General features: G+C 49.5%; 1 protein-coding gene across 1 annotated transcript; it reads left to right on the forward strand.

The window, feature by feature from the left end:
• The first annotated feature begins 7,107 nt into the window (after positions 1-7,107).
• On the forward strand, positions 7,108-15,249 carry THNSL2 (threonine synthase like 2). Its single transcript, XM_033061334.1, has 8 exons — positions 7,108-7,635; positions 8,285-8,479; positions 8,723-8,875; positions 9,582-9,812; positions 10,646-10,794; positions 13,436-13,561; positions 14,473-14,612; positions 14,731-15,249. The coding sequence occupies exons 1-8, from the start codon at positions 7,413-7,415 to the stop codon at positions 14,981-14,983; spliced, it is 1,470 nt and encodes a 489-aa protein (XP_032917225.1). The 5' UTR covers positions 7,108-7,412; the 3' UTR covers positions 14,984-15,249.
• The last annotated feature ends 45,339 nt before the right edge of the window (positions 15,250-60,588 follow it).

Genomic DNA, 60,588 nt, shown 5'->3' on the forward strand with positions numbered 1-60,588 from the left:
TTTCTCTTTTTAAAATGGCTTTGGCAGTCTGCTGAGATTCCTACCTCCAAGTTGTAACTTCCAAGCTGCAGACCTGCAAGCGCCATTTCCTATAGGTATAGATTAGATATGTCATTATCAGAGCCCTGATAAGAATGCCAAAATCAGTAACTTGTGCAGAGAGCTGCTGCTTGATAAAGCTTTCCATCGATCCTGATATTCAGAGAAGGGCAGCCCTCAGCCCTTGTCATCTTATTGCAAAGGGAGCAAAGGGTTCATATTGCTTCTTCAAGGTCGAGGCAGCCCTATCACTAATAGCACAAGAGCCTTAGCCCTGCTTATCAATGATCACCTGGGTACCAGAACTTGCAGAAGAGCTGGACTTTGCTGCTGGGGATTTTGCTTTAGAGTAGGAATAAAGCTGCTGGCTCAGCCACCATTCTCTTGTCTCCAAGGTCTGTGGTGTAGCACTGTGGCCTCTCTCCAGGCATGAGGACCCTCTGTTTACGCCCTCAGAGGATGCATATTGTCCTTGCATCTTGGCCTTTGGTGGGATGAGGCTGCCATCCCACAGCCCAGCTTGTGGAGTCAGGGTAAAGGACTGAAAATGGTGCTCATTGCTTATGGAACTAGTTTGTGCCAGGGCAAGGAAAGAAAATGTTGGGAAAGGAATGGAGCCATTAGCAGTCAATTTTCTTGAGTGAGGAAGGTATGGAAGAGGCCCCCAAAGCAGAGCCAGTGAAGATTTAACCAGTGATGCATCTGACCCCACCACACATCTGCAGTGCAAATGTCTCCCTCTGACCCAGGCACATGAAGAGTCCCTGAGACACAGCGAGGTAAGGAAAACTTCATCTGAGCAAGTGCAGGAGACTGGTGTGTTGGCATGGAAAGGGCAGCAGCCTCCAAGTGCCCACAGGTGGTCAGATGAACTCCAGTCCTGGAGGGACACCTGACTGTCACTGTGGGCCAGTACTCCCCTGTCCAGCTGTACTCCCCTTCATCCTGATTTATCAAGCACAGTGGCTCACTCAGCACTCCTCACAGAGGGATGCAGGTGATGAGACAAGGGGGGCATCTCAGACCCAGACAAGCATGGGGAGGGAGCCTGTTCCTATCTCTCCCTGAGGCAAATAATAACCACAATCTATACATAAAATGAAGGAATGTTCAAGCAATAACCCCCAAGACTTTCCCTAGCAGACAGTGTTCTTTGGCTGGGGAAAGCCAAGAGTGATGCACCAGCCAGAAGGTCAGTGCTGAGGCAGCACACACCTGCAAGAAGGGCAGAGAACTGCTTGGAGTCTGGCAACAAATGAGTTTACACCAGGTTCAGGGCCACAGAGGTGCTCCATGGGGAAACAACAGTGGTGCCAGCAAGACCAGAGCTGTGGACAAAGTCCAGGATTGCCACTGTCTATGTCCCACTTGGTCCTGTCATGTTTTTATTGTCAAAGTGCCTCCCTGAGCACAGGTATCCCCATTCTGCACATTATGGAGCCCGACTTTCCCAAAGTCACCTGGAGAAGCTGATAAAGCATCTTCCTTGTCCCGTCCCTAACTGGGAGTCATAGAGCCCATATGCTATGGAATTGCAGATTTTGATAAAAAATGTGACTATGGGGTATAATGTAAACTTCAGCATAGAAGAGCCAGATTGCAAAACCTTCTCCAGGTAACAGCTTCTCCAGTATCCCACCAGGGATGCCAGGACTGCACAATTCCTTCAGCTCCCTTTCTGCTCTGCCTTTATGAGTGGGTCCTGCACTCCTGTGGCTCACAAGAACTAAACCACAACACAGATGTCCTTGACATGGTTGTGAAACATCTTGCTCTGAGGAAAGAGCTTGGCACCCAGACTTGGGGAAAGGGCTGACATGCTGGCAGCTCCTTGCCCTGCAAAATCACCAGAGGTGGAAAAGTCTGTATGTGGACATTTTCAGATGAGAGGAGGTTATCCATGTGGAAGTTCTGCCTCGTATCAGCTGAGATAATGGCAATTTAGATCAGATTTAGAAAGTAGGGGAAAGAGCCACCCTTGCCGTAACAAAGCACAAAGATGCAGCTGTGTACAGTTTAATTTATTTACAGTCATACATTTGTGTCTTATATCCTTATATCTACTTGACATAAGGTTCAAATAAATAATTCTGGGTGCATATTTGCCAGTGCAGCTGCAGACATTCTGCAAACTTCCTTAGCCCCCTTGCTGGTGTAGATTCTGAGCCTGACTAAGGTGTGGGTCTGCCCCTGAGAGGGCAGAACTGGAATACTTTGATTTCTGGTCAGAACCTTGCAGTTTTTACCTGGAATCTCCCTGTTTTCTCTGTGAATGTTGACACTTCCGTACATGAGAGGGCAGGGGACACATAACTTCAACAGCACCCAGTGATAAGCTCCTATAATTTTTCTCAGCCAATGTAACACACTTCCGACCGGATGGTACTCTGTACAGGGTAGTAAATGGCATTGCAAAATCCCAAATATCCTGGTCACTGCCTTTCTGAAGCTGCCTGGTGTTGTCTGGGTCACTTATATCTCTGAAAGCTTTTGTTTGTGTGCAGTTTTTAGACCCCAGACAGCTTGTGGTCAGAGACAAGATTGGGAGATGTGGGGACATTTTTGTCTGCAGCGCATTTTTGTGCTGCTCAGGGTTATGTGATGCTTTTTTATTGAACTTGGTGCTTTTGGGACCTGGATGAGAGCTGGGATCCTTTCTGTATGCCCTTTCCTGTGTGTCTCACTGGAGGCTGGATAGATCTTGCTGGAAAGAAGGCAATAAAATCCCACGATGGGATTCTCTGGGGAGAATGATGAACATGGAAAACCTCCTTCTCCCCCTGATGAGTTCTTGCATCAGCTTTGTATCCAACCCTCCTGCCGCAGGACCACCCGTGCTTCCTTTTCCTCAGCTCCAAAACTTTGGAGAGGTGTTTCCCGGCTTTTGTAGGGTGGAGGGACCTGTGGGAGGGTGGGAAAGGCTGGATGGAATCAGGGAAAGGGATGAGCATCTCCAGGATGCCTGGACACAAGGCACTGCCGCCATCTAGTGACCTGGGATTCGCCGGTGGCTCCGGCAGAGCCGCTGGTACCCGGCGCTCCTGGGGATGCTCTGCCGGGCAAATGGACCGGGCACCCCGACCCAACGCGCTGCTTGTGCTTGGGACATGTAGGGAGAGGATGGAAAAGCTGCTCAGCAAACACTAAGCTGAGAGTTTTGCTGTGCTTTGAGTACTGCTGCGCTCAGGGCTGAGACCTGATATTTTAGGGGGATTTGTGCAGGAAAAAAGTTGAATTTTTGCTGCTATACATGTCTTTCTTCTTCCTCAGTCCTCATCACACTTTGGGATGCCTTTGGAAAGTGGGGAGTCTGAGGGAATTCCCCTGGAGGGAAGAAAAATGATGCATTTAAAAAAAAAAAAAAAAAAAAAAAAAAAAAGGTTTGTTTGCAAATACAGCAAGTGATTTGAGTCCAGAGATCACGAACTACCATGAACTCCTCCGGAATGATCAAGGTCCAAAGTAGAATTGTAAATCCCAGCAGGAATATGGAGTAACACCAGGTTAATTAGAGGCTATTACATTTTCCAGCTCTACATCTATTGCTGCAGTGGATGAGTTCTGACAGGCAGCATGGACACACTCCTCCCCTCCTTATCTCAAAAATTCAGAATAATATTAAAGAATCATAGAACAAATTATGGGATCATAGAATGGTTTGGGTTGGAAGGGACCTTAAAGATCATCTGGTTCCAACTCCCCTGCCATGGGCAGGGACACTTTTCACTAGATCAGGTTGTTCAGAGCTCCACCCAAAATGAAATGCCACTCTAAACTTGAGTGCATGGAAATCGTAGGGCTGAGCACAGAAAAAATCTCTGCAAGTAAATGGCACTGCCATCCTGGTTTGTGTCCTGGGCTGTGTTCTGTGCTCACCTCTGACTGCCACATCAGCACTTCCTGCACCCCAGCATTAACTACTGACCTTGTTAATGAGGGTTATCACTGCTGATAGACCCAGGGCAGAGCTGTGGCAACAGCCTCTTTGCAGCTGCAGGTATCTTTTTTTTTTTTGCAGGACTCCTGCATCCCAGAGGAATTCAATGCTGAAGGAATCATCAATCTCATTGTAAGATCTGCATTTGGAAAAAAAAATTTGGATGCATTAATGGAGACATTTCACTCAGTTAAACACACATTAAAAGGATTAGACATATGGTAAGTGAATGCCCAGAGGCCTAAGGTCCCATGCTGGTGGCAATAGGTAAGGTCTCATTGAAGGTTGCTGGGTGACTCTTGCAAAGATGTACATTGGTGATATTAAATTACGCATTAGTAATAAAAAATATCAGCTTGTGTAGTTCTTCCTATGGATTTGATCCTGTCCTTGACCTAGCCTGAATTTGAGCTGAGCTCTAAGTGTGCTCTGCCTCTGCATGGGCAAGGAAGGAAAATCCTGAATTTACCTTGGCACACCATCATAGGAAAGGGGAGAATAGAGGAGGCAAATCACATATCCTGCAGCTTTCACTATTTCCTTTATTTCTAATATTTCACAGTTTTGTCTAGAGATACTACATGCAGTTTTTTGTGTCAGCTACCACTGGAGCATGTTGAGGAGCTGAGACTCTGTTTTAGAGATATCAGCCACTCCCCTCAGCATCCAAGTAAACCTGAGAGCTTCCAGTGACTCCAGGGATGGTGATGGGGAGGTTTCATCGATCTAAACCTGACCAATCCCTGAAGAACAACGTTCAGCCTTGCTGTTTTATCCAGAACCTTCTGAAAAGACCTGGAATGGGGACAGACCTCCATTACAGGGGGAGCACCCCACTGCATGCCAGAGTGCCAAGAGGATCTGGTGACTACAGGTACAGGGAGGACTGTGGGGTCACAGCAGGTTTGGGTGGCTCAGGCTTCATCTTTGCAACATGATGAGGAATACTGAGCACAGAGATGGTGGGGAGATGCAGGCTGGTTGGTAATAGAATTTATACAATTATATATAAGTAGGTCCCCTCCTAGCTGATTTCCTAGAGGTATGCTCTGCTCTGGCCCACTGTTTGAGCTCAGATATATTATAAAAATGTTTCTGTTTGCTTCCTGCTCTGCTGCAGCTGCCCTGCTCAACCTTGAGCAACACCATCACAGGCAGCTCTGTCCAAAGCCTGACATTTACCTACTGCCTCTCCCTGAAGACCCTGCAGAAAGAGTCCTTTAGGATGCTGGGTGTAGAAAAGCAATTTTCCACACCAGTGCCCAAGGCAGTGACTAGACCACTCTCTACCAGAGATTTTTCTCATTGCTCCGGTTAGAACAATAAGAATAAAGAGAGAGAAGCAATGTATTTGGGGTCAGACTCCAGTCTTGCTGCAGATGTGGGCTCTGTGGCTCATAGCAGGCTCTTATCAGCCACTTTTTGTACCTCTGCTCCTGCCTGCTTGGGCTGAAGTCCTTTTTTTTTTTCCCAGCACTGAGCTGCATTGTGGGTTTGTGCAGTCAGCGGTCCTGTGCTGACCTTGCTCTTCAAAAAACCTGTTTATATTAAAATAAAAAGCAGCAAAAGGATGCACAGCCCTTCCCTGTGAAGAGCTGGATTTTTTTGCACAACCCCTCCCATGTTTCCTCTCTCTCCCATGCCTCAGTTTCCCTGTTGATGTGACAGGGCTGTTGGCAGGGTGAGCAGAGCTGAGTTCCAGACTGATTGTGCTTACAAGGGACTTCTGGGGTTTCCTGACCCAAACCCTTCTTTAAGCAGCTTCAATCTCAGATTTAAATCCAAACTCACAGTTTAATCAGGTATCCCCATGTTTCACCAGTCGAAATTGGAATGACTTCAGGGCTAAACAAAAGACCAGAAGATCTTCATGCCCTGTGCCTGAGCACTCTCAGGTTAAAATCTCTCTCCTAATATTTAACCAGATTTCCCCCTAGCTGCAGCTCGCACCTGCTGCTCTTTGTCCCGATTCCTGGCACCAGCAGAAGCAGCTGAGCTCTGTCTCTCCCCCATATTCCCATTCCCAGGCCTGCTGCAGGTTGTCTGTGCGCCGGGAACATCAGCGGCTGGCACTGGGGACGAGTTTCCTGTGAGCACAAGTGCAAAGGGTGGCTGGGCTGGAAGCGGCGGCTGCGGTTTAATTTATTTACAGTCACTTGTTTGGCCACTTCCCTGCCGGACTAAGCTGCATTGAGGGGCCTGAGCTGGGCACAGCTGAGGGGGCTCACAGGCTCAGGGGGATGAGGGGCTGCAGTGCTGGCCCAAGGCCTGAGCTGGGCATGGCTGAGGGGGCTCACAGGGGATGAGGGGCTGCAGTGCTGGCCCAAAGCCTGAGATGGGCACAGCTGAGGGGGCTCACAGGCTCAGGGGGATGAGGGGCTCCAGTGCTGGCCTGAGGTCTGAGCTGGGCATGGCCTAGGGGGCTCACAGGGGATGAGGGGCTGCAGTGCTGGCCTGAGCTGGGCATGGCTGAGGGGGCTCACAGGGAATGAGGGGCTGCAGTGCTGGCCCAAGGCCTGAGATGGGCATGGCTGAGGGGGCTCACAGGGGATGAGGGGCTGCAGTGCTGGCCCAAGGTCTGAGATGGGCATAGCCAAGGGGGCTCACAGGGGATGAGGGGCTGCAGTGCTGGCCCAAAGCCTGAGATGGGCATGGCTGAGGGGGCTCACAGGAGATGAGGGGCTGCAGTGCTGGCCCAAGGTCTGAGATGGGCATAGCCAAGGGGGCTCACAGGGGATGAGGGGCTGCAGTGCTGGCCCAAAGCCTGAGATGGGCATGGCTGAGGGGGCTCACAGGGGATGAGGGGCTGCAGTGCTGGCCCAAGGCCTGAGGTGGGCATGGCTGAGGGGGCTCACAGGAGATGAGGGGCTGCAGTGCTGGCCCAAGGTCTGAGCTGGGCACGGCCAAGGGGGCTCAGAGGGGATGAGGGGCCTCTCCCCGCAGTGCTCAGTGGGATTTGCGCCAGTCCAGAGGATTTAGCTCAGCCCTTCCCACATCGCGTCAAATCCTCTCCTCAGTTTAACCCCTTTGAACAAAATCAGCATGCTCTAAAGCATAGCAATTTCTTTAATTTTTTTTTTTATTATTTAAAGCTCCAGCTTTTGCAGACAGCCCGCAAAGGGACATGACGTGTTTCTGCAGCGACTTCTGCGCCGTCAGGGCTTTTCCTCAGGCAGGAAGTGTCTCCCTGGGCAGGGAGGAGGGAAAGCAGGACAAGGAGGCTCCAGCCTTGGCACAAATCCCAGGCAGCCTTTCTGAGTGCCCTGCACTGACCCTGGCTGCTCCAGTTTCCCGTGGGAGGAGGTGGTTTGTTCCCTAGGAGCTCTGTCTGCCGGCAGGGAAAGTTTTGGAGGGAGCTGTTTTGGGATGGGGGCCTGCTCCTGGTGTGGGGGGACTTTGGGCTGCTGGCGGTGATTGTGGTGCCTCCCCAGCAGCCATGGAGTACGTCAGCACACGGGGAGGCACGAGGGCCGTGGACTTTGAGGGAGCCCTTTTCTCTGGCTATGCACCCGACGGGGGCCTCTTCATGCCCCAGCGCATCCCCTCGCTGGGCAGGGACACCCTGCAAAGCTGGAGCAGCCTCTCCTACCCTGAGCTGGTGAAGGAGCTGTGCTCTCTCTTCATCCCGGCCAAGCAGGTCCCACGGAATGCCCTTGACGGTGAGCTGAATGGGGAGCTGCTCACAGGGATGTGCACAAGGATTTAGGGGTTTGGATGCATCTCCCTGACTTTTCCCCATCCTCTTCACAGCCCCCAGTGCTGCACCATTGCCTGTTCTTTTCTGCAGCCTGCTCTCCTGTGTCACTTTGCTGGAACTAGTGGAAAAGGTGTCCCCTTGTGTATATATAGGGGTGACAGCAACAAGCTGATGTTGTGGTCCTGCTCAGTGCTGGGGTTCCCTCCAGGGCTTTCTGCTGCTTCACGCTTGCCTGGACATCTTTTTTTTTTTAATATTTTTAACACTTATGAGCTATCTTTTCCACCAGAGGGCAGCTCCAACCTCTGTCTCAAGAGCACATTGATACAAAACTGAGGTTTCCTGTATTTTATGTTTTAATACAGTTTTCTGATTGTGTGGCATGTCCCCTGTGATTACTTAGCACAGAGCTATCAAAAACCAATGAGCAGGGCTGGTTCGTTCCTAATAACCACAAATAACTTGTCGGGTATCTGTCACTGCACCAGCAACTGAGAGCCTTTGTCTGTGCAGAAAGGTACCCAGCAGCATAAAGTGCACAGATGTAGGAAACTATGGGTCAGAAAAACACTCATCTAATTTAACAGGCCATTTAACCATTTTCCCTCTAGAGCTGATCGACAGGGCCTTCAGCAGATTCAGACACAAGAATGTCGTGCATCTGTCCAGGCTGAAAGATGGGCTGAACGTTTTGGAGCTCTGGCATGGTGTTACATATGCATTTAAGGACCTGTCCTTGTCCTGCACAGGACAGTTTTTACAGTATTTCTTGGAGAAAAAGAAGAAGCATGTCAATATTCTGGTGGGTGAGTACCTTGGAGGTAAGGTTCTTGGGCAGGCCTCTACCTTGAGAGCCATCATCCTACAGCCCTCCCCAAAGATGCCCCAGGATGGTATTGCCTCACAGTCTCCAGCAATGCCAAGGTGGCTGCTCTGGCCAAAAACATCTCATGGAGCATCCCTGCATCTTTTTGTTAAAGTGTGGTGATGTGGGTTGGATTGATGCAGCGACTTTTTGCTTTTCTTGGTGCTTCCTCATTTTGGAACAGGGACTTCAGGGGACACGGGGAGCTCGGCCATTGAGAGTGTCAGAGGGCAGAAGAATGTGGACATCTTTGTTCTGCTGCCCAAGGGGCTCTGCACCCAGATACAGGAACTTCAGATGACCACTGTCATTGAAGACAACGTCCACGTCTTTGCTGGTTGGCACTGCTGTTTGGACTGTCTGCTTTATGACCCTGCTGTCTCAAAACCTTGACCCTAAAAGTCTGAGGGGGCTGCTCAGTGGGATTTGCAGCTTTAGCAGCTGCAGCCAGCTGGACCATTGCTATCGCCATGCCCAGACACCTGGCTAACAGGAGACAACGTCCCCAGTTAGACAACCAAGCAGTTTAAGTCTTCCTTTTCTCCTGACCATAGACCAGAGTTGCCTCCATGCAGGTGATTGGTGTTTGGCTGAACTTAAATTCAGCACCATTTTTTGTCACTAAAAGGATTTGGAGCCCCCTTCCCTCTGTCCTCTTGCCTTTGTGGGTGATCCACCCCCTATCACCATGCTGTCCCTATGGATTGGCACCACTGCTGGGTGCTTGAGCTCCCATGGACTCCTCTGCTCAGCCAGATGTCACCTTGGCGTCTCACAAGGTGATGCAGCATTTGCCTTCCTGTCAGGTTTATATTTGGTAGAAGCAAGAGCTGAGAGTGCTGTGTCTGCAGGAACCACCTGACATCCACAGGGTGCCACTCAGGCCGTGGTTCACACAGCTCCCAGGGCAGACGGGCAACTCGGGACACTCCTGGCCACAGCAAACCCCAGGGCTTGAGACCAACCCTATTTCTGAGCAGAAATACCTCGTGCCTGATGCACTGCTGCTGGCAGATCTAATCTTTCCTTTCTCCTTTTGACAGCTCATGGGAACAGCGATGAAATCGATGAGCCGATCAAGGAACTGTTTGCTGATGTCGATTTTGCTGGAAAATACAACCTGATGAGCTTGAATTCAGTCAATTGGTCCAGAATTATGGTGCAGATTGCTCACTACTTCTATGCCTACTTTCAGTGCACCCCATCCCTGGATATGAACCCGCTGCCAATGGTGGAAATTGTTGTGCCAACAGGAGGAGGAGGAAATATCACAGGTAAAGGGAAAAAAAGATGGGTTAGATAAGACAGAGAGAATGCTGTGATCTATGGACCAAAAGCACTTTGCAGATACTGGGTATTGCTATTTATTAAAACACCCACTCTCTGGTAGGATTTCTTCAGAACCACTTATATTTTATTACTCATGTATGGTTATTACTCAATTTAGGTGTCACGGATGATTTGCAAGGTGCAGAAAAACCCAAACCACTCTTTGATGATGACTGTAACTATCTTGAGGATGGGCACATTAGGAGAGGACAGAATGTGTTTGATGCAGAAAAGAGGGAAAATATTGTGGCTCTGATGTCTTAAGTGAGACATTAACAGAGGTGTGGAGTCCTGCCTGGTCCTCTCTGGTTTGCATGGTAATGCATGGTCAGGAGAACCACTCTTAATTGCATAATCTGGCCTCCTAAATGAGAGTCTTTGATTACTTCAGTCCCAAAATAGGTGTAGAACTGAAAGCAATAAAGGATTTTACATATTCACTGCTCTTCCAGGCTTCCCATCAGAGAGGCAAAACCCCCAAATCTTCATCTCTCCTGCTTGCCTGAACTCTGAGTCCCTTGCCTATCCACCAGCAAAAGTGGAGATGAGCAAGGGTCTGTTTTCAATGGCAGGTCGAGCATTGCATCCCTGGCGTTTATAATCTGTGCTCTACCAAACAACTGAAGTTAGATATCTTGGAGTCCACTAGGGAATATCATTCGTGTCTCCTTCTGAACTAGATGTTCAATCAATTTGTATGATGATTTATTTGCTAAATCTCCTTCGAATGTTTCTTTATCTAGCATCCATGCATTTTTTTTTCACTTTTTTTCCCTAGCTGGCTGTATTGCCCAGAAAATGGGTCTCCCAATTCGACTTGTTACAGTGGTGAACAGCAATGACATCATTCATAGGACTGTTCAAAATGGAGATTTCTCACTTGCAGAGAGTGTGAAGGCTACATTAGCATCAGCCATGGATATCCAGGTATGTAGTGAACTGGTCAAAATGCAAACCCAGAAAATATTGCTGGGGTTTTTTTTTAATCTTGTACTCTGTTCTACCTGTAAAATTCTGCCACTTGATGATGCATTAGGAGGTGAGACTCATATTGACCATTTCTGCTACAGACTGCTGAGCTGAGATAGATCAAACACCTCCCTCACTTTTCAGGGCTTGACTTTCTGATCTTCATTTTTGAGTGCTGGGTTTCTGGGGATTTGCTCTGTGCAAGCTTAGCAAGACAGGGACATTTCCACAACATGTGAAAACTAGAGAACTAAAAATGCCACCATGTCTCAAAGATTATGTTGATCCTTCTGAAAAGCTCCACAAAGAGCAAGAGGAGACACTAGGAAGGAGGTAGAGAAGTCCAGGATAAATGCTTCATTCATGGCCGCCTTCAGCTTGCTCAGAGCAAAACAAGTCCCAGCAGGCAGGGAAAGGCCTCAGAAAGAAAAGTCACGGAGGTACAGAAAGCAAACACCTGGGAGCACATACCTCTCCTTTCATTCCCACCCTGGGATACCCAGGGACTGGATCTGCTTCCAAACAAGTGATCAAAGTGGGAAACCCTTGGTTTGTATCTCTGTGGCCTTAAGCTACCTGGATTTTCCAAAAGCTGTTCAAACACACTGGGAGGACCTGGGAGTCTGGAGGGACTGCCCTGCTTTGCAGTCACTAAGTCCCTATGCCTTTGTCATCAGTCTGCTCTGCAGCTTGGCTTTTCTCCTGAGCCAGGAAACTTGGGCTCCTCAGAGCTCCAAGGGCAACAGGACTCCTCTCTCAGCCCATCTCCCTTCAGTAGTACTGCTCAGCAAGTGTCAGACTTTGGGATCTTGGGGGCAGAGAATCAGGTGAGGAGATTTCCTGAGATTCCTGTGGAACTAGATGAGTGAATCTCTCTGCACATCCCTCTCCTTGGCTGCACAGGACATCATTGTACAACTCACATCTGAAGCATCCATGCAAATATTTCTGTAGCTAAAGAGAATATTTGTTCTAGAGGGGAATTCAGGAGGTCTCTGGTTGGGACTGGTTTAAAGGAGGTTGAGCCTTGAGGTCAGGTGGGATTGCTCAGGACTTTGTCCATTGGGTGTTGGAGACCTTCAAAGATGGAGAGTGCACAGCCTCTTTAGGTTGCTGCTTGTGCAAACTGAGGTAAAACAGAAAACTTTCCTGGTAGATGTTGCCTGAAGAGTTCAAGGTGAAGCAGAAAGTCTGGTGTGGATGAGCCTTGTAAGGAACAATCCCAGGACAATCCCAGCAAAGGCTGTGTCTTTGCAGCCAAGCAGGGGCAATTCTCTGTCCCTGAGGTCAGAAGGAACCACACAGCTCATATCCACACTCTGAAATATTTTCCCCAGCATGACCTGCTTTCCAAAGTGGCCCCCACATTCTCCTGGAGAGCTCTGGTGGTGTGGGACAGAAGCAAAAGCCTCACTTAGATGGTAAGGCTGGTACTTACATCAGTGCCCTGACCCAGTTCAACTTCCTGGTGTCAATATAGTGTTCTGGAATGGAAACCATAAGGCTGGTGGGAATGAGGGGTGAAGGGGAAATGTGGGAAGGATGTGGGAACAGCAGAAGGAAGGACAGGAGAAAGGGTGTCAGGAGCACAGTGTTGGAGGCACCTCCAGAAGCAGGTCATGGAAGTCCAGGCATGCTGACCTGTATCTTTTTAGGACAGCCTAAAACAGAGGGCAAAGGGCAGGCTACACCCAGACTAGACTGGATTAGAGGCTGGGAGGCTCTGGGAGATGATGGTGGGAAGATGAAGAACAAAACTGGGGCCATAAGACACCCAGATAAGGACACAGAAGGGTGAGTAAGTCCTGATGACTTGACAAGGTAGGACTGGATGGAGTGACAAAAGGTCGCAGGTGCTGTCAGCTGCTAAAGGTTATGATGAGTTTATCCAAACCCAGCACTGGAACCCAGGAGGTGAGAAGAGGACTCTGTAAGTTGGTACCCCTTGTCCTGTCTGTCCCTACAAGGTATCTCGGCCAAACCACCTGGATGAATATTTCTTGGCGCTTGTAAATGTGTAGGAATGAGGCAGGGCAGAGGAATTGGTTTGGGACCCTCCTGTACGGTCTTGCACAGAGTTCTCCTGCAGTGTTGCAATGCTGATTGCCACACAGCCATATAGGCCAGTCGAGCCCTATATGTGCCCTATAAGTTCATGGAGATTATCTGCCAGCCCTGCAGCGAGCTGGGTGTCTCATTAAGTCACGCAGGAGCTGGATGACTCACAGCAGCATCTGCAACACTGAGTAAACAGCTGGATATTTCTGGTTCTCCAATACACAGTGTGTTATTAGCCTGGGCTCCTCACAGCGATGGTACAGATGTGGTCACACTGTTGATTCATCAGCCATCCCTTCATTTTCTGTTTTAATCTGATGGTCACTGTCAGACTGCTCTGACAGGTCAGAGTTCAAAAGACATTGTGTTCCCAAAGATTGTCTTGGGATGTAGGTGAGCAAAGGGAAGACAAAAAGCCCACCCTGGCTTCCACCAAGAAAAACCCAGCGGTAGGACCTCAGCCCTAATGAGACATCAGAGAATCCACAGGGATGCTTCCCCTCTTGTTTGAATTTCCTCACCTACTGCCCTGTTACCCCAGGAGCCTTACAATGTGGAGAGGATCCTCTGGCTGCTCTCGGGCTCTGACAGCCGCCTGATAAAAACTCTGATGGAGCAATTCAACATCTCAAAAAGGCTGAAGCTGCCAGAGGATTTGCACAGAAAGGTGAGTTCCTCACCCACACAACACTGTGCCTATGTGTGTATAAGGAGATTATTGCTACCAGAGATTTCCAATTCATTTTCAGAATAAAAAAAAATCATAGTGGGAAATATGCAACCAAAAATTGAAGCGTGAGACCAGAACAGAAGTTTTGTATCAATGTGCATGCATGGAGATACTAAACCACTCTTTTTTTTTTTTTTTTTTTTTTTTTTTAAATAATGTTCTTTCTTCTTCACAAAACTAACTTAAAAATTGCTTGCAGTTACTTAGGTAGCATATGAAATTGGCCCATCCTTGGCCATGCACTGAGGTATTGTTCAATGGATGCTGGTACAAATTGGGTGTTTGGGAATGGGTCTGCTGAGTTTGGTGCCTTTCAGTCTTGCTGTGACAGCAAAGTGGAACACAAACACAAAGCAGATAGAGATATAAGAGAAAACCAAAGATTTGAGTTGTGAGAGGGCCTTTTCCTGTCCAATTTCTGATGTTCTCTCCCTCACAGAGCAGCCTTTGCCCAGTGCCCACTCCTGCGTGTGCTGCAGAAAGATAAATACTAAACAATTTTATTATTAAAAGCAAAAAGAGCTGTTACACTGAGGTGGATTTTACAACTCCCTCAGAGCATGGAATTAGCAGTGCAGAGTTGAGGAGCTGAGTCCTGGCTCCTGCTCACCCACACTTGCAGCACCTGTGGGTGGAAACCCCTTGCCCACACTCCATCCCTGTGTTTTTTTTTCCAGCAGTGCCTCATTCCCTAGCTGCAGCAGCAACCCCTTTTCCTTCAGTCTCTGGGAGAACCCATCCTCCAGCCTCCCTATTTCCACCTGCTTTGCTGAGTGCCTGTGGCACAAACCCAGCTGGGAATGCCTTGGGTGGTGGTGCCCTGTGCAAAGCTCCCTGTTTCCTCACAGCTCTCCGAGACCCTGGGATCGTGCTCAGCCTCTGACCAGGACATTGTGGGAGCCATGTGGCGCTGCTGGGAGGAGAATCAGTACCTGCTGTGCCCCCACTCTGCCGTGGCTGCTCACTACCACTACTCACAGCCACACAGGTAGGGAGAGCCATGGTCAGGAGCATTAGGGACTGGAGCATCACTATCCCCTTGTTCCTGCAGTATCTCCAGCTCCCAGCTTGCTTACACCATAAGTTTTCTTTGCTTGTCTTTCCAGCATCCCCCGGTGTTGCTTGGCTCCAGCCTCTGCAGCCAAATTTCAGGATGCCCTTCTCCGAGCTGGCCTGGTTCCCCAGATCCCCCCTGAAATCACTGCCCTGACAGCAATGGAGACCAGGTCCACTCCCCTGGAGCGGGGACAGGACTGGGCACAGGTGCTGAGAGGCCAGATTGAAGCTGTCACACAGCAGTGGGGGGCACAGGGGGGTCAGTGTGCACCCCAGAGCAGGGGGGGATCACTGAGCAGGTAGTCACACAGACCTGACTACTGGGCACAGCTGGACAATGCCTCCCAGAGCTCATTCCCCGCTCCCAGAAAAGCCCTGTCTTATGCTGGAAGTCTCCATGCAATCATTAATTTGCAAGAATGCACTTCTTTGTTGAATTACATGAACTATCTCATAGCATTTTCAGTAAAGAGCTGAAGTATATGGACAATTTCATAACACATTCATCAAAGAGCACTTCAATTGTATCCCCTTTTCCCTAATAAATCATAAAAACTGATTGAAACCGAGCAAACCTGGCTGTTTCATCATTACTGGCTGTTCCAGAAAGCTGCCTAAGCACTACCCTCAGCTGCCTGCTTCTTGAGCATTATCCAGTGATTCTGGCGCTGTGCTGGGATGCTCAGCCCAGCAATCCCAACAACACCCAAGATGCTCAGTAGGAAACACATGCAAGAGTGGAGCAGATCCACTTTACCAATCCCTGTAATTTAAGCAGTGCCAGGGATTGTTCCCAGGCATTGAAACTTGCTCTGTGATAGTGTTAAATAGCAGATGTTTTCCCTGGACAAGCTTATCTTAAAGAGCTACTTTCCAGTGCTGTATCTCACAGCTTTTGGTCCTAGTCCTGCTTCAGACTCTTCCCAGGTAACTTCCACTGTAGCAAGTAGGAAATGGGAAATTCCCTTTATCTTCTGCCTGAAACTTCAGGTCTTTTAATACCACATTCTCATCATATACATATAAATATATAAATACCTTGTGTGGGAGCTGCCTCCACAAGTCATGCATCTGGCAGTAATCTCTTGTACCTAAAAAAGGGGGAAGAAAAATAGGAATAATTATACCAGGGGGGAAAAATCCCCCTCTGCCATCAAAAAAATTCCCCCTTTGACATCAAAGGAAGTCCTGTAATGGGAAGATTAATTTGAAGGTTTAGTGGCATTTAAGAGGGTAAAAGTAGATTCTGTGAAGTGATTCAGCTTGGGATGTTGCAGAAGGTGCGGGAAGAGTGGGAAGCTTGGCCTGGGCTGCAAGCTGCCTTGCTGGCACTCAGGCAACCTTTTCCTTGACTCCCTCCAGCACAGCTGGCCCTGTGCCACCTCCTTCCATCCCACCGAAACCCTGCAGGAGAGGAGGGACCTGTGCCTCCTCCAGGGTGGGGGCTGAGGCTGCCCCATCCCAATTAACGGGGATAAGGGAAACAGCTTAGCTGAGAATGATGTGAAAACCACAGCACTTGGATGTTTTTGATGCAAACAACTCTACTTGCATGGATTGAGCAGCTGGGAGGTGGGGTCCAGGAATATGTTTCATGAGGCCATCATTCACCCTTCTTTAAGAACCAAACCAGCAAAATACCCCTTTTTTAAGCAACAGCTCCATCCTCACAAATAACCCTTCCCCAAAGGATGGCTTTGCAGTGGGGGTGGTGTAGGACATATCTGGGGGTGGAAATAAGAAACTTCCTGATCCCATTTGACCCCCACTATCAGCTTCCCTTTTCATTGATGCAGACGTTATGCTCATTGGACCCCACTGCCCTTAACAGCTGCCTCCCCAAATCTTGTGGTTCTCAGCCAGGGACAGCTGCCCAGCTGCAATTTAGTCCTTAATCATAGCTTAAGACACCTTGTGAGAGAGGAGAGGCCTGAAATTGCACCCAGTTCTGCACCCAAGTGAGAGGTTGGAAAGACCCCAGTCCCTCACTGGGGAGCACTGTGAAGGATGGGGTGAGTGGGGCTGGACTTGCAGCCCGCCAAAATCCTGGTGTGTTTTGCAAGCAGAAAGCATGACAAACACATTCCATGCTCCCATCCCAGTGCCCTCAAGCAGTAGGATGAGTAAAGGATCCAGCCTCATTGCAGGGTGAAAAGGAGTTTAATTCTCAGCTCTCCCTGAGGATACCCTTATGGGGTGAGGATGCTATGTCTCCCCTAGCCCAAATCAGATATTTTTTTGGGGCAGGACAGTATGAAACTCTGTCTGCAATCTCTGGAGCAGAAGAACAGCAGGAAAAGCTTGTTCCATGCCTGGAGCCAAGGCAGAGGGAGCACAGACAAACTCCCACAGAGGACAATGCACAGCCATGTGTGCCAGCCCAGTGCCTGGGATGTGGGAATGACCTGTGCTGTGTCCCACCACCTGCTAAGGGACCATGGCATCCCTAGCCACTCTCACACCAGGAGCTCCCACTCTGTCCCAAAACTGGTGCTTGGGGCTCTGCTCATTCATCCTTGGGTCTCTGGCTGAGAGGGAAGGTCAGCCTGGTTTGATGGAAAGGTGGAAAACAGAGGGAGGAAAGCCACACAAAAAGTGACACCTCTTCACCCAACACTGATGGGTGGCTGCAGGCTCTGGCAGCTTCACATGTTGCTGGGGTTAATGATATTTTAGCCCTGTACCTTCCAGATCACAAACCCAGGACAGGCTTGACAAATAATCAATGTCATATATCAATTGCTCTTGTTTTTCTCCAGCAAAAATTCCAGTTTCAGGTCCCTGACCCCAAGCATGTCCAACACATGATCCAGGAGATAGTGATGGCCACAGACTGGTAACCATACTCCATGGGGACACTGTATTCCCCCTCTGAGGGACATGGCTGGGACATGTTCCCAATTCCTACCTCAAGGAGAAAGTAATGTCTTGAGATGTGCTGAGATAGGGGAATAGGGTCATGGCTCAGCTGGAGTTTCTACTCAATAACTCACATGTATCAAAGCAACTTGCTGTCCTGAGCCAAACTCTCTTGTAGTTGATGCGTCCCACAAGGGATTGGTGTGGTTTGGGATCTGCTGGACTACATGTGGGGTCTACCCTCTAAGCCATCTGCCTCTGTGCCCCATGGGGACTTCATCCACCAGCAGAGCCATGCTGTGGTTCATCACTGCAATCATTAATAGTGCCATTAAGAGAGCTGTTCACTAAAGGGGGACATGGGATAACTGGCTGATTGCTGCTCTGACTGAGATAGAATTGTGAGGAACATAAAATCCTGAAGGAGCCGTGGGTGAGGATGCTCTTTCCCATGAGTAGAGCAGTCCAACCTTTCCCTGTGCTTTGTCACAATGTCCATCCCCATCTCCCAGCTGGTGGCCACACAAGGAATTGATCTTTGGGCACTTACTCCACAGACTGGGCTGTCACGTCCTTCTGCTCCATTTATGAGCTGGGAGGAGCCCACAACGTGGTGAATTATAAGCCAATGCTTTAAAACAGTGTTCTGAAGGTTTGGGAGCTGAATTATTATTTATAATGCCCTGGAGGCCCCATGTAATTTATGGACAGGTATGAAGACAGGTAGGCGCTCAGACATGGGGATGAGCCCGGTGTAAATGCTGAGATAGAAAGATAGATAGATGGATGGATGAAGATAAGCTTCTTGGCCAAGAGAGCTGGAGATTGAAAAACTGGAGATGGAGAAGGCTGCTCTTATACACCTCTGCTCTCCTAGGGTGATACCTACTATCCCACTACTCTCACTCTGTAAAATGTCATCCCAAATGTGGTTCAAATAATATGTTTACTCCTATTTTTTTGAATTTATCCAAAGTGTAAGGAAAAAAAAGTAAAAAGGAATTGCTTTGTTGTTGCAATTTGCTGCTAGGCATTCCTATGTGCTAATGATAAGTATTAATTAAATAGCTTTCTGTTGTCTTTTAAATGCAGTTCTTTCAGGCTGTAATTAAAAACAGACACCCAGCCCTTTCTGTCTGCATAGGAAGAGGCAGGTAGGCCTCTGGAGCTCGGCACTTCTTTCCTTGTAACAGGAGAGAAGTGGAAAATGAGGCAAAACCAGTTTCCATTGAAAACTCGCCACCCTATGCATGTCCTTCACAGAGAAGGCAACCAGCTCAAGGAAATTAAAGGAATGTGACTTCCAAGATCCAAGCCCTGCAATCAAAGTAAGTTTATTTGCCCTTAAGATCTTTCAGCTTCATACATTTTAAACGCAGAGGAGATCACTTTGTTTGATCTCTGAGCTACACAGGCTGCTGAACATCCCTCCGTTGCATTCATCATGCCCAGAAGAAACTTTTTGCCTTATGAACATTTTGATTTGAGTAGCTGGAGATAGGATTCCACCCTTCTCACTTGTTTCTTGCTTTCCCCAGTTTTTTTCACTCTTGCAGTGAAAAACCAGGGACTGCTGTAAATCCCCATCCCTGCTCCTCTGGCCAGTATTAATCTCCCACTTCAGGGTATGCTGCTCAGGGAAACTGGAGCTCCCACCAGCCCTGCTGCCCTCTCCCTTTTGCAGCTTAAAATAGACTAAAACCCTTCAGAAATGCAAATAAAATGTCAGATGCTCACATGATGGAAAGCAACCACCAAATAAAATTTCCCATTTGCCCACAACATTGAATGGCACTTAAGCACAATTTTTTTCTGCCCTTAAAGGTACCTGGGCTTCACTTATCTGAAATGCAGTTGTTAATCAATAAATACATGGAAAGACAATGGCTATCTGCTGTGCAGCTTGTGAGAATGGTGGAGGAAGATGCAGCTCACTCAGAGGATACCTTGGCCAGAAATGGCCCATGAGAAAAAAGTTCAATAACTGTATATACATTTTTTTTTGTGAATGGAAATATTTAATTATGCATTTGAGTAATTTATAACCTGAGATGTATAGAATTTGTGTAATAAATATACAGAGAATATAAGACAGACACATGATCCTCAATTTGGGGCAGTGCAGCACTTTGGTCACCCAGGATGATGCTCCTGTGCCTTGATAACTCCTCACACAGTTCATAAAACAGCCACAGCCCCTTTGGGGTCCTATCAACCCAAGCCTCAATCTGCTGTGGGTTCTTCTGTCTCCCTCAGCCCCATGGCTGTGTCTGTGTTGTGATTTTGATGCAGCTGGATGGGTGTCCACAGGGATTTGGGAACACAAGAAGGGGTCTGGGACACTCTGGAGGTTCCTTCCCTGGTGAGGGGAGCATGGGGCTGGGAGCTTCTTTGGGGCTATTGGTGGCAGCAGCAACAAAAGTGGCTCAGAAGGAAATTTTTTCTCAATTATTTTCATTTTAGAAATGAGAAAAGGGGAGAAAAGGAATGGAAAATGCAGGGAAAAAAAAGAGAAAGTAAGCATTCAGAAAATAAATACTTAATTAAAAAGGAGTTTGAACTGAATCAAAAGATTTTTTTTCTTTTCAGCAAACTTGAGCTTCTTTTGAGCAGAAACTGGGAAAACAAAAAGAGCCTTAAAAAGGTATTTTAAAGGCAAAATTACTCACTTTTTGTTCAAATTGTTAAAAATATTTTTCTGTTTTAAAAAGAAGAAAATGTAGAAATTTTGCAAATTCTAGGAATATTTAAATCACCATATCACAAAAAGAGAAGGTGTTATGGGGGAGATGAAAAGCAGAACAAGAGGGCTGGAAAAGAGAGCAGCCAGCAGCTGCCCTGTGTGGCTCTGTCCTTGCCCTGACACCCCTGAGATCACCCCGAGCACTTTAAGATCACGAGATACTGAGAACAAAGAGTTTGTGTTCTCTTTTTTGCTCTGTAGTTTTCCTGCATTTTCAGGCTCCCAAAGCTGGTTCAGCACTTTTAGGGCAGGTTAGAAACCAATTCTTAAAGAAAGCAGAGCAGAAAATTGCATATAATGTGGCTGCAGGAGGGTGATGCTTTCAGAAAAATAAGAAAGCTAATGATTCCTGGACAACAAATAAATTTAAAAATTTAAAATTGGTATTTCATGCAATTCCTCACTATTCATCTCATTGCTCTTGCCTCGGGACTCCTCAAGCAGAGCATCACAGGAATTTGCAGAACTTTTTTCTCATGAACTGAAACAAAAGTGTTGATGCTGCAGTAAAAGAAGTGGGAAGGGGAGAATGGGCTTTATTTTGGTATCTGACGTAGGGAATGGAGCAGGACTCATTGTGCCAAGTCCTGGGCTGACACAGGAAAAGGAAGATGAAATATTTTAACATTGAAGTTTGCAATCAGACCTTAAACAACAAGTTTTGAGGATGGGGTCTTTCTGTCACTGACTTTCTGTGCGATCCAGGGAAAGGTTGAGGTGAGGAGCAGGGGGACCCTCCTGCAGCTCCCCCAGCCTGGTCACTGCCACCTGGGGTCCCACACTGCCTGGCTGCTGCCACCTCCTCACCCTGAGCTGGATGCCCTGCAGCTCCACTTGGTCCCTACCTGCCCAGCAAAGCAGCAGCACCCTGGGAACTCCTCGCTTCCGCTCCTCCGGGATGCTTGTGGGGATTAGCCAAGCTATGCTCCCTAAACCCATCACATGTGTTTCAATAGTTTTAATTGTTGCCTTTAAGATAATTACAGGCTGGAGAGCACGGACAGGAAGAGCCCTGTGGATTTGCACCGGGGCTCGGGAGCACCGTTGTGTATGGAATGGGATATCTGCCACTTGGAAGGGCTTTTCCTGCTTGGGAGAGTGGTTTGCATGCCACAAGCAGGGAAGGCCACAGATCCCCACTTCCCATGGCTGGAACAACTGGAACAAGGTGTCCCCCTGCCCCCCACTCTACCTGCCCTGGGGAAAGAATCCCCCAGCACCTGGCTCAGCAATTACTGACCCCTGCTCATTTAAGCTGCAGCTTCCTCCTCCTTCCCATATCTGTCCAGAAGGCAGTGAGGACCTGAAGTGAGCAGGATGTTGAAAATCAGGCTCACAGTGGGGCAGGGAGAATCCAGGGCCCACCTTGCTTAGAGATGAGCAGCAGCAGCCAGCCCCAGCACACTCCTTGGCTCATGTTTGGGTTTTTTGTATAGTATGGTTTGCCCTGGTCCTCTGCTGACTGCCCAGCCTTCATCACTGGGGAAAACACTTTCCTGATTTTAAAGAGATATATTACCTGTCCCTTCCATAGCCTGGAGTAATTCAATATTGAGTGAGAGGATTGCAGTCACTGCTTTTCCTCTGTTTGCACCTTTCTTGCAATTGTTTTGTTGGAGCTCCCTGCTGGAGAGCAGGGCAGGCAGCTCTCAGGAACAACACAACTTCCTGGATGCTGCCTCACCACAGAAGAGCTGGGGCAGCACTGAGTACCCTTCTTGGGGTACAGACCTTCCCCTGAGTTCACCACACAGCACAGGATTTCTCCTGAGATCTTCTCCAGCCTGTTGTGCCACCACAAAACCCAGCAAGAAGTTCCTGCCTTTGCATTTGCGGTAAAGTTTTTATCACTGATGCTTTTAAAAATGAAAACATGATTTCACCTACATCCAAGAGTTTGCTCCAGTGCAGCCCCCTGGTTGCAGGATGTCTCATGGCTGGTGTGGATCCGGAGGATCTGGCTGGCTGCTCCCAGACATTGAAACCTGCAGTTATGGAGGGGTGATGTGGGGCCTGGTACACCTGGGATTTGTTTTAGCATTCAATCCATAGAAATTCATTTAATACCGCTTCCCCTAAATTGCTGCTCTTCTTCCACCCAAACTCCTAAAATGGAAATAACCATGTCAGGGAAAAAATTTGGAACAACTCAAATATTAAAATGCAGTGAAGGTGAACTGGCTCCTTGTGGAGGGGACGGGGATGGGCCCAATCTCTGCTGCCAAGGTGAGTTTTGGGGACCTGTTCAGACCTACATCTGCTGGCAGGGGATTAGAAGTCAAACCCACCTGAAATCCAGAACTAAGCATCCTGAGGGGCTCCTCGAGGATGGGATATTCCCCTCCATGAGCTGCCGACTTTGCCCCAACAATCCTTCATATCCCATCCCTCTTCTCCCTCTCCCCTTTTCCCTTCCCTTCCCCTGTGATGTGACGCATTGGCAGAGGAATAAAATAATCAGCTATTGCTTTATTACTTTTTCCACCCCTGCTTCCCTCACGGGCAACTGTATTTCGGCAAATGTTTTTAATATTTGCTAATAAAAGCAGCTCCAGTAATGACATGCTCCCTCCCCAAGACAAAATTACCGGGACTGGCGTTATCTAACAAACTCATTTTGGCACAAGCGCGTCTGCGTTCGAGCCATTTCTGCCCATTCACAGGATTATCAGCCATCTCTGCAGCCAGCCCCAGCCCTCCTCTCTCATTCCTAGTTAATTGGTGTGAAATTGGAGCAAGTTCTCAGGTGATAATGTGTTTGCATTTACTGCTTCACTGAACCACCCTAGCCACTCAATCCCAGCTTCATTAAAGCCTCAATCTCAGCTTTTGCTCCTGGCTGTGAGCTTCAAACCCTATTTCCTGCGTGGCAGACATACAGCCTAACACATGTCAGGAAGACAGCTTGAGCAGAGCTGCTGGGAACAAGCACAGCTACTGCCCGGGCGCCGCTCCGGGAAAATCACGTTCGCGGTGGGAAAGATGCTTGGAGTCCCCACGATGGCTTCACGCTGCGTTGGTTGGCTCCCTGCTCTGGAAAAAGGCATATTTTGTACCCTTTAATTATACTTGATTAATGAATTAATTTTAATTTTTTTTTTTCTGCAGTACTTTGAAGATAAAAACCCCTTCGTCTGAATTCTGTGATTAGTATTTAAAGACTCAAGTGGAATATTTGTAGGCAGAAAAACCTAACCGAGGAATGCCTGTGTTCAAGCATTCAATAGGGCCTATTCACAGGATAGATTCCAGGGTTATTATTAGCAATAAGGTTATCTTTGGCATAATCTTTTTATGCACAACATGCTATTGGATTCCACCCTCCCTTTTTGCTCAGGCCCTGGGGCAGAAGGTAGAGAAACCAGAGCTGGTTCAAGCCTTGCAAGTGTTTTTCACGCAAGTGGAGCTGAAGCCTGGCAAAGCCTGCCATGGTTATATTTAGGACAAACCATAAGATTTTTTTGGTGCAAGATGCACGCCCCAGAATGCTTCTGCATGGAGTGTGCTGCTCTTGGGTATTTCCAGCCCTGTAGAGGACCTGCTGCACATTGGGGACATGTGTGACACCCTGTGGGGGGTGACCATTCAGCCTGAATGGAGAGGGATGGGTTGGGCTGGTCCTATGGAGGCAGCTCCGAGCATCCCCAGGGAAGGAGAGATTTCACAGGTCTGGACACAGCTCTGGGCTCGGACAAGTCTGGACACAGCTGGGGAGAGAAGCCCTGCCAGCCACACCACTGGGTGAATGTCTCTTGGGGAGCAGAGCTGGCTGTCTGCTGGGTTGGATGTTCCCAGGGGTCCCACCTGCCCCAGCCGGGAGGGCTGACACGGTGGGGCTGCAGGATCCCAGCAATGGCTTGATCTGGGCATGAAAGGAGACAGCAGCTGTCCCCTGCCTGCCTCTTAATTTGGTGGTATTTCTAGCTCTCATAAAGCTAAAATGTAGGAGGTGTTTTGTAGTTGTTGGTGGTGCTTTTTGGTGTTTTGTTGTGTTTTTTTCAATGGGTGGTGGGTGTGATTTTTCAAACGCGTTCCCTTCGGCACGTCTGTGCCAGCAGCGTTGGTGAGAGCCCCAGGATGCTCTGCTCAGGAACACCTTCCTTTGAAACTTGTGTCTCCCCAAACCCACCACTGAGCACTGGGGGTGGGAGGAGATGAGGCCACCTTTGGCTGTGGTCCTTCACCCTGAACAGCTCAGCTGCTGCACAGGGTCCCCAAATCACCCCAAAACCAGCGCCAAAAATTGATCAGGGCTGCTCCTCCACGGCCAGGCTCCCCAGCCTGGATGCAAGCAGAGCCAAAACACATAGAGGCACATTAAAGGATGGCTGGTGTGGCTTTGAAACAGCGCGGCAATCCCCTGTAGCCTAGTTTTTAGAGAAAGTATTTTGTAGCTGGTTTTTCTCTTTGTGACTAAACGTGGTTATTAGGCCCCAAGTGCATCATTAAACCTGTTATTAAAAGTAAACATGTTAAGAAGAATACACTGCTGTGAAGCAAGCTCATCCAGGGCACTGGACTCTCTGGAAAAGCCATTAACATTTGAATTTAAAGTGAACCTAGTTAAGAACATATTGGACTAATTCAGGGCCTTAGAGCTATTAAAATGACTGTCATTAAAAATAAATATGTTAGGCAGAATATGTTGCATAATTAAAACTATTACAGTGTTTACTCTGTTTTTTATGCCTCTAGTTTAAGAGGTTATTTGTATGTATATAAAATATGTGTTTTTTATATTTATACATACATGGTAGTATGTCTAACTGCATGTATTTGGTTATCTATTGTCTTAAAATGACTCTGTAGGATAAATTTGACTTCCTTGTTGCAGGATGAGACAGAACCCCAGTGGGATGAAGCCTTGATTAAAACCATGGGGGAATAATAAATAAGTCTTGGCTATATGTTACTGTTGTGGCCACAGTCCAGTGGCTGTTGAGTTCAGTGGGAATCTTTCCTTGACTTTGCTGTGCTGGGTCAGACCTCAGGAATGTGTCTCTTGCTTTGATGGTTTTGCTACTCGTAGGTCAGCCTGGAAAATCAGCAAATCAGCAGCTTTGCTTTCCACGGGCCATTCCCAGGCTGAGCTGCACCAGGTTCTCATTTCCCTGGTCCCCTGCAGCTCAGGTGTCCCTGGGGAGGTGGCAGGGTGGGACCATCTCCCTGTCACAGGGTTCTTCCCCCGGGGGCCTTGCTGTGTGGGAAAAGGTGCTCCCAGGGGAGAGTTTGTCCCAGCAGTTTTGGACATGAGCAGTGACCTCTGCCTTGCCAGTGCCTGAGAGCAGTGGCACCTCCTGCCACGGTCCTGGTGTAACAGAGATCCAATCCATATAATGCATATAAATGTATTACAGATTCAGAGAATAGTCTGGGTTGGAAAGGACCTTCCAAAGCCCAAACTATCCTGCATCTTCAACTAGACCAGGGTGCTCAGACCTCTGCCCAACCTGACCTGAATCACACAGATGGGACATCCACCACCTCTCTGGGCATCCCGTGCCAGTGCATCACCACTCTCCTTGTAAAAAAACTCTCTTCCTCATTATATCTTATATCTGGTCTGGAACTCAAGCAGGGACCATTGCACTAAATGCAATTTCCTCCCAGGGACTTGTATGGGAGCTGAGGCTTTTCATTTTAATTCTTAATTAAATTAAAAATTTATTCTGGGAGGGTTCATTAAAAAAAAAAAAAGTCTAAGCGCTCACCATACCAGCCAAGGGCAGTTTTCCAGTAATTCCTCTGGGAGTCCCAGTAGCTGCAGCACCCCACAGGATCAGAGGTGGTAGGACCACACGTTAGGGTGGAAAAAGCTGTACTAAGGAATTGCATGGGATGGGTGATGTCCCCTGAAGAGCATCCTGTTGGGGGGTTTCACTCTGTTCACTAATTACAGTGAAGGGGATAAGAAGTTAATTAAACCCTGCTGGTGGCAGCGCCCAGCACCTTCCCCTCCAGCTCTTCTCCCGGAGTGCTTGGGGTCTGCATTTCCAGTAGCCACAGGGCCACCCTGGTGTCCGTGGGGGTCTCGGGCTGCCCAGCCCAGCCCAGCCCCGTGGGTCACCTGCGGGGATGTCCCACCTGCACAGCCCTGTGAGGTGCTTCCCTGGGGGAGATCAGCACCGGCCCCGGCTCCCGAGGAGATGTCAGCAGATGGCACTATTTCTTCTGCGATGGGAGCTGGTTCCCAGCACGGCTCTGAGCTGGACCAGGGGAAGCTCAGGGCAGGGCGCTTCGCACAGCCCCATCAGCGCTGCCCTGGCATCTTCAGGGGATGCAGAACTCCCAGGATCCCTCCCCATGGAGACCTGTCCTCCTGGAGGTTCATTCCCATCGGGTTCGGTGCCCGGCAGTGACTCAGTGATCACCACTAAACCACCACACTGCTTGTTTCGTATCGACTCTTTTTTTTTTAGAATTGAAAATCGGTGTTTGCTGCTGACTCTCCAGGTGGAAAGGGAGGAGAAGAGAGTTTTTGTGCCCTTCTCTGCTCCCCTTCACCTACACCCCGCTCCAGGTGCTACTGCTGTGACCAATGTCCCCAGATGCTGCCAGCTGGAGAGATGCCCACAGCTGGGGATTTCATCCGGATGAGTCCCAAGGGGGATGGCAGCATCCTGATCGGCCCTATCAGCGTCTAATATCGGCTGTAAACCCCCTTGCCCAGCTCACACCGGGGGTCACAGGACCTTGGGGCTGCTGTCTTCTGCCCCATCCTTGATTTCACCAGCACCAGGGCTGCTCTGTGGCTCCCGGCTGTGCCTGTGCTGCAGCAGTGGCCAGCCGGGGGTCATTTTCCACCACACCGAATTAAACTTCATCTCCGAGAGGTGCTACCCAGCACAACTGAATATTTAAATAATAAAACGAAACCGTGCTGGTGGGAGTACAGCTGCTATTACACTTATTAGTTAATTGTGGCGGTGTTTCAGAGCCCTAGGCATGCACCTGGACCCCTCGTGCTAGGTGCTGTACAAACAGGACGGAGGAGAAGACTTTGGCGTTTAAAGGCACTGAGTCATTCCTTCGCCCTCTCATCTGAAACCTCAGCTTTGTGTAAAACCTTTAGGATTTTGTTTAATGGGCGCAGCTAATGGTGAGGTAATCAGGGAGCCTTTCGACACAGAACCCAGCGATCAGTGGGCTGGATGCCTTTTGATCTCTCTGCGGAGCAAAGGCATCGAGAGGAGAAGCTGCGGGGTACCGGGAGATGCTCTGCGAGTGGGCGGCAGAGACCAGCCCGGGGCAGCATCTCCTACACTGAGCCCCTTGTGTTGGGATCCAGCTGGGGACCATCACCCTCATGCCGTGTTCTGGTGCACACTGGGACCTCGTGGGGACATCCCTGACACTGCTTAGATGTCACCCAAGAGGAGATGGGGACCACTGTCCCTCCCTGCCTCCTGCAGAAAGATGTCTGTACAAGACTTCTGCTTGCAGAACATGGGTTTTGACCTATGGGCTCTGAAGGCACCCAAACTGAGCAGTGGGTGCAAGCCATGCCCTTCCCAGACTCCTGCATGTCCTGCTTCTGTCTGGCCATCTCTACAGCGTTGCTTCCCAGGGGAAACCATGGAAGGAGGAAAAGAGCATCCCCAGCAAGTTCCTGCAGCAGAATGATGGCTGATGGATGCTCACAAGGTGGATGGGCTCTGCTGGGTGGTTATCTGGGGAGCCCAGGGTGTCCCTCCTGTGGCCGTGTGTGCAGTGCACAGCCAGGATGGAGCAAAAGTCCTTTAGGCTGCTCCTCTCCTGGGGTGACTTCACCCAAAACCTTTGGTGTGGAAGCATCTGGCTGGAGCTTGAGCCACAGCAATGGTCTGGCTGGCAGAGGCCCCAAGGGAAACCTGTGGAGCTGTACTCGTGGGTACATTCTTTCACACTCATCTTGGCCTGGCAAGCTGGTACAAGCCACACCTGCAGGACTCCTTTCCCTTTCTGCTGGTGTGAGTGAGGTCTGACTCTGGAGATCCACCTCAGGGTGGTGCTGCTCCTCTCCCATCACCTGGCACCCTGGCACATGGGGTGAATGGGTCAGCTTTGTAGCCCCCCAAGATCCCAGCCTTGTAGGAACAACCTTTTCTTACTCAGCTGGGACCAAACTTTGCCAGGATAGGGTTCAGCTGGATGAGCCACTGCATGGTCACAAGGAAGGGGGAAAGGGATGCATGGATAGAGCAAGGAGCAGATGGTTTTGGGTTAAGCACACAGCTTCCTTCTCAGGGCTAATGTTAAGGCAATATCCTTTGAAAGAATCTTGCAGGAGTTGTTTAGAAGTGCTACAGTAGAAATAGCAGCATTGAGGGTCTCCATGTCAGTGGCAGCCAGATCATGGGAAGGGGAAAGAAGACAGAGATGCAGCTGCTTCTGCTGGTGTCAGATTAGGATGTCCCAGTCTGTTTAGGATGTGCATTATAAAGGATAACCTCCTCTACAGTTATCACACCTGACAGGCAACCAAGAATAAATAACATGGAAAAATGTTATTTATTTAATCATTATTTAATCATAATTTCTTCATCATAAGGAAATTGAATGGACAGGGTAATGCAGAGGACAATACAACTGGAGATCACAGCTAAAGCTGTAGCTGAGCACAAAGTGATCCTGTTCAGCACTGGAAGGGAAGGTTTTCTGCTCTGCTTTATGTCATGTGTCTGAAACATAGGGATGTCAGGATGGGACACCAGGCCCCTCACAAAGGTGCTTCTCCAGCAAATGTCATGATAGTCCTGACAAACAACTTCTCCCTTGGGCTGGCATCAGTGAGGTGGGTCAGGTCAAGCCAAAGCCAGGGATGGTCTGTCTTACTGTGTCACTGCATGGCAGTGCTGAGAGCCCAGGGGTGCCACTGACCCTGCAGGGCTTTAGATGGGATTAAACACCCACTGTGTCCTAGGAGCTGGCATCTGCCGCTGGGGTCCTCCTTGTCCTGAGCTGCCACCAGCACAGATCCTGTCCAAGCAGGGACATCTCTGGGGCAGATAAATTTCTTCATCCAGAAGCCCATTTTGCTGATCTTGCTCCTTGTTCCAGCCATGGGGGCCTCACCTACCCTGGCTGTGCTCCACTGATGCAAATACTTATCTTAACCAGCTTCAGTCACCAGGGGTGGGAACTGTATCCCTAAATGCAGACAGGTAAAAGCCCCAGAGGTCTTGCTCTGTTCTTTTCATAGTTGATGGAGATCTAATCTGCACAGTGAGGGGAACTGAGGGTGCAGCTCATCTTGTCTTGAAGCAGTTACAAGCAGGCTGGGTGAATTTTACCTCCAGAGGGCCTTTGGTGACTACAAAGGGAGCTGAGGTACCTGCTGTGCTCCAAGTCAGTGCTGCAGAGACTGACTGTCGAGTGATGCAAATGTCACCCTGGTGACACTTGGCTCTGGGCTCCTTCAGCAGAGAGTGCAGAAAAATACCCACAGGGCAACTCAGCCTGCCTGCCCTAGACACGTCTCCAGAGACGGAGCAGGATGGGCCTCTGGGGCATCCTGGCTCTTGCTGGGGACAGTAGATGTTTTAGGTGGCTAAAAGGTGTTAGAGGTGGGTTCTAGGAGGTAACGTAGGAGATGAACATCCTCCCTACCTTTAGTCTAAGCTCACTGCCTCTCACCAGGCTGCAGGAAAGCTCAGGGGTGCAGATCCATCACTGCAGGGCAGACAGAGATCCCAGAGCTGTGTGCTGCCTGCCCCACTGCAGGGCAACCCCGAGTCCCACCAGCATGCCCAGTGGGTCCCAAATGGGGATACAGCCTTGCACTGGGCCCTGGGAGAGCCCACCTGCAGAGGTGAAGCCTGTGGCTTGGAGAAGGATGTCAGTGTAGAAACCCCAATTTGTGAGGAGAGGACACTGTCAGGGTCCAACAAATAAACCCTGGGGACCAGCCTATATGTGCAGAAGACATCTTGTAGCTGTTTCTCCCATATGTTTCTCCTTCCTGAATCCAAACAGGTGACACTTGGAGAGTTTCTGGGAGCTATCATCACCCTCTATATCCATGACCATGTGGCCAGGGGTGTGGTGTCCAGACATGGGACCTGACAGACCACTGGCCTCATCCTTGGCTTTCACCGATAGCCGAGGGCTTTGGGCCAGCTCTCAATAACATGACAAAAAAGAGACCTGCAGACCATCCCAGTGAGGGAGAAGGACAAGTGGCACAGCGTGACTGGAGCTGGTAGTGGGATGCTGGTCCCAGCACCCTGCCATTTCCCCTGGTTTCAGCAGCTCAGCTGGGGGTGAGGTGTCACACGAGTGTCCCAGGGCCAGTGCTCTGCTCTCCCTCCTCCCTTTATCTGCAGATCGTGCTATGCTAACAAGGCACACGTACAATGTTTGTGTGTGCATGTGAGACAGAGTGCTGACTCTGGGCCAAGTGAGAAAAATCATTAGTTACAGGCTCTGCAGGACTGAACTTGATGAGGAACTTGGGGCTTTGCCCCGACAGCGCTCGGCGCTGGTGCATTATTCAGTTTGTGGCTATGTTGATTTGCAGATCTAATCATTCCAACAACACATACAGAAAATTAATTTGGACGTGGGCCTGGTTTCTAGAGAAAGTTGGACCTAAAGGCAGGAGGTTGGTTGTATGGCTCAGGCAAAGGCCCAGGCTGGGGAATATCCCGTTTCCATCTCTTGAGCCTCACAAAGGAGATGGGATGGGGATGGCAAGGAGGAGTGGTATTGAGTGGTACTGGTGCATGGGATAAATAGGGTTTCATCCCCACTGAGTCTTTCAAAATCAAAGCCATAATCACTCAGTGCTGGATTGTGTTCATACCTCTTGCATTCATGGGAGATGAGTTGGATGAAGGGGGAGATGTTCTCCTTTCCCCAGCCGAGGGATGGCCCCCAAGAGGTGCTGATTCAACAGATTGATTCAACGCATTTCTAAAAATACATCTGGTTGGGAAAACATTGCTACTGAGAGTCGGAGCAGATGCACTATTCCTGGACTGCCCAAGCCTTCAGACCCTTTCTTCTTCCTTACCTTCCTGGTGGAGTCTGCTCCCATCAGCAAACAGCATCTCAGTGATCCCAAACACCTGAGATTCCTCCATGGAGAAGAATCCACAGGTTTGGGTTGCTTCCAGCTGTGAGAGATGCTGCCTTCCCTCCCGCCCAGTCTGTGTGAGCTGGTGCTGTGAGGGCTGGTAGCAGCCTGCAAATCCCTGTGTCTTGAGTTACCTGGTGAACACTCTCCCTCCTTTTGATCACAGACCCCTTAACTTTGCCTTCAGCCAGGGCTGTCTCAGCCCTGGACGTGCTGAATGGTCCCCTTTTAAAATGGGATTTAAGAGGGCATTAAGGACTAATTAGGTCTAATGAACAGCAGTGGCTGTTTTAGACCTGGTGCCTCCAGTTGACATCAAAGGGTGAAGGGGATTGGGTGAAGCCGGAGGAAGTGTTATCAGCAGCAGGAAAGATTTAGACCCTGCAAAATCACCCCCCAGCAGGAGTGTTTGTGTTCCTAATCCCTCTGTGCCTGTCAGGCATGGAGGTGGAGTGGTCCTGTCCCATTGGAGACAGGTGACATGGAGAAATCCTGGTGGGAGCCCATCATCACCATAGCTGCCTCCTCTGCCATCCCTCACCATGAGCAGCTGCCATGGATTTGGGTGATCTGGGGCCACTCCAGGGTAGGGTCCCAAGAGAGGAGGTGAGGGACAAGGTGGGAGCAAGAGAAAGGAGGTGGAAGGGGACACTGGGAGAAGAAGGGAGGCAGCTATTTTCCTCTCCTGGGAGCTTCCTCAAGTGCAGGCAGGGGTGAGTCAGGGCTGCTCATACACAAGCTGCTCATTAGCAGGGTGATGCAGGACCCTGAGCCAGGCAGGGTTTATGTGCCCAGGGTGCAGCAATAGCAGCTGAGTCACACACCCCACCCAAAACATTTAAGCCTCTCACCATCTCCTGCATGTCAGAGGGACCTTTATTGTAAGGGCCTGCATTGTCTGAGCGCCAGGCGCGGTCTGAGGGCACAGGCACTGCGCAAAGCCAGCGGTACCTGCCTCCCATCCAAAGCACCACCAGTTATCTCCTGCCATGACTTGGGTGGTTTCGCCACTGCTGGGAAGTCAGGGGTCAGGCCCAGCGCCACGGGAGCCGTTTCCTGCCCTCTGCCAAAGCCGGCGGTCCGGGATGGGAGGGATGGAGCTTGCCAACAGCAATTCTCCCAGTGGTGCAGTTTACATGGCAGTATCGAAGGGCGGTTTGCTGGGGGGGGATGCTACAGATACCAAATCCTTTCACTGGAAAGTCAGATCTCAGCAGACGGCATTTTGGAGAGCGCAGGGAAAACAACAACTATTTACGGTTGTTGTTTAGGGTTATGGACGCAAATGCCCTTGAATGATACAAACCGTCTTAAGGGGAATTTTTGCGGCTGATTAAGCGTAACCACAAAGCTTCAAGAAAACATGTGTTTATTTTAAGTAAGTAATGTTGATTACTAATGAGAATACTTAGTAGATATGATCAAAGGTAGCTGAAGTGCCGTCATGATATCAAAGACTGGGATGGAACGCTTAATTTAGATGTTGAAAAGCCAATCTAAGGTGAGCGTCTTGAAAGTAAATATCATTAACAGTATCTAGATTAGACCAAGGTATAAAAAGAGTTGGAGGTAACAGCTTTCAAATCTCCCGTATAAACAGGCAGGTGATGCTGTAACTGGGGGAGGCGAGTCAGACACAGAGCCCAGGGTAGGGGATGGATCGTGCATCTGGCGCACGCAGCCCCTGGCCGGGCTCCCGGCTCTGCCCATCAGCATCTCAAGGGAGCCGGTTCTTGGGAGCCAGCGTGGCTCCTTTCTGCTCCAGCTTACCCAGGGGAAAGGGATGGAAATGAATCCCCTGCTGCCAGTATCTTCTGCTTGAGCCCTAGTGCAGGGAAGGCTTGTGAGGGACTCTGAGCAGGAGCAGGGTGTCCTCTCTGCCAGCTGACCCAGGAGGGCAGGCAGGCTGATGGAGGGATGAGTCTGACAGTGCAGCTCAGTGCTCAACATCCAGGTGTCTGCATCCTGCTTCTGAAGCTTGTTTCTCTCTACTACCCCTGTGCTGCTCTATTAGCCAGAAGGTGCTTGGGAAAGGGCTCCACATGTCCCCACTGTCACCAGCCCTGCTCCTGGATGTAACATCTCTGCAGTGAAACACTGATGGGATTTCGGACAGGCAGGACTTTGTATCCCCTTCTCTTGCCAATTGTGTCGTGTAAGAGGGAATGTTATTAATTTACCCTATATCCATCTCAAGTTTCTGAGTCATAAAAACAAACAGTATTAATTGAAAAAAATTTAGATGTGGCTGAGCCACGATCATCAGTGTCTTCTGCTAAAAACCTGTGCCAAGGTCCACAGGGTGGCGACTTCCATGGTGGCCTCAGATCTCTCTCCTCCCTACTTTCTCCCAGGACCATTGCAATCAATCCCCTCTCCATCCCTGCTCCCACTGCCCGAGGTTAGCAGGGACCCTCTTATCCCAAATGCCCTGACGATGGGCAGCACCCCTGTGTCCCTCCCACACTCCCACAGAAGCCATGTCGGGGTACGCTCGGCTCCGCACGTTCCCCTGGCCGAGCCCCTTTGATCGAGCGCTGCGGGGCAGCGAGTGCTGCCAGACTCCTGCCCTGCCTTGCGTAGGCTGGGAGAGTTTTGCCTTCCCATTTGGGGCCCAGGGAGTGCCCACATCGCTGGCTCTGCTGGGCACCCTGGCTGGCCACACGTGGGCCCAACAGGCTGTTGCTGCATGAAGCATCCCCCCTTTCCCAGCTGCACTGGTGGTCCCACATGGTGCCAGGGATGCTGGAGACAGGGAGAGGTGTTTTCCAGGGATAAGCCTCAGAAGGGTTAAAGGAGGGTGGCTTTGCAGGCAGGAGTGCCTGCTGGGTGAGGGCAGATGGAAGGGCTGGGTGCTGGTCTTGCATGGTCTGGCTGTTGCTTTACTACAACAGTTTAAAAGGTGCTTTCCAGAAAAATAAACTTGAAGTGCCTGTGAGCTACTTTCAAACACGGACTCAAACCCTAACCTTGCAAAGTTAAGGGGCCCTGAAGCTTTAAAGCCCTGGTGTCGCCATGTCCTGGCTGGACACCCTGCACAGCCCACGTGTCACTCAGGAACTGCTGGGCACTGCAGGTCCAACATCTCAGCCAGGGCTGGAGCATCTCATCTCCAGTGAGTGGTGACAGTGCCATGTCAAGCTCTTACCAGAAGTCTCTTTGCTCCCAAGTGTTTTGCAGGCTCTTGAGCTGTAACAACAATAACAACAGAAAAATACAAAAGCTGGTGATTTAAGTAGCTTGAGAACAAATCACTCCCCTGTTTGCTTGAGTGTCACCTGCTCAGTATCTGCTTCATGATACGGATGCACAGTTTTCTCTTGGGCAATGAAAATCTGCATTTCTAATACATTAGAAAAGAAAATAAATAAAATCTAACATGAACAAAGTGATTTCTGGCCCTCTTTGCATATTACAAAGGAGCAAGATGGGCACAGACCCAATTCCTTTGTTCTTTTCAGATCTCTGCTACTGCGAGCAATATTTGTCAAGAGATTTGAAGCTGCAGATGAAAAGTGCTACCTACGGACTGAGTATTATTACTGCTTTAAACTCACACCCTTCAAACCAGCTGGCTGTCCCTGTTTAAAGGGAGGTGTGTGGCCAAACAGGTAGGACAGACACCAGCTGCCAGGATGCCCTGGGTCCTTGGCTCATCCTCACTGCCAAGGCTGAGGACGCATTCCACGTGCAGTCCAGCACGGACCCTCGCTGTTGATAGCACTGGGGTGGCAGCAAGGAATGCAAACCTGGGGTAGGGAATTGCTCAGTTTTTAAGCATTTTTAAACATTTTAAGACCCAGGTTTTGAGATGGAGCTGAACAAGCTGCTTCAGTGTCAACCCTGTTGGTTTTAACACCAGGAGGTGAATGCACGGTGGGATTTGGTGACGTGGAGGTTGATGTTGTACAACCGTGGGTGGACATGCAGGGAAGCAGAATCTCTCCTGTCACAGTATCATTTCTTGGAAAAACTGGTCTGCACTTACTGCAACTCTCCATGACCAAAGTGCAAGTGTGTGGGGACAAAGGATTGGATTTTATTTTTGGATGATAATTCTATGCTCACAAAATTTTGCTGCACAGGAGGAACTGGGAGATGCCCTGCCACGTCCTGCTGTGTTCTCTGGGACCCATCCTGGCATTCCCAGCACTAACAAAGAGAAACACATCCATGACATTAAGTTCTGCTCAACAGCAGCTCAGATTAAGAGAGGTTTTCTTGTGCTGGAAACTCCATGAATAAGAATGTTAGGAATTGGCTTAAACCACCAGTGACATAATTAGAAGGCTTTTGATATGCCAATTTGGCTGATCTCAGTTACTTCCCCCTGGTGCTGGGGAGTGTCAGCAGAGGGATTAGCCTCCAGTCACTTCCTGACACTCTGCTAAATCTTCTCCCTCTTTGTTCTTCATCCAAAACAAGGGAAAAAAGGAAAAACAGGGAAGCAGCTCAGGAGATACTGAAGTGAAGCAGCGTGTGCTGCATCCCTGACCTGCCTTCAGTTTACACTACAGGCTCTCCTTAGGGGTGTAATGCAATTACGGCTATAACTGGGTGCTATACATTTTAATCCCATTAGAAACAGCCTTTTAACAGCTCCTGACTGACTATAATATGTAATCTCATTAGAGACACTACCTTTATACCTTGTACAAGAACATCCAAGCAGAAATCAAAGGCTGGGATAAGGCTAACATGGTTTTCTTCTTTTAAAACACTGTCTGCTTTCTTGCTTGCATTTGGGGTGCTGGTGCACAGGCACAAAGGCACAAAGGGTTTGGTGGGGCCAGGCTGGATGGGGTTTTGGGGGCTCCCCTGTTTTTCTTTTATATTCCTTCCAGCACCCATCCTGCCCTCCCAGGGTCCTGCTGTGTGCAGCCATGTGCCTGATCCAGGTCTGCTGGCCTGGCACAGACAGCCATGTGGAATCCTGGTCACCCTTGAGGCTGTCTCCTGCAAACTCAAGGCAAATATTGACCGAGGCTGGGCCAAAGCTGGAAGGATTTCTCCTGCCAGAGCGTGTTCACGGCGCTGCCTCCCACGATACCACACTACACTGACCAAAGCCCTTGGTGCGGGTGCAGCTGTGTCTACACCACGTCTGCGTGTGTTGCTCTGCCAAACGGGGGGAGGAGAAAGGGAGGGGTGATTTTTACATTTTTTTAAAATCTGTTTTACTCAAGGATTTATCAGCGCTCAAGCGTCTACTTTCACAGCGTTCTTTGAAACTTTGGGCAAACCTCAGGGAAATTTTCTGGGGGAAGGCAGACTTGAAGATGTTCAGTTCCTACATCCTATACTAAAATAGACTTCTGAGCATTTTTCATGTAGTTTTGAGCTCATTAGAGACCAGTGCCCACATGGGATAGGGGCAGTGTGGATGTCCCAACCACGGGCCAAGCTTGGCTGGGTTGTGCTCCTATCTGAGAATCCAAACTCTCAGACAAGCACCTGGCCACAGCTGGATGGGGGTCCAATTGTCACTCCCATCCCAGTTCAGCTCAGATGGTGTTGAAATAGCAGCTCAGCCCAAAACACTGGGATGGAGAGCACAAGGCTCGGACAGGGCAGCAAAGGTCAGGGAGGGAGGACAGCAGGACAGGACAGACCTGTTGTGTGGGGACAGCAGGGCGGTCCCCTCTCCATGCTGAAAAACCAAGATACTGCAGCAAGGACAGCCAGGACCCAGTCCTGGTCTCTTTCTGAAGGGAGAGCAGTTGACCCTGACTTAATCTGAACTGTGGTATGAGTCATCATGGACCAGGATGGCAACCAATTACTTGGGCATAAATCTGTTTAAAAGAGGGGAAAAGGGCAATGTTGAGATGAGCTGCACATCAGCCCAGTGTTGGGGGCCACTGTGACTGCCCTTCTGAAGAGGCTTAAGAGATCTTGATCTTTGGGATCTTTAAAGACTGCAAAGACACTTATTTTTGCAAGAGGGGTGTTAATCCCAGCAGATTCAAAGGGGTGATAAAGCACTTTGTTTCTTGCTCTCCAGTAATTGCAACTTCTGACAACTCTGATAAACTAAAATGAGGTTCTCAAAAGCATCCACCCAAGGCTTTGTGGGGCTGCAGTCAGGGTTGTATTTAAATGCCCCTAATGAGTACCTAGAGCAAATGGGAAAGACATGCAAATCAGATGTCTAATTGAATGGGCCTTTGAAGGAATATCCCAAGCCGCTGGGTAATTGATGGGTTATCTTTCCACTGGCTTGCCTTGATTGCATCTTCTTCCGCATTGCTCTTTCCTAGGAGTCTGGTTTAGCAGGAAAAGTGGTGCACCAGGATTAAATGCAGCCCTTCTTCACAGACTGAACGAGGACATTTGCTGCCCAGCAGTACGACCCTTCTGCAAGGCAGTCATTATTAAAATCTCTCTAGACTGGTGTTTCTTCCAGGCATGGAAGTGCCTTATCATATTGCATCTGAGCACTGCACTCAGTAAACTGCCTCACGACCTGCTCTCCAGAGTGAAGGCATGACAGATGAAATAGCTTTCCCATCAAGTTTCTTGGGCCCACTTCTCCAGCAGGAGTAAATTGATGTGACTGCCTTCATTTGGATGTAGCAAAGCTGATTTGTGCCGCATGGAAATGTGACCTGTCTGACCCATTGGCTCTGTTGGTGTCTCATGAGGATTTATCAGTGTTGCATATATGAATTTTGCTTTGCTTAAGAGCCTTGTGTTATGTTTGTGCAAGAGCCAGTTGCCAGCAGCCACCGTTATGGCCAAGCGACTTGCAGCTCAGCAATGAGCAGGATAAGGATTCCCCAGTTCTGACTGGACTCAAAACTGAGGCATAAATCCCTAAATTTGGGAGTGTGTCTTCACCAGAGTTATCTGGGCCATATGAGCTCTCTCCAGCACCTCTAAGCAACTCTGATGACCACATTTTGTCAAACACACGCGGCCCCTGGGGACATTTAAAAGGTACTGGGGTGTCTGAGACATCCTCAAGGGCTGGTTTATGTACCCATGGGAGACTGGAGCAGCAGCTGGGGGCTGGAGAGGGTGGATACTCAAGTACAGCTCAACAACTGTCTTTAAGGCAACAGATTTTTAGCCAAAGAATCTGCTTCTCAGCTGAGCTTAAAATTACTTACCTCTAGTCCTTGTAGATGACAAGAAGGGCAGATTTTAGCCATAGCTTCAATTTCCCTCACTGGGGGAAATTCCTTCCAGAGCAGAGTCTCAGGGATGCTAGGCCAGGACTGCCCTTGACACTGAGCCCATTGCTCAGTTTATCTTCCATCCTCACAGGTGCAGAAACCCCCAGTTCAAGTCCCCACACCCCAACACCACCCCAGGCTCCTCACAGAAAACCAGAACAGGATCCTGGGTATATATCTTGTTGTGTTTGAAGGGCACGAACACATTTGCCAGCATGCCAGCTCAGCCTGGATTTCCTTTGCATCTCTCCTTCTTCCACTCAGATCCAGACCCACAGCTCTTTCCTGCCTTCAACTGCTTTAGTAATTTCTCATAGCAAAGCATCTTGTTCCTGGCTACATTCTTGCCTGCTATTTATGATTTCTGTCTTTAATCCATGCCTAAATACCATGTTTTGCTCTTAATCTTCAATTTTCCAGCCCAAACCAAGGCATTGATACCAATAACCTTGCAGAACTGCAGGATTCAGACTGCACATTAGCAATTCTGCTTTTCTGCCTCCCCCCTCCCAGCGCTTTCATACCCTCATGGGTAACCCTGTAATGGGTCTGGTTTGCAAATCCCCTGCAGGGGCAGCAGGCAGAGCATGGCCCTGCTCTTGCTGGCACTGCATGCTCTGAGTGTCTTTCCCACTGCTGGGTTTGTCCCAGTGCCACTGTGGGTTGGTGCTGCCAGAGATCCACATCCAGGGGGAGCAACACATGCAGGATCTCCATGCAGGATCTCAATTCTGGTTCCTGCCCACCGGTGCTGGACCACTTTTGTCCTGGTCAGCTCACTCCCCAGCATTTGCCACCTGGCTCCATGGCAGCCTTTTCACTGCTGGCCCCTTTCCTGAGGAGCTTCCCACGCAGCTGTGAGTCTTCCACCAAAGCCTTGGCCCAGACTGTCCACACAAAGCCCTGAGAGCCAGGGCTAATGCACAGTGTGAACCTGGCCCTGTGCCTGCCCTGGGCATATGGGTTACAGCCCTGGTTTCGCTTCAAAGCAGGCTTTGACCTGCCTACTGTGCTGCAAGGATGGAGTTAAAACCTGGAGAGAAGAGCTCTGATTTGGGTAGCTGGCCAACGGCTGCCACAGTTCACTGGGATGGTATTTCTGACCTCTGCTTCCATTGCTTTGCTTCCCAGAGATCAGAAATTGCTTGCTGTTTGCTGCTGTGAGACCAGGACTCTCACTGGAGACAGGTCTCAGCATGGGCAGATGCATGTGGTGGACACCAAACCACAGAGATCTCTCCCAGCATCTCTGCTTTACAAGAGGGTATCTCCAGCTGGGCAGCAGCAGGTCCTCCGGGTCAGAACCAAGGTGACCTTGTTACAGATGCCTGGAGATGGGCTTCATTTCACTTTCTTTTGATCTTTTTGTGCCACACAGGATAAACATGGGCACCTGGGTGGAAAAGAAGGGAAATATCATCCTTTGGCTATTAATCCAGGCTTTGGTTGAAGTCCTGGCTCGTATGGATGAAGTAGAAACTACAGTATTACATGAGGTGCAAAGTCTTTAGAAGGGTCCTTCCCTGCTCCAGAATTGCCAAGGAATAAATGCTCCTCAGGCATTACAGCAGCAATGGTAGGAGGCCTGAGGATGGATTATCACCACTCTGTCAGCAGTGAAAATCAAAGTCTCATGCCACGGTCTGGGGACATGCCAGCATCCAACCCCGAGCTGGTCAGCCATCTCCTGGCACTACCTGAGGGAGCCAGCTCCTGGCTGCACTGCTGTGGTGTCCTGCATTCCCATGGCCCAGGGCTGGCCAGCACTGTTGTGTGACCACCTCTCCCCAAGCTGAGGATGTTGCTGAGACACTGGAAATGTCCTTGGAGCTCCATGTCACTGTCATTGCACCCTGGCATCATCTGTGCCTCTCCACGGGGAAAACCACATAGGAGAGCAAACACCAATTTTCTCTTTCTGCACTGGGTTTGCATGATGTTCTCATACACTGTGTGTGTGGCTACAGTTATTATTGCTGCTTCCTACTGGAAAACTTGATTTTTGGACCTGTGCTTTTTTCCAGTTACAGAGTGGTTTGGACTATCTTCAGATGGCCAATGCAATGCCACCCTAAGTGTGCCACCTTGCCTTCTGTGCTCTTCAGTGCCACCCTATTTCTGGTGTCATTCACATGTTTTTCCAGACTAGTTATGCCTTTTTTTCCTCCTCCATTTTTTGAGATTTACCAACATGGTGTCCCTTTTTGTGCTGAAGTCAGCGGGGAAGATGTGAGTTGATTTCCAGCACTGCTCCTTAGGAAGTCCCACCAGTGATCAGCTAATATTTCACACACAGGGCACTGCTTCCCTGCTCCCAGCAGCACCAACCATCTCCAGAGGAGATGTGCCCTGTATGCCACTCCAGAGTCTTACAGCTGTTTTCAAGTCTCAGAACCTTTCCACTGTCCCTCCTGGTGTTTGGGAGATGTTCTGGCATTCTCCATGCTGTTGATCCTGGGTCAGAGGGTTTAGCTGGACAGATCACTTCCCTCCCTTGCCTAATATAAGGAGCCTGGGCTGTTCTTCAGCTAGAGGAAGTCTTCACTTGTGCCTTCCCCAACCTGACAGCTTTTGCAGGATGAGACAATGGAGTTCCCTGGACTTGAGCATCTCGAACCACTTCCTCAGCCTTGATCACTTTATCCTCCAGACTTTCTTTTGTCCATGCTTGTGGGGCTTGAAACAGATATTCACTGGATTCCTCAGGATGAGTTGAACTAACTTCCCTTTACCTCTATCTCACTTCAGTCCTTACTTTCCCTTTTATTTTTCATTTAAACAGATAAAAAGACACCAAAATTTTTACTGGTTTTTATCTTTCCAGTACCTCTCATCTTTTTTGGACAGCTTTTTCTTTTTGTTCCTTTGTACCTTTCTTTGTCAACCTTGCTCCTTTTTCTTCCTGTTCCTTCCTGTCTCCACTTAGTATCCCATTTCTCCTAAGGTACCTGACACCTGCCCATGGGTTCCTGGGGAGGCACAGCATCGAGCCTGCTTTTGTTTGAAGGTGAAACGAAGCACCGTTTCACCAATAAAAAGTTCTGACTGTCAAGCACTGTGTTATTCAGGGCTGATGAATAACTTAGAGGAGATCAAAAGATATTAAGCTAAAAGAATTATTATACAGGAGCCTACGGGACCACACAGATCTCCTGTTCCAGCTAAAAAAGTCCCAAATTAACCCCCCACACCTCTCCCCCTTTAAAAAAAAGAAAAAAAAAAAGCGTGTGTGGTCTTGAACAGCCAAAGAAGCAAGCCATTATTTGTAAGTCTGCTATATAAAGCATAATTATTATCCTTTTTATCATCCAAGTTATGGGGCAGGCTTTTCCATCTTTACTCACGCCAAGTAGCACCTCGTGTCAGAAATAGCCTCGCTGGTTTGAAGGGGATGAGTCATCCCGCAATCAGGTAGGAGGAGAACAAAGATAGACACGACTTCCCGGACTGGATCTCTCTCTCCCTCTCTGTTTCTGCCCCGATGCACGATCTCTCTCCACGGCACCTATCAAAGCGCGACCGCCGGCAGCGTTGGTGCGGGCGCGCCTTCCCAAGGCCTGCAGGCTGGAGACAGCCCACCAGAGCCATGCATCTGCTCTGCGCTCCCTCCTTCCCTCTCGCCTTCCCAGCAGCTCCTCAGATGTGGGCAGCAGCGGGCTGTGGGCCCTATGAACTCTGCTGGCAGCCGGCGGCCGCACTCCCACTCGCCTCCTTTCCCATAGCCCCAAAACCCGCCGTGTGACCAGCACGCACTGGTAGGGTTACAGCTGGGGTGCTTGGCAAAGAGGCTCCTCTCCAGTCGTTGGGGGGCTCTGATGTCATCCCACCGGGCTTCAGAGCAAGGTGGAAATAAACAGCAAGGCCATGACTCAAAAAATGTAATATACAAAGGAAAAAGCTCCTCCAATAGCCACAGGGCTCTCCAGACCAAGAGCCTGCTTTTCTCAAGAGCCCAGTTTTGCTCCAGCTGAGACTTTGCCCAAACCCTCTGGAACCAGAATTTAGATTTTCCCCACATTTTCCCCCCTTTTTTTAATTACCAAAGAAATTCTGAGAGGGAAAAGGCTGGCTGTTTCCTCTTGCTTGCCCTCGCTGTTACAGTTTGAAACCCGCACCTGGCATTCGGAGTGTTGAGAACAACTCAGAGCCAATGTATTGGGGCTGAAGAACCGCCCTGGGTTTCGGGGGAATTAGCTGTTTGCCCAGATGCTCTGGGGGAGCTCTTTAATATCCCAGTGGGAATAACACTACTATAAAAGGAAAACCCATTAGTACACGTCTGCTCTTGCAGAGGCTCCTCTGCTCCTGTGAGGGTGAGACCTTTACAGAAGGCTTCTGAGTTGTTACAGCTATCACCTCGGATGGCTCTGACGATGAGCAATTTTAGGGCAATTTATTTTTTTCCCAGCTGCCCCAAATCATCTCTCCACCCCTTGCAGTCACTACCATTGTTGATTAGAAGTGTATTTAATTGAATCAACCGGTCTGTTCACTGCGGCGAGCGCAGCGCTTTGAAGATGCATTAGAGCACACGTAGGGAAGCACTGAGTAATGCAGGGAGATAAGCAGCTGTGTTTGAAGCTGGGGATCCAAGAAGCCATGGAGGAGCACAAAAGGCACATGAAAAAGGTGGCGTCACCCCAGCTCCCCACAGGAGTCCTGAGGGCCCAGATCTTTGCCCTTGGGTAGGTTGGTTGCGTCATGCTCAGCATCCAGCCCTGGTGTTACATGCACCGGCTTTTGTCGCTGTCTCCAGCCCTCCTCTCTTTTGATGCTCCTCTGCTCCATGGCAGACACCATTTGATCTCATGGCCAGTTTGGGTGGAGGGAGGGGTGAGAGCAAGCAGATCTGGTTGTCTCTCTCAAGTAGTCCCTGTCTCTCCATGCTAGTTTGGGTTCATCTCTTGGTGGCAAGAACTTTGTTAATGCAAAGCCAAGAGCAGAGGGAGGCTACTCCATGGAAAGGAGAAAAAGTGAACATCCAAATCCTTGGATCTGCACCTGGGAGCTCAGACACTCGTCAGAGACTCTTGGGTCCTATAGGGATGTACATTTGTGCAGGAAATCTGACAGACTACCCAAAAGTCACACCTTAACCAGATGACTGGGGCATAGGGACAATGGGAAGAACTCTATACACACCTCCAGAATGGAGGCTACCACTGTGTGATCTTCAGGAATTATGTGATCCTTGGGGTCGTTTTATGGTCTCTTGTGGACATGGGCAGCTGGAAACAAGGAATGGTTGGAAACAAGACTGGAAAGAAGACTGGCAAGGAAGACATACTCAAATTTTTAGAACGCCTTGTTGCTGAAACCCTATCTTAAGGCAAGAGGAAGAGCAGAACTTGGGAGTTATGGATCTAAGGATGGCAAGGTTTTCAGCTTCGTTCCATAAGCCTTCTTTACCAGCTGGGAAGCACAGCACCAGACCACCCCAAAAAGTGAATTGTTATCTTCATCTGCAGACATTCAGCACCATTTTGTCTTGCAGCATGTCCCAGAACTCTTATAGGACCAATAGCCAGTTTTCCCAAAACAGGCAGCCAGAAGAAGCTTTGTCAATGGAATAAACATCCTCAAACTCATGAAAGGCAAATCGCCTCCTCTAATACCCGCGTGCTTTTTCCATGTGAGCAGGTGCAGATGTTTTTTGGCTTGTGCCTGCCACTGGGCGTAGGTTCTGCAGGGCTCTTATCTCTCTCATCAGATGATACAAGTTCGCAGGCTCATCTCCTTCCAAGAATGCAACTGACTTAAAAAGAGTTCAAAAGAAGATTAGGTTTCAAGGTAACTGGAAGCTATTCAGTCAAAGCCAAGCTGCATAAAGCGAGGGGAATCCTCCTTCTACCTCCATGGCTGTGCAAGGCAAGTGGGAACATGAGAAAGGAGCTGAGAAAGTGTGTGTCTTCTTCACAGACACAAACAGGACTGCAAATTGGAGACAACCGCTACAAATTTAGCTAAAGATGCTTTAGAAATTGCATCTTGCCAATGTTTTGCTTATCAAGCTAGAGTGTTTGCTGGCAATTACCTCAGCAAAGCGAGCACAAACAAAAACACATGGGATCTCATCACCAGTGCTCCCTTGTCAGCTGGAGGTTGGCACTGTGGCACACAGAGCCCTCAGCAATGGGAGCACTTGGGTACTCAGCAGGTGAGAAGCCCCAGCCTGCAGCTGCACGGTCTGTGGTGCTGGTGGCTGGGGGTGTGGGTTGGGGTATCCCCTCCACTGGCAGCTCTCTGTGCCTGTCACTCATCCAGAAGCAGCAGGAGCAGGCACCTCCACTCTCCTATCTGTACTGCCATCATCCTGCCCCTCTTCTTTCAGTCTCAACCCACCTCATCCTCTGGACAGCTTCAGTGCCCAGCTGAGGTGCTGTGAACCAGCCTCAGAAATAGTTTGGGGTGAGGGCGAGAATGCTAGGAAATAAACACCCAGAGGTGGGCATGGCCATGGCTGCAGTCTGGCTTGGAGGACAGGCTGCAGGGACACCTGTGTGGTGACTCCTGGCTTGGCTGGGCATGCTCAGGTTATATTGGCACCAGGCTCCTATGCCTGGAGACACAACAGTGCCTAATTCCTGATGAGAGCCCATCCATGGATCTGGGCATCAACTCTCTCACACTTCTATTGTGCAGTGTCTGTTTTACAACAGGATCCTGTTGGACTGGCTGGGACAAAGGTGTCATTATATCCAGAGACAATGTGACCCAAGCCCTGTCTGGGAGAGTTTTGGATATGTGTTCATTACAGAGCAACATGTAATGTGCATCTAGCTGGTCCTGCAATCACAGGAAAACTCCTGGCATCATGGGATCATTCAGGTGGGAAAAGTTTGTGTAGTCCAACCCCAGCTCTCCAAGGCTTGACAGTCAGCCCTGGTGCAGCCTGACCCAAACCCTTGCCATTTGGAGATGTTCAAAGGATGGCTTTGCACTGCAGGAGATCTTGGTCCTTGAGGAGCCTTCCGGGCTTAGCCACCATGAGGGAACCTGCAGCTGATTTCATCACCACAGAGGCCCCCACCACTGAGGGACTAGGACACACAGCACAGGTTTGGGCAAGCCAGACCCTTCTAGAACATGACTGCCAGAGAGGTGTCCACACCCTGGGTTATTTTAAAGCTCTCTCACCACCATCACCCAGCATCTCCGAGCCCTGCCCCAACCACAGAGCAGCTGGCAGAGGAAAGTTTAATCCCACAGGGATGGACAGGAGGAGGAAGTGCACTTGGTAGCTGAAAGCCAAGAGGTGATGTAGGGCTGCTGGTCCAGCCAGGGCCACCCAACCCACCAGGTCCTGCTGGATCCCACAGTGCTGCTCCACACCTTTCTCTGAGCACAGGGCTCTGATGGCTGCTGCACATCCCTGGCTGTAGGAAGGTCTCATCCTGCTCTTGTGGCCAGGCGTGCTCTGCTTCCCTCCAGTGCCTGATGTGAGGGTGCTGGCTGGTCAACAGAGCTCTGGTAGGTCTGAAAACCCCAAAAAATGTCACAGAGCTGTCCCATAGCTGAAAGGGTCACTCACAGGAGACCTTCTACACACCTCAGACAGCAGCTGTAAGTGCTCCTGTCCTCGCTTTCGCAGCTGCAGGGTGCTCAGCACACTGGCTGGGCACCCTTTGCACTCCCCAGGGACAGATGCTGCTCTGCCCAGCTCAACATTCCCCATCACTAAGGCAAGGCCTTTTACTTTCCTTCTTTCTTCCTCTGCTTACCCAGTCTGGGGAAAAACTTTACTTCTTCCCCCTTGCTGTTCACTAGGGGCTGTTTTTGGAGTCCTACATGCAGGACCCCCTGACAGTCTGTGTAAAACCCGTGGCCATAAGAGGAAGCTGCAGCCTGGTACCCCAGCAGTAACTCTTATACTTACTAAACCTGTCATCCCAGTCTGGATTTTCTTTTAATAATCAGACAGAAGTAAATGATTCACTTGTTGCTCATCTGAAGTTTGTTTTTTTCCTCCTGGAAAGCATTTATTTGGAAGGGATGGACCTGAATTGCCCCTGTTTCCCAGTACTCCTCAGCACTGACCATGACAGCAAAGAAGCCAGATGTGCCTGGACATGGGATGGCAGGAGTGAACCTTTTTGTGCCTTCTCTGAAAACCTGCTGATTAAAATTAATTCCTGCTATTTCATTGTTTCAAGCCTCCTTGTCCCATTCTTTTCCCAGTTTATTTCAGAGGATCCCCTTCCACCACCACCCAATAAACAAAAAGAGGGGGGGGATTTTTGCTGCTGCACTTGGGCATGGTACCTCTGGAGCTGCCTGTCTTTCCCAGAAGAGTGGAACATGAGGAAAAGGATTGCACCCGCTACTTGTGTCTGTTTATTTACAGTGTAAACAGCTCCTGTGCTGGGGCTTTGAAGAGGCGCCGCACATTTGTATGTCAAGATCCCTCCACGCTCTGTGCGGTTTTCCCACGTGATCTGAGCTCTTCAAAGAGCAAAGTTTGCTCCTTTGCCTCTATCCTGGGGAAGATGAGGAGGGCCAGAGTGATGCAGAGCCCCAGTGAGCGTGAAGCCTTCAGTGAAGGAGGTTTGGGCTGAATTACCCTGTTTATGGTAATCTGATGCAGCTCTGCTAACGAGCAGTAATTTGGTAAATCCCCATTAGGGTGTTGATCATGAGCCCTGAACTGACTCTCAGGAAGTTGTGGCTCCCACCAAGCTGAGCTGAGCTGAGCTGCAGCATCAGGAGCAGCAACCTGCCTGGACTGAGTGCTGGTTTTGTATTAAATAGATGAAAATTGACAGGTGAAGAGATAAAGAGATGGATCATAGACAAAAATAATTAAATGTCTTCTGAAATTCTCTCCCAAAATAGCTGTGCAACAGTCATTTAAATCCTATACAGCACAGTACCTTCTTGCAGGGGATTATCACCACTGCCAAATCAATATTTGCTAAAAATCCCTTTGGTAAACTCAGGAAAGCCTTTTCATAAAGCAAAAGCATGGCAGTTTCTCACCACGCTCCCAACCTCTTGGGTCTGACAGAAGCAGTGATGGATGTCAGAAACCTTATCTTGGCAAAACAGCTCTGAACAATTCCCCAACCCCTGAACACGATTGTTATCCACTAAGTTGCCTGCCTTACCTATTTACTGTAAGCTGTGAGTATGACCGTGTTCCCCAGAATAAACTTAGGCTACTTTATTCTCTTGGTTAAAAATTAGATTTACATTGCTTCAAAATTAGGAATGGGATTTAGGTCGTCCAGCAATTAACAAAATTTGTTATTGTGTCTTGAAATGCTTGGTGGCCACACAACTGTGCTCCAAGGAGAGTTGGTGCTCAGATGATTTGTACCCTGTGAGGTACTCAGCAAGCAGGTGACAAAGAAATAAAATGGGTATATTCGCAAATCCCAGTCCATTAGTATGCTTGCATGGATTTCTTTCTCCACCTTATGCTTCCACTGTCACCCCTGGGACTTGTTCTGTGTCTGGGACATTTGCAGCTTGCCAAACCCTGCCAGAAGAGACCCATCCCAACTGAGCTTTGTGGGGGGCTGGGCACCAGGCACGGAGCACCAGTGGGAATAATCTGGTATTTTGCATCAGAGGACCAGAGGAAATGGCCTCAAGTTGTGCCAGGGGAGGTTGAGGCTGGATATTAGGAAAAATTTCTTCAAAGGTTGTCAAGCATTGGAGCAGGCTGCCCATGGCAGTGGTGGAGTCAGCATCCCTGGAGGGATGTAAAAGATGTGTGGATGTGGCACTTGGGGACATGGTTTAGTGCTGGCCTAAGCAGTGCTGGCCTAACAGTTGGCCCTGATGATCCTAAAGGTCTTTTCCAGCCTAAATGATTCTATGATTTTATGTTTAGAAAACCACCCTCTCCTGTCCCTGTGCCTGCTCCAAGGACTCAGCTTTGCCTGTAAATCTCTCAGTTATACCCTGACTCGAGTCCTTTGTGGTGGCTTATGGAACATCCCTGAATGCTTTCCTGAAGTCCCAGTCATGACCTCCACTGGGATGGGAGGGCTCCTCAGCGTCTCTTCTCCCTGGTGGCAATTTCATGAGACTTGTCTGTAGGTAGCTTGTGCCTGGCAAGTGGTTTTTGCTGGTGAGTGGGGTGAGCAGGAGGACACAGGACACCAAGAAGCCACTGGTGTCCCTTCAGGTTTGTGCTGCTTTGCAACCACACACAAGCTATGCTCAGGTACCCCAGCATCACTTATGCTGCCTTCTAAGGAAAAAGACCCAATAACTTCCGTGCTCCCAAGAGAATCCCTGTGGGAGCAGGAGAACAAAGCAGAGGTGTGTTTGCACATCAGATCCCCAAACCTTGATGCCAAGCCCTGGGTTGAACCCCTCTGCCCCAGCAAAGCCGTCCCCTCCTGACCTTGAGCTCCACACAGCTGCAAAACCCCCTCTGCCCCATGGGCTCCGCCGTGCCCGTGGGATGGGGCAGGGGCTGCAGCACTTTGGGGATCAAGGCTGCTGTGTGTGGGTGAGGCTGCCTCAGCCTGGAGACCCAGCAGTTCATTTGTTTGTTTCCTTTCTGTATAGGATATTGTTACCAAAAAAAGAAAATTAAGTATGGGGGGGTGGGAGTGGGGAGAGACAAAAAAGAGAGGTTGGGGCTAAATGATGAAAAGGCCTCTCTCCTGCAGCTATGAAATCTCACCCGGAAGGCGGCGAGGGAAGTGTCTTCCAGCAGGGTACAAAGCCAGCAGCAGAGCTTTGAACTCGGGGGAACTCCACGGCAGCACTGCCAGGGAGCCCCAGCTGTGCATACCTGAGCTGCAGCTGAGGGAGCTGGGTCACATCCTGCACCCCTGCCCTGCACCGGGATGGGCTTGGCACCAGGCTCACACAGCCCAGGGAAGGGGCTTGGCTGGGCAGGCACCAGTGGGACATGTTCCCCAGACCAAAAACTGACTCTCCTTGAAGTTCTGTCTTGTTTGGGGATGGCTCACCCTGAGCTGGTTCCTGGAGTGTGGTACATGTCACCCTTGCCTGGCCCAGGCAGGCTGTGCTGTCCCCTCACCTGTCCCCTGGCAGCTCATGGGTCCTCTGCTCACCTCCATCACACCACTGCTTGTACCAGTGCCCTTCACCACAGGTGTCTGAATACTCCAAACAGGGAAAGGTTTTACTCAAATATGGCAACCAAAAAGCTGGGTTTGGAAGGGATCCCAAGTTACTTGGGGGAATTTGAGCAATTATCCCACCATACCTTTTTTTAAATTTTAATTTCACTCTAATGATTTCAGAGGTAACTTTTCCCCATCTCATTTACAAGTGAAAACACTCACTTAACTAAACTGAGGAAGGAGTTTAAAAATTAATTTAGGTTCCTCAAAATGAAAGTAAACTTTGGGACAAGAGGTGGGCTGTGTGGAACTGGAAGCCAGGTGTGGGGGCTGCTGCTGGACTTTGGTTTTTGCTGAAGTGTTCCTCACCTTGTCACCATTCCTGGTGGGGTGGTGTCTCTGGGGAAAGTGCATCAGTATGTGGCCCCATTTTTTGTGGTGGATCACAATTGGGCCAGGCAGGAGGAAAACAACACTGTGAGTTTCCAGGAGAGCAGTGAAGCAGAACAGCATCAGGCTTGAAACCTCTTCTCCAGATTATCCCAAATATCCCCAGCAGCAGCCTTTGCCTGCCAGCTGCAACACTTCTCCTCCCTTATCTGCAGCTAATCCCTTAAACAGCCATTGGAAGGAGATTTTTTTTTCAGTATTTGCCCATGAAACAACTCCCAAATTTGCTGTTTTCTCAAGGACTTAGAGCCAGTGGATCATGCTGCTGTTCCCAGGGATCCGGTGACACCCTGGGAAAACACTGCCCAGCCCAGAACAGATGGGATGCCACAAAATAAATCTCCATGTCCTAGGTATTTCTTGGGACTGTAATCCCCAAGCAAACATCCTGCCACTTGAACCTGTTGTGAGGAGCATGATGGTCACCATCCACAGGAAAGATGCCGTGACAAGCAGGGATGGCACGAGAGGACGGAGGTGATGAGCATGGATTTGGGGCTGGTTTGGGATGATGGTTTGGCCCATCCTGGTGCTGAGGAGCAGTGGGAACAGGTAAGATCTGGTGATGCCCCAGAATCAGAAGGGTGTGGACCTGTTGTAGCAACTCCACAAAGATGCTCAGAGGGCTGGGGCAGCTTTGCCATGGTGACAGGATGAGAGAGCTGTGATTGTTCTGCCTGAAGAAGCTTCAGGGAGACCTTCTAGCACCTTCCAGTGTCTAAAGGGGTTACAAGAGAGCTGGAGAGGGATGTTTTACAAGGGCATGGAGCAAGGAGAAATGGCTTCAAACTGACAAAGGATGGGTTTAGATTGACTATTAGAAAAAAAATATTTATTGTGGGATAGTGGGGCACTGGGACAGTTTGCCCAGGGAGATTTTGGCTGTGCCATCCCTGGAATTGTCCAAAGTCAGGTTGGATGGGGCTTTGAGTGACCTGGTCCAGTGAAAGGTGTCCCTGCTCAGGGCCAGGGATTGGAACCAGATGATCTTTGAGGTCCCTTGCAACCCAAACCATTCTGTGATTTTATGATTTCTGGGGCACCCACACTTAGACACGCCCCACAGACATTTTTATTTATTTGTGCTGAGGAATGAAGCCTGGAGAGCCTGCGAAGGATGGGCAAAGGGACCTTCCTGTCATGCCAAGGCTGGCTGGTACAACCCAACCTGTGCACAATGAGTGTCACTCACCTGCCTTACAGTGCAGGGACACCCTGGGACCACTCCTGAGCCACCTGGAGATGGAGGGGATTTCCTGGCAGCACACACCCACCAGAGTGCGAGCACTGCCTGGACAAGGACTTCGAGATTCTCTCTCCCACTGAGAGTGAAACAATGCCACCATTTGAGCAGGGTGGTGCTTAATTAGCTTTTACTTGAAGGAGAAGGGGGCGGCGGTGGATGGAAGGAGATGCAGGGAGAGAGCAGCAAAAGACCAGGAGAAAATCCCCTTTTCCCGGAGCGGAGAGGGACGTTCCTGGGCGCTGCGGACTGAAACACCTGCTGCCCGGAGGGAAAGCCAGCTCCCAGGAAATGCAAGAAAGGCACTTTCCAACGTGGAATATGTTGAAAAGCACAGAGGAGGAGAAGGGGAGGGGGGTGGAATGGCTGCGGAGATGCATGAATATTAAAATGATTATAGCGCTTAATAAAGCGCCGCACAGGGGAGGAACAATAACAGGTATTGTTGGCAAGCCTGACGCTCAGCTTCCCCTTGATTTGATGGGGCGATAACCATCGCAGTATCTCTTTCATGATGCCTGGCTCCGTATCTCTCTCGCAGCGCGGCAGAGCCACACACATTCCAGGGCAGACTTTGATGTCTCTCCCTCCCTCCCTCCCTGCCAGCGCTGGGCAGGCTGCGCCGCTCCGCGGCTCCGCGGCCAAGGGCCGTGGGTGGGGGACACGGGGAGCGGCTGCGGAGGGCAGGGGGGGCTTGGGGGGACCAGCTGGCAGCTCTGAGCTGTCCCTGCCGCCCCCCGGTACCCGGTCACTTCATTAAGGTCACCCCGAAGAGCTGAGATCTCAAGGAAATGGGATGCAGAGCGCTGCGGTTCTGTGATTTTTCCAATGGAAAACACGCAAGGGGGTCAGCCAGGAGGGAAAAGGACAGGACAGGATTTGGGGTGGACAAAGAGACCCAGTTAAATGAGAAATAAGAACAATTTAGGGATTCTTTTAAAAGGGACAGACTGTGGGGGTTTATCCCCTGGGAAAGAGCCTAGTGTCCAGACCCAGAATGAATGATGAATTTTGGGGGCTGGCAGCACCAGCCCCTCTGAGAATCTCTTGAAGGAGACACAGATGAGCCTCGAGTGACACGGGAGTGCCCCCAAGCCCAAGGGATGAGCTGGAGGCTGCAGCAGGGGAGGACAGCTCTGTGCTGGTCCCTTGTTAGGGGCTGGCACCTAAAAGGCACCAAACTTCCCCGAGGAGGGTAGGATGGCAGATGGGCAGGATCAGGAAGGAAGAGTGGGATTTTCACCCAGGAGATGATATCTCCAAAAGATGTTTAGCAGGGATGGATGGTTCAATCACACTCATGAACATTTCTCCCTGCCCCTCTTGGTCTGAGAGCTCTCTGATTTCGGGGCAAGGTTGCCTTATTTTGGGCAAGGTTTTGAGCGTGCTGGACACAGCGGAGTGGAGCCAGTCCTGCTGGGCCACAGCCACCCAAATGCTGCTTTGGTGCAATCTGAGAGGATAAAAGTTCTGCTGGAACCCACATGCCACTCCAGAGGGTCTCATGCCGTCTGTGCCTCATACCCCACATCTTCTCACCCACTTTCCCTCCCTCCTTCCCTTGCTCTGCCTCTCTGACCATCTGCACCAGACAAACTATCAGAGCTCCCAACCAGAACTGCTTGCTTTGCTCTTTTCAAATCAAACTTCTGCCGGGAACTTAGACCTCACACTTAATTTACGTTAATTGTTGTCGGGTTATTTTTTGAATTTAATTATTGGTTTCAGAAGGCAACAGAAGGAAAAAAAAAAGAAAGAAAGAAATTTTTCAGCCCCTTTTTTTTTGTGAGTGCGTGTTTTCTTTCTTGTGGGAGGCAGTCACAGTGGGATCACCCCTCTATGGATCTGGGGGGTAAAAGGGGGTGCTGAGAGCCAGGAGAGAGCCTGAATGAAGCCACCCCACACCTTCATCCTCCCCAGCACTGGCATCCTGGGGATTTGGGAGAAGTGGCCGGGATGCCTTTGGGGCCAGGTCTTTCCCTGCGAGGTCGTGCTGATACAAGTGAGTGCGTGTGTGACAGCACTAGTGTGTGTGTGTGTATGTGAGTTTGTGTGAGTGTGTGTGAGTGTGTATGTGAGTTTGTGTGAGTGTGTGTGAGTTTGTTTGAGTGTCTATGAGTTTGTGTGTGAGTGTGTGTGTGTGTGAGTTTTTGTGTGAGTGTGTCTATGAGTTTTTGTGTGAGTGTGTATGTGAGTTTGTGTGAGTGTATATGAATATGTGTGTGAGTTTGTATGTGTGTGCATGTGTATGTGAGTGTGTGTATGAGTGTGTGTGAGTTTGTGTGTGTGTGTGTGTCTATGAGTTTGTGTGTGAATGTGTGTGTGTTTGTGTGTGTGTGAGCATCTATGAGTTTGTGAGTGTGTATGTGTGATTGTGTGTGTGAGTTTGTGTGTGAATGTGTATGTGAGTTTGTGTGTGTGTCTATGAGTTTGTGTGAGTGTGTATGTGAGTGTGTGTGTGTGAGTGTGTATGAGTTTGTGTGTGTATGTGTGTGTGTGTGAGTTTGTATGTGTGAGTGTGTGTGTCTATGAGTTTGTGTGTGAGTGTGTGTGAGTTTGTGTGTGTGTCTCGCGCGTTGGCTCTGCCTTTGAGATTTGCCCCTGGTCATTTCTGCTGGGAGGGAGCTGAGGTTGGTGCTCTGATGTGGGTGGCCCAGAGTTTGTTACCCGAGGACAGCCGGCTTACCTCTGAACTCCTGCCTTCCCAACGGTTGTTTCTCTGCTTGTGCCTGCTTGCATTTTTGCCGAGTGTCTTGCTGGATTGCCTTGACCCGAGCTAAGGCGAGCTGTACCCCAGGGAAGGGGGTCAGGCTGGGGGTGCCAGGGTGGTGCTGGGGGTATCTCCCACCCCGCGGCTTCCAGCCGGCAGGCACACATAAATGTTTAGCCTGAGTGGAGCCAGCACCCATAGGGATTGGGAGTTGAAAAGAAAGGACTTAAAGGCAGAAAACTCCCACTGTGCCATGGAGGGAGAACACATCAGAGGGAGGCAGTCAAAAGCCCCTAGAGGAAAGGCAACCTGATGCTTTGCCCCGAGGACCAGCAAAGTCATGAGCAGCTCACCCAACCCTACTTGCTGTAGGAGCTAATGGGAAACTTCCTTGGGGAACTCCATAAGCACTTATCATCCCCCCTGTCATTTTTCTCAGCAAAAATAAGGGAGAATCACAAGAACAAGAGAGTTTTTTTTTGGACTGAGGCACAATCTGTGCTGATGCCGAGCAACCTCCAAACCCAGGAGAGAAGGGAGGGCAAAATTCCTCCTTGACCCTGCAGGCAACCAGCTTATGCCTTGGAGCAGAAGATTTGATTGCCTTTTACCATTAGCTCTGCTTGCGTTGGTACAAAGAGTTATAAAAATGATCCCCCCCTGCCCAAGCTCCCAAAGCACAAAGGCAGAGCACAGAGCACAGAGCACAGCCCTCCCGACAGCCCGGTGACCTGCGGCGGGGGGAGGATGGGGATGGCCATGGCGAGGGGGGTAGAAACACAGTGAAACAGAAAAAGATTGACCCAATATCACCCAAGCTGGAGAGACGTCGTTATTCCATTTAAGCCCACTGAACAGTGCCACAGCAGGGAATCTGTCTGTCTTGGTTAAAGGTCTCGCTGCCAGCCCAGCCTTGGAAGTGCCAACACTAATCTGCAAATTGTTGCAAACCCTAAAGAGCCGCCGAGCTGGGAACCTTCCTCCAGCCCAGACCCCTATGGACCGGGATGCCCTTCCCCATTAACATCCCGCTCCCCGCCGCCAGCCAGGCTCGGCCAGGCTCCGCTCCCTCCCCACGGGCTGCAGCAAAAATCCCGGGCATTAAAATCCCGGCTCCCGCTGGCAGCCCCACTGCAGCGGGAATGGGATGTTTGCCACCGACAGAGGTTACATTCTGCCCGGGGAAACTCTTGCATGCTCTGGGATAAATTCGTGCACGTCTTTGTGATTAGTGTCTTCCGGCAGGTCCCCAAATAGACGATGATTCCTTTGTCCTCCTCTGACCTCACGGATCACATTCAGAGCCCGTAGCTTTTGCTGAAATGCCTGGTTTTTGGCCTGAAAAATCTCTGGTGCAACCTCTGGTGTTGGCCAGGAAGAGGGTAGTCACATGTGCTCTTAGACTAACAAACAGCACTGTTCTTCTAAGACCATGGGTAGCAATAATTCAGGGTCAGTGAAAAGGGCATATCTAATAAGAGGACCTGGTCTAGAGGATAAAAAAAAAAAAAAAAAAAGAAGAAAAAAAGCAGCTAAAAAACCTTGGCTAGCGTGATAGAAGAGGATGGATGTGGAAGCCTGGCTGTGGAGCTGGAGACAAGAGGCATCAGGGAAAATAAAGTGATACATGGAGAGGGATTGGGGATTGGGAAAGCCTGGGTTTAGCCTTGTAAATCATGGCATCTACGAGTAGGAGGCTGTGACATGCCAATTCCTGCATGTCCTAAGGACACCAGAAAACTTGTTAGGAGAGTCCCCACAGAGTCTGTACGTAGTGCTGTTTTTTGTTCAAGACAAACAGGTAACCCAAGGGTGAGATCTGAGTCCAAAATAAAAGACTGGAGCTGACAGAGGTGGTAAACAGTTATTCTTAGTAACCATATTTATTATTAAAAATATCAGTTGGAATGAGAAATGCGAACAGCAAATTTAGAGAAGCATGAATTCCTTTGGCAGGAGCTTTAGAAGCAGCCAGGGTTTTAGTCAGGTTTTTTGAGGTCTGTAATAAGGTGCCAAAAAAAGCACAAACATTCTTCAGAACATTAAAAAAAACAAAACCTAACAAAACCTCCAGTCAATCACAAAAGGGGAAAAAACAATGTTACCATAAAAAAAATTGCACAAGGAAAAAAAAAGAAGGCTCCTAGAGCATTATCCTTAAGTCATGTAAAAATCAAAAAACCACTATGCAAAAAATAACCTGTCTGCACAGAAACTTGCTTATGCATATGACTGTAGCGTGTGCCTTTGCTTGTAGTAAACATGCCCTTTGCCTTCTGCTGATGACATGACACTGGCATGTCACAGCTGATTTATAAACACAATTGGATTTTCAATCTTCAGGTCTAAATTCATTGCAGCAGACCCCAGCAGGCAATGTATCTCTGTTTATCTATAAATACCAGCTACGGTGCTTTCTTGGATAGAGGTGGGTACAGTAGGATGTTGTTTATTTTTACTCTCAGTAAGAGGAAGCAGTGTTTGGTATCAGTCGTCATCACGAGCTAAGTGGCTGCAGGGCTCTTTCGAGGGCTCTGAACTGTAGAATCAAAAATGCAAGCTATGCTCTGCAGTGAATCCTCCAGGTTCTGCGAGGACTCACCTTGCAGCTCAGCAAGAGCGAGGAAGAGGAGGACTGAGAAAGGCTCAGAAAATACAGCGGTATTCCCAAGCCATGGGCGAGCTGGAGTTGCCCTGTCCAGGCTCTAAGGCTGCTCAGCATCAGTGGCTCATAAAGGGCTGGCTGGGTGAGGGTCTGGGACTCGGTTCCTGCAGGTCCCTGCCCAGCTGGGCTCTGGAGGTGCACTCAGGGAATTCAGGCTGATTTGGTGCCTCCAGCCCCCAGCTCGGGATCACAGCGGCCGCAGCCACAGGACACTGCACGTGGAGCACTGCAGGAACATGCTGAAATACCTGTCCTGAGGTACTGCCTCTGTGAGCAAGGTCTGGCCTCCAGCAAGCTCTCAAGGACCAGAAGCAGAGGCCTAGGCATGCAGGATGAGGTGGAGAGGTAAAACTTCCTCTGGGCTTTCAGCCTCTCTGCTGCAAGCCAGGAGCCGAAAAGCCATAGGACTCTCCCTCTCCCACCCTATAAAGTTACTTCCCTTGGAAGCTACCAGCTTGAACTTGATACCAGATATCCTGGTATGGACCCTTAGAGTCCTGAATATCCTGATGTTGGTTTAGGAAACTTTGTTCACCAGGTTCTGGCGATTCTTCCTGGCCTCAGCGGCATTTCCCTTCCCAGGAGGGAACCAGCTCTGCAAGCCCTGAAATTTCCATCCTGCATGGAAAACTGGGAGCTGCTCAGGAAAATAGTCACCCTTGCTAGACCTCCTGCAGCTAAAGGTAATGCTCCATCAGGTTTGTGTAGGTAACCAGTGAGATCCTTGCTCTCAAAGGAGCCTGTGAGAGTCGAGAAGAGACAACTTTTTGCTGTAGACAATGCTTGACAAGAGCAGAAAGGGTAAAAATTGCAAGGATTTAAAGGTGCTTGAAAAAGGCAGAGCACAAGGAGAAACAAAGCTGGGGAATAGCCCTTCACAGTCCCTGAGCTATTTAAAAGAGGCTTAAAGGGATTTGGTCAAAAAATGACAAGAGATTAGAAATAAAATCAAATAGCAGCTGTTATGTGCAGCCCTGTGTGCTGGATGAGTGCGAGCATCAGAGATAATCTATATCCAGATTGGTTTGATTCTGGTAGAGGAAGAAGAGGACTGAAAGAGGAAGGAGGGAGGGGAAGAATTTGGTTGCCCATAGAGGGGCTGGTGCTGCCTCCAGGACATGGGTGGGTGCATGGCCACAGGGTCCAGTACCAGGGCAGCACTTTGGCTTAGACAGAGCAGCCCAGGCAGCTCCCCTGGCAGTGATAATGAACATGAGCCCTGGGGGCTCCAGCCACCAAAACAATGGCAGGAAAGGCAGCTCATCTAGACTTTCCTCCTCTGCCTTCGAGGAAGAGGCTTCCCCGACTCTGTGACACAACACCAGCCTACAGGGGGAGGACACCAAACCACTGTTTAGATAAGGAAAGCCTTTATCAAGCAGAAAGGAATTTTTAAGAAGAGCTTCCGCTGGTGGCTCCGTGTTAACAAGATTTTCCCATGAGCGGTGATGTTTTCTATCTAAATGGTTTCTAATATGATAACATTCCCAGAAAACATATTTGGAAAGACCCATAGATCCTCAAAGTCTTGCCAGATGGAAAATAACAGCAGTAACTGCTTTGGTCTTAGACAAACTTCAAAGCCTTGGTGTCTTCTTGTCTGTCTCACACAAAATTGGGAATGTGCATGCAGGAGAGCGTGAAAGCACAGCAAGGGTCTGGTCAGTGCAACCACAGAGCTCAGCCCCTCCCCAAGGAATTTCATGTATGGCACAGCATGGCTTGGAAAAGAGATGGTGGGACTGTTCCTCACTCCTGCCCTGTTTTATTAAGTGATTCTGGACACATGGATGGTGTCCCATGTCTTGAGATGAGCCTTTTGGAGCACCCAATGGATACAGGTTTCAAGGTCTGGTCCCAAGTGTCTGCTGAGATGGACTCAGCACTGATAGACTTTCCTGGATGATTTCTGTGTGGTTTTAGGTCTCCTGCTTAGAAAAACTGTGGATGGCCCATCCCTGGAAGTGTGCAAGGCCAGGTTGGATGGGGCCCTAAGCAACCTGACCTAGTGGGTGGCATCTCTGCCTTTGTCAGGGGGCTTGGAATTGTGTGATATTTTTGGTCCTTTACAACCCAAACCAATCTATGACTCTTTAGGTAACATCCATAAGTACTTAACCATAACCCACTCAGTGTGCTGATGCCTTTTGACTTTTTCCTGCTTCCACTGGAGAAGCAGGCCTTTGTTGCTTCAAGGCTTGGTCATCAAATTTACAGCTTTTAGTGGAACTCTACTGGAGCTTTGGTGAGGTGGTGGGGGAGCTCAGGATGCTCCAAGACCCTCAACTCAGCAGCCAGGAATGGTCCTGGTCATGCTGGGGATATGCCAGGAGATCCAGGCAGCTTCTGCAGGATTTCAAGGGAGTGAGATGCCATCTAAGGGCAGAGCAGGCCAGCCCAAGGACTGAATGCAGGCAGAGAAAAGCTCAGCAGGCAAACAGCACACAGACAGCGTGCGTGGCAAACAAACAAACAAATCCAGCAAAGACCGTGAGAGGCAGCCAGGAATCACTGCTGGTGCAAAGGGTGCTGGGGCCAGAGGTTTGGAGATGTGGGAGGAGCACATCTGCCTTGCCTGTGGGGAACAGGGACTGTGGCTGGACAGAAATGGGGCACAGATGGACACATGGACAACTGTGTGTGTGTATGATCCTAGCTGGATGTGTGAGCTTGGGCATGCAAACGTTTTGTGCAAGACATGGACATCCTTGGCACGAGTCTCCTTATGCCTGCTGTACCTGGCCCCACTTCCCAGCAAGGGAGCAAATAATTTGACCATTGTATTGAAGAGTGAACAGGATGAAACTACTGCAGAGCAGCTGGACTCAAGGAGCCAAAGCCTCATGTGTGACCCATTGGAGTGAGACAGAGCCCAACCCCTTAGCAGGATCAGGGAGAAACTGTTACCATTATCCAGATGCCAAGGTGTCCCCCAGTGGCACAGGTGGAGCTTCCCAGGCTGGCTGTGCCCTTTGTGCTGCTCACCCTGGGAGGTTTCTGGGTGATGGGCTGGTGGTGATGGGTGGGACGTGCCGCTGGATCACGTCGCTGCAGTGGGAAGCCTGAGAGAGGAGCTCTGTGAGATCACAAAAACCTTTTCAGCACTGGCAAGAGGGGAATTTTCAAAAGCACCCCGAGCAGAGGGAACGTGTGCTGTTTGGGTGTAGGACTGGATCTCCAGCACGTTCACCCCTGGCGCTTGTTTTGGGCCCAGCTCTTCTCCCTGGGGCCTTGGGGCAAGCAGGAGTGCCATAACAGAGAGCCATGAAGAGAGAGGAGCCAGCCAGAGGCAAGGATTTTGTTAGCGTTTGGAGGAGAAAACAGGGAATTTCCACATATGGAAAAATGTTCCTTTAAACTGTGATTATGTAAAAATACAAAGCCACAACTGATAATATCTCTCACTCTGGGGAATGATGGAAAAGTGTTTGTTTCTTTAATTGCATTTAATACTCATGAAAGTTACCAGCTTGCCACCACTGCAAGCGAGGCTCGTTTGTTGGATTGCAGCACACACAACACCAGCTTCCTTTCCACGCTCCTTCAGCACTGCATTTTGCCCTGGTTATTAAAAGACAGCTCCTAATTTAATATCTGTGCATATTTGATTGCTGGTGCCTTGCCTGAAAATTGCCTGTAGAGGTGCAAACTAAAATTAGGTGTATGATGAGTTTCTAAATGAGGACCTTAAGCAGTCAGAGGAGGCTGACTCCTGTTTGGCAGGAGCAGAGCCATGAGCCAGCTCCTACTCCTGCCCCAGGTGAGCATCCTGTGTTTTAGGTGGCTGCAGATGTTCTTGTTATCCCTCTGAACAGTTTTCATTATTTTAAATTTCACCCATTTTTTAGTTTCAAATTGGTAACAATTTAACCAGGGGCTGGGTGGAAAAGTATTTCCATGGGTTTTGGATGTGCTGCCTTGGGATTTTCCTTTGATTCCCATTCAGAAGCTCCCTC

This window comes from Catharus ustulatus, chromosome 5 (assembly GCF_009819885.2).
Source record: "Catharus ustulatus isolate bCatUst1 chromosome 5, bCatUst1.pri.v2, whole genome shotgun sequence".
Lineage (NCBI taxonomy): Eukaryota > Metazoa > Chordata > Aves > Passeriformes > Turdidae > Catharus > Catharus ustulatus.

What these genes read in the sequence shown, in the direction of transcription:
- THNSL2 (XM_033061334.1), top strand. Translation starts at nt 7,413, where the DNA reads ATGGAGTACGTCAGCACACGGGGAGGCACGAGGGCCGTGGACTTTGAG. An exon ending in CCCACGGAATGCCCTTGACG is followed by an intron (nt 7,636 to 8,284) that starts GTGAGCTGAATG and finishes TTTTCCCTCTAG; the next exon opens with AGCTGATCGACAGGGCCTTC. An exon ending in CAGAGGATTTGCACAGAAAG is followed by an intron (nt 13,562 to 14,472) that starts GTGAGTTCCTCA and finishes GTTTCCTCACAG; the next exon opens with CTCTCCGAGACCCTGGGATC.